Source organism: Cupressus sempervirens, chromosome 2 (assembly GCF_028749045.1).
Source record: "Cupressus sempervirens isolate cs-2001-9-10 chromosome 2, ASM2874904v1, whole genome shotgun sequence".
Classification (NCBI taxonomy): Eukaryota; Viridiplantae; Streptophyta; class Pinopsida; order Cupressales; family Cupressaceae; genus Cupressus; species Cupressus sempervirens.
The window spans coordinates 218,772,215-218,844,303 of NC_143119.1; the positions used below are offsets into that span (position 1 = coordinate 218,772,215).

Here is a 72,089-nt window from a genome sequence, read left to right on the forward strand (position 1 = left end):
CTTCTAGGGGCACCTTCTTTTAAGTTATGACACCCTTATCTGATCCAATTACACTCTAGCAGCTCCCTGATTGCTTGGCTATAGTGGAGTCTACTAATGTTGTCCTACAAAGTGTTGTTGCTCAGTCAACTTCACTCTATGTTAAAATTGTAGAATGGTTCGCTTTGTTGGAATCTGATAACCACACTCTGAGATACTATGCAATCTCTAGTTGCTGAAAATATAGGCCTCAAGGCTAATTTGGAATCTGCTACCATGCGGCTCAGGGAGTTAGACACTATCAAGGAGAAACAAACGGAGATCATCAATAGGCATTCTTCATTGTTAATATAGATTGAATTAAAGGTGAAGTATTGGGCTTGTTTATGCAATTCTACGGCTAAGGCTCCCCTTTCAGGCATTGAGAAGTTAGTTCAAAGGAAGATGGATGATGAGCAGGTTGGGCAAACCCATGAACTAAACTTACGAGTCTATGGTCTCTCCTCCATTGAGGATCCCTCAACTGCTAGATACTCTTTCCTCAAGGATCGGCTAGACATTTCAAACATTACTCTTGACGAATGTTGGTTAGGGCCTAATGGTACTCTCTTCATCTGGTTCCTCTCCCTCTCTGACTAGTTGTGGGCTTTTAAAGCAAAGAAAAAGTTATTCTCTTTCTCCTAAGATCTACCTAGATGAGGACCTCAACCGATCACAGGTGGCAGAACTCAAGCAAGCTTGTGTCCTCGTTGTGGCAGCAAGACAAGAGGATAAATATGCGATCATCAAAAATCTTAAAGCAATAATCCACGACACCTTTCCTACAAGCTAGCTTCCGAGAGCGGCCTCTAAGGCCAAATGACTAGCTCAACAGTAGTTGAGCACAGGCTCTTTGTCTCTCAACTACTGGAATGGTAATGGTATCCTCTGGTCTATGCCTAGCTTACGCAATGATGCTATTGGTTCTATCGATCTTTTTATTACAGAGACACATGAGAGCCCCATGTGTGCTCTTCCCGATATTTCTAGCTATCAATGTCTCTCCTCTTTTAGGGACAAAATCAAGTGCTCTAGTGGGGTTAGAGGTTCTGGTGGAGTCACCTATCTTATTCGGGACCACCTTTTTATTCATGTGGATTCGCATTGATCGAGGAACCTTGCTCTATAGAGATACCTATATCGTTGTCTGTTACTTCCCGACAGCATCTTCGTACTATGCAATTCACAGCATTGAGGTCGGGGACCCCTATGAGGACCTTTTTGAGCACATTACCAGATTCTCTGCCATGGTGGACATCATTATTTTGGAAGACTTTAACACACGAACTAGGGACCTACATCCTCCTCTCCATGATCACGTGTGTGATCCCATGTGTACGATTGCTTCTGATCCTAGCTCTGTAGATCTGCTTTGGCTCTCCAAAGATTGCCAAGGGCCCTTCACCAAGGATGTTCGTGATTTGTTAAATCTTTGTGAGTCTTCTGACTTAGTGATCTCGAATGGGCTCTCTTGTTTTCTTGGATCCGAACTCTTCACTTTTTGGCTACATGGTGGTGGTGCTAGTGTTGTTGACTATGTTCTCTCTATTGCCTCCATCATCCCTCTCATTTTTCGCTTTACCATATCTCGCCTTCCTCTGGCTGACCATGCCCTCCTTAGCATCACCCTTCGGGGACCCCTGACATCTTCTCCCCCTTGCTATCCACTTCTTGTTGCCCCCTCTTCCCTCCTCCCATGCTCACACTTCTTTTCACTTCTCTAATGGCGATGCGGAGCTCTTCATCCATCACCTTAGATGACTTCTCCCCTAGGACCCCTTCCCCGACTCCAGGGACGTCACCTCCATGTTCCACTTACTTGCGTCCACCTTGTGGGAGTTTGCCCTTCTCTCCATTCCCCACTACACCTCCTCATTCACCCCTCGCTCCACTCACAAGTCTTGCCCCATGAACCAGTGGTTTGATGAGGACTACAAATCCTTTCATCGCATGCTTTGCTTTGCTCCATCTTCTACTTCTTCCTCCTCTTACTCTCAGTTGAGGCTCGACTATCGCCACTTTCTTCGCCATAAGAAACGGAAGTTCATTTCATTTTACTACAATGTAAGTCTCTTTTTGCCATGTTCTTCCAATCTCCAAAGCTCTTTTGGCGCACCATGTTTCCTCGCGTGGCCCTCTCCCCCACTCTGGACCTTCACTCCCTTGCCTCCCACACCTCCACCCTCTATGATATTCTTGGCCAGCCCCTTCTCCATATCATCCTCCCCACACCCGTTGTCACCTCTTCTCCTTTCCCCACATTTGTGAGGCAGTTAGAGTTATGAACAGTAGCAAAACTCCAGATAAGGAAGGATTTCAAGTTGAATTTTTCAAGTTGGGTATCTTTGTCCTGGGTCCCTTTCTTACAATGCTCAACTTCTCTGACTCTTCGTCACGACATATTATCTATCTGATCCATAAATCTGGGCCAACTTCTGACCCCGAGAACTACAAGACCATCATGGTTAGGGATACCTTTGCCAAACTCTATGCAACTATGTTGAACGGCATCCTATCCAGTGAGCTTGATCAGTGACATTGTCGAGCTAGACATCAAGTTGGGTTTCGTTCAAATTTTCAAACCAATGATCACATTTTTACTTTATGAGCCATCATTGAGGAGGCTCGTCATCGCTCGGCGAAAGTTTATTTCTGCTTTGTTGACTTCTACAAAGCCTTCGACTTTGTTCCTTAGGCGGCTCTCTTTCAACTTCTTCGGGATAACGAGATCTCATAGATTCTTCTTACAACTATTATGAGGTTATACGAGCGTGTCGAGGGCACATTCAGGACTCCACAGGGCTTATCTAATCCTATCCAGAGCACTATCGGGGTGAAACAAGGTTGTCCTCTCTCACCCACTCTTTTTGGCATCTACATTGACGAGGTTGAGGCATTTCTTCATGATTGCTCACTCCCTAGCTATGGTTGTTATTTACATCAGGTATTGATCTCTATTCTCCTATTTGCTGATGATGTGATTCTCCTAGCATCTTCTCTTGATGGTCTTCAGCGACTCCTCGATGGCTTCGCCTCTTTCTGCAACTCACGTGAGCTAGTTGTAAATCTGGGCAAGACTCAAATTATGGTCTTCAATTGTTTGAGGACATCATCTCCATTTTTATTTCCAAGGCACCGAGATCGAGATTGCATCTTCATATACTCACTTGGGGGTTAAGTTTTTTGGACCTCAACTCAACCTGAGACCAGCCATATAGCCCAGAGTCAACAAGGGACTCGATTCCCTCGCTATTCTTGAGTGGCAATGCTTTCAACACCACTTCTAGGACACGACAACGAAGATGTCTCTTCTTGACTCCCTAGTCAAGCCAACTGTCCTCTACGGCTCTACTGTTTGGGGCCCCTCCCTCTTGGAGTCTAACTGGGCCTTTGTTGAAAGAGTCCAAACTCTTTTCCTTCGGCGCATTATCTGACGTCACCGGTTCACACCACACAACATTCTTTTGGCTAAGTTTGGTGCTCACCCTTTTAGATTAGGGACCATTTTTTATTCAGTTTAGCTTCTTCACTGGCTCCGAAGCTTCGCTAATTCCTCTGACGATCGTCATAGATATTCCTACTTGGCTTATTGTTCTTCTATGGAGATTGCGGGTTCAGACTCTGGTCATAGGTCTTGTTGGTACACCCAAGTCTCTACTCTCTTGAACTCAAATGGTATTATCTTGGATCATCTTCCCCCCTTCCAATTTCCTCTAGACGCTCCAGCCCATCTTCTTCCACCTCAGCAAGAGTTGAATAAGCATTTTAGACTTGACATCTACAGACAGTATGTTATCACGACTTGGAAGATTCCCCTAGGTGAGCTCTGTTTGCACATGGCCTTCTATGTTGAGCACTTTCTTGATATCCAGGATGGGATCATCTTAGTCCCTGGTACCTCACTCATCGTTGGACTCATGCTCTTCGCATCTCGTTGGGATCTTTTAGGGTGGGATCTCACCGACTACGTATTCAGACTGATCACCAAATTGGTAGGGAGGAAAAGATCTGTTAGCTTTGTCACCTCGAGGAGGTCGAGACCAAGTATCACTTTATTTTTCATTGTCCCATTTACTATGAGATCCAAGGGAGACTCTATTGTTTGTTCAGAGAGTGTCGGTCCCTTCCCTCATTCTTCAAATATATTGACTAGCATTGTCTTGCACTTTATCTTCAGGAGACCATGCAGCTTCGCGAGCACACTATACAACTCTAGCTTTGCTCAACATCGATCCCTACGCAGCTCATCACCTCTTTCTTCAATCCTACAGTTCCTGCCCGAGGATCAAAGCGGCCTCTCTGCACTATATTGGTTCACACCAGATCTATGAGACCCCGCAAAGATTACACTCAGTAACGTCCCTCTAGTAGACCTCAGGAGCAACCTTCCAAAGTATCTGATTGCCCTAATGTCCACCTTTCCATTCTGGACTACTTCTCGCTTGTGAGTAGTTCTCAGATGTTATTTCTTTTTCTTGGTTCTTGTTGTTTTGCTTTCACGCTCTTTCTATGAACACCATTTGGTGCTCCCCTGCTGGCATTTGCCCTTTGTACTGTTTCCAGTCCCTTAGACCCTCGTTGGCCTCTTGTTGGGCATTAATAAATTTATCTTATCTTATAGCTTCACTAGGTAACATTCTAAAATAACTCAATAATCCACAAACCTTAGATCTTCTACTAGGCCTACAACAAAAGTGAACCTACATTTTTTAATAGAAACCTTTTTTTAGCCAAGATGAAAACAACTTATGTCCCAACCTTAACTGTAGACCCCACAATTAAACCTCGTATGATTGCGCAACAACTGACAAGGGTAGTCCTTACATGAAACACTTGAGTTCCTCTTATACCTTGTGTTCCCCCACCATACAAAGTCCATCTCAAATGTTCCCTTATACTATCTCACACACTCACATGAGAAGATAATTCTACACCAACACAATAGTTACATAATATGATGAACTGTTGTTTATGATGCAGGAAATTGCAAGGGAAAGTATTTAATTAAGACTTAGGAGGTAGAAATCATTCGTGAACCAATCAATTTGCAATGGAGATTAGTTAGATCAAGCCCAACCAACAAATTCAAACAAAATAGAGATACATCCACATTCGAGCTAGTGACATTCAAAGCAGCCCCTATGGGGGCACTCGTGAATTCAACAATAAATTTATAAAGATTTGACAAAGGATTATGTTGGAGGTTGGACCCCCTAATTTATGTCTTATTTGTTAGCTAAAAGCAATGAACTTAGATATTACTATGATAATTGATTTTGAAGGGCGAAAAAATTCTATGAACTCCATAGAAATGCCTATGACATAAATCACAATTGAGAATTTTAATCCAAATCGTGATATTAGCCCCTTGGCCCTCTATGCCCTTGTTCCAAAACACCCTTGGCCCCCTATGCCCTTGTTCCAAAACATACAAATTATCAGCCTATCCCTAGTGTTAAACAAATAACCAATCCTAAATTCATTTTACTATGTCATTAGCCTCTAGTGAGCATAAAATAATAGAGTTCAGTTAGAAATTTGACCAATGAAGTGACCACACTCAAAACACGAGTGTCCAGGGCCACACACCAACTAGCCAATACCCGTGTCCATCCCCACACACTGTTGGTCTTGCAATAGTGCCTACATATCTAAACATGTATTTATGATTGTTTATGTTTGTGCATGCTCATCTATATTTATATCTCATTAGGCACGTGAATAAGTTGTAGGAGCTCATCTCAATCTCACGTGGATATTTTCATGCTACAATACTTCAGTCTCTTAATTCCAGATATTGAAAGGTATTTTATGGACACTGCACAAAAAAAAGTGTCAACCCTCTAAAATTGCAGTAATAAAATCCATAAATCCATGAACAGTAGGTCCAGATAATGCAAGCAATTATTAGCATTTCTAATGTTCATTAAAATTTCCACTAAATTAATAACTAATCTTCAACTATATCGAAAATGTCTAGAGTGTATCTGCAGCTGTTTTCAAATTGACATTCTGTAACACGATTATAACACATGGTAAGATGAAATCTAAAGAATTGCATTACAGTCCCCTTGGATTTGAAAATGCAACGAGTGCAATTCAAGGATTGAGCAAGGATGGACAATTAGTGACAGTTATCAGCACTGGGAAAATGACATACCTCAACAAAAATTCTCGTTTGGTTATGTTTCATGCCAAAACCAAGAATTAAATAATCAATTTTTTAACTCCCACAATGAGCATGTCCAACCCAAATGAAAGAGTGAAGACCGCTATAGCATTAACAGAAAATCTTGCTATGCTGATATTAATTATCACTCTAATCCAGCAAATATCCTTGAATTATATAGCATATCCAACCCAAATGAAACAATGAAGACTGCGTTAGGATTAACAGCAATTGCCGCTATGCTGATATTAATTAACCCTCGAATCCAGAAAACATCCACGTATTATATGATTTCTGCAAGGATTAAACTTATTGCCAAAGGCGATCCGGTAACGCCATGTGTAAATAAACTCATGTATTTCACATATTTAAAATTCTTCAGCAAACTAGAGTAAATTTAGTAAAAATGTTTCCTGGCATACTCTGAATGCATCAAGACCACAGGAGCTGCTCCAGACAGGTTTGGTGAGCATCATGCTTCCTTTGACTTAGATTTCATGTCACCAGTTTTGGTCTTAGAATTCATTTTACTGTAACGGTTAGCTTTTTTTGTGCATGATATTCCAGTAATATTTCCATCCTGCTGTGCTGGAGTTGATAAGCCAGACATGGAAACTGGAGGATTTAGAGTGCACTCATCAAGAAGTAAACTTCGAACTCGACCTGAACCTCTGATTGCTTGGGAAGACAAGTTCCCATGAGCAGAAGAGCCAAAGGGATATTCAGACTCTTCAATATGGTGGATGTGCTGTTCTGAAATATTATCTACAGACAATTCAAATGAAGACATAGCTGGTGGTTGTGATCGCATTTGTAAAGACCGTAGAAGAGCAGCTCTGCGCAGATCTGCAGACTGGCAAGGATCGCTTGGGGATGGTGGAAATCGACTCTCAGAATCTGAATTTCGCGTTCTTGTCTGAGCACACTGTGATGGAAACGACGCAACACATGCCAACGAAGATGTACCAGTTCCAACAGATGATGTGAAAGATGAACATCCAAACTGGTTTCCAACATTGTTAATGGTCTTTTGAGTCCTTTGTGGTGAAACAGGGCTTGTGGGACATCCAATAACTTGATCTGGAGCAAGAGAAATATGCTGGGGAGACTCATTATATCGTACCATACGATAACTGATACAATCATCACCATCTTCTGACATAGGAGAATCATGTGCAACAAGCTCCTCCCTGAAAGTAAAACCATAAATAAACATGAATTGAAAAGAGTGCAATAGTTATAAAAGCCACCATAACCTGGTAAGAATGATTAGCAATGCAGAAAATACATTCAACAAGACATGAGAACAATCAAAATTACAAACAAAAGATGCATATCACTTATATATTTAAATATGTGCAGTAAAGTCCCCTGGATATATTATACAGAACATAGAAAATAGCAAGCAAGCTTATTATAGCACTATACTGCTCACATCACAAAAACCTGGGTAACAGAAGTCACCTCACTTCGACACATCATGCAACACAACTAACATGCAAGTCAAAACAACAATAGTAATGTGTTGTCATATAAATATAGCAAGTACCTTTTGGGTCACATATATGCTTCTACTGCAACCCAACTGAATTCACAAGCAGTGAAATTTAAACAAAAATGAGTATCTTCAATCAAGAAGAGTACATGTATATGCAGACATGTATTTGACCCCCTGTATGAAACCAAATGCATATAAACACTAGCTATTTCATTACAGACAAGACAATCCAAGCATAATAAGCATTCTAGTATAGTTAATTGCTACAATGAATTTCCAACATCTTCAACACCAAAAGAGAATCAAGTTAATGAAACAAAACAAAATTTTATTTTTATTCACCAATGACAATGAACATGCTATCAAAGAGGTGTGTTGGGGTCCATTTACACTGGTTACAGATTCAATAAAAATTTTAAAGTCAAACATATGAATGAATGAAAATACGCTTTCTCGGGCAGACTGAGAAATCTATTACATGTATAGTCCAGTTTCAATAATACAGTGATACATGCCGTTATAAAAAAATAGTCGAGTCTGATCAACACAACTATACATGCCATTATTAAAACTAGTCCAGTTTGAATAATGCAACTACATGCCATTACAAAAAAATAATCATTATTAGCTAGTTCTAACACAGAGGCACATATTCAGCTATTATTTCAATGTAATACTAAGTAGTTCCTATACTGTAGAGAAAAAGGTAATGAATGTTTTATCAAACATATCATACAGTAGCTCCCTCTTCCATTTTTAATTGCTTATTTGATACTCTTATTTTCTGCTAAGTAATGGACCTCTTCCATTCTTAATCTGATGATATTACCTACACTTCCATCTAATATTACAATTTCATTCATTCTGCTCCTCTATTTTCATTGTTTATCCTCCCTCATATGGCATATCACACAGATCATAGCCATTCACCGTCATTATTAACCTCATCCTAAGTCATTGAGACAACATGACAAACTTACCTGGGTAATGTTCTTTTAGCACCTTCCCTCAGCTTGATCCCAGTTATTTGTACAAGAGTGAGCAAAGCACTTGTGGTGTTGACAACATTGGATAGACATTTTTCTCAGCTTCACTTTCCAAAATATTCAGAAAGCAGTTAGACTATTCCATTCCTTGATGGCACATTTTCCTTTTATAACTGACATGTTTGGGTTGCTCATGGGTCACGAACATTAACATTGTTTCTTTCTCTCTAATCTATGGCTGCTTGAGGGATAATGGTTGGGATTGTGCTAAGAGTCTAAGAGGAATCCATGTTATCAATGCATAATTGAAAACCATCCCACATGTAAGAGTACTGGATGAGATTGGAGCGCATTCGCCACTTATGTTGGCTTTGCATGAAGTTAAGGATGGCAAATCCCATTTAGACCACAAAATTCACAATCTAGTCTCCATTCAAATTGTGGAGAGTTTGTTGCAGGAAGAATACATCAATTCCCAGTATCCATTTCGAACCAACATTAATGTGGCATCAATTTGTATGGATTGGAGACTTGAATAGGGGTCGAAGGAGAAGGTTAACTGGCTTCTGCATGAGAGTTTCTATACGGGATGAAATCCCCGCTCGTCATTCCTCAGTTAGGTGAAGGTTTTGTGCTTGAGGTTGGTGAGTGGCTCCATCTTTGTGAATTTTCTCCTCCACTAAGAGTCCTTCCCTTTTGTGGAGTGCCATGTCAGAAAAGGAGGAAAGAAGGGTTGAAGTAGAAGCTCAAGCAAAGAGGGCAGAGGAGAAAAGCAAGAAAACAGAAAGAGGCCATGGTTTGATCCCACGCACATCTGCTGTAGTACTTCCAAAATATCCAAATAAAATTTGCATGTATCTAGCTCTACAAAAGCCTCTAGTTTTGGATGTCAATATAAGGCTAGCGTTTTAAGATGTTATATGTACTGCTTTTGTAGCTTTCCAAGGTGGCGTGTATTGTTGTCTTATTTCTTATATCCTGGTTTTGTATTTGGGTGGTTGTGGGTGGCAGCATTATGTTCTGTTATTCTGTATATGATCTGAATTGTTAATGTTATTGCAGCTATGGTCGAAAACCTTCTGGCTGACATAGATATCATAAAGACTGTGATAATATAACAACTGTGATAGAATAATTACCAATAATTTAATTATTATATTAGAGTGAGATTATAATTTATAATCGTTAAATAATTCTATCATATAATTATATTATATTTATAATTATCATATCATTAATTATATAATAATTATATCATATAAGTATATAATAATTATATTATATCATTATTATACAATAATATAATAATTATTATACATTATATCGAGGGACCAACTTCATTATATTAATATTTAATTAATTGGGGCCCAAACTTTGGTGTCAATTTTACTGTATCAAGCAAATGCAGTGCTTGAGGAAGACAAACCTAGATTGTCTATTGTTGGGAGGGCAAATCATTGCCCATGGTAAATGAGCATGGAAAACCAATATGGTGTCAGAGCAGGTAGCTTACCAGCATATGAGGTTTCAATAGTGAAGGAATATTGTGACTTGAAAGATTAAATCTGCATTTTAAAAAGTCTTGGGAATCAATACAATATGAGGAAAAATTAATTAATATCTCAATAGTATTGGCAATATATTCTTCAAACTATTTAACACATTCGGCTTGATGGAATCAATACCCAGCTTGAGCTTGTTCTAGACTTTGTATTTTGATTTGTCCCTTTATCGCTCTCGAGCTTGTGGAAAGACCACAAGCCTTGTAATACATAGGTAAATATATTGCCAATTGAATTCGCACTTGCCCAGCAATGTTTGACCAGTTTGGGATACTTGTGATGGCCTCATGTGAGCATAGGGATATTTGACTTCAGAATACTTGAAATCACATCATCTTGTCCCCTCCTCTACATCTACCTACCTTAGTGAGCTCCCATAGAGATGGAAGGAAGATGGTTGGAGCCAAGAGTATATGCTAGTCTTTCTGAAGGAGGATGAGGTGTGGTGTTTTTAATAATTGCATGAACGTCATACCATTGACAGAAGCGATCATGCTTCAACAAATCTTGGAGTCACGAGATATTAATACTTGATGGCAAACCATATTTATGAAGGCTTGTATTGCTATTGCTAGCGGTAATTAAAGTTCTCGAAATAATACTCCATAGCCACTAACAGGAGACTCCAATGAAGAGTCGATTCATTGTACCGAGGATTTCATAGACCAAGTATGGTCACAAGAGATGGAGAAGCTCATGATGCAATCTATGAAGGTGTTCTTATAAGTGACCAAGGTTGTCCTCTTGAATTTAACCACTTGAATTTTACAGAAGTTACTTTGGCATGTTCTGAGCAAGATAGATGAAGATGTTATCATTGTTTAAATGCTTTATATTTGGAATATCTATACCTCAATATGTGAAGTCAAGTAAGTTGGGAAGTGCTAGGATGACTGGACTAAAGATGGTTGTGCTATAGAGAGTCATTTGTCTATTGTGAAAAATGATTCCTTTGTCAAGCCGCTTGGTAGATGTAGTTGCAATGTATTAATATGGTGGCTTCGTGTGGATGCTCGTGCAGGCAGAAAATTTTCTTATAGATGGATTATAGACCACCACTGGAGATTGTGGTTCGTGCAAATCACATAAAAGCCTTCTACTCTAGTTGCTTCATAGGAATATGCCTTTCTTCAAATTACAGAGATAGATAGAAGAGATATAAAATGAGTCTTTATGATCGTCAAGTTCTTGGATATTTTGGATAGCAAAGATAAACTACATAGGGTTGATTGCATATTTGTTTGGACATGATAGTGGAGTAAATTGAGCCTCACCTAGTGCATCTAGTGCAAATGTTTGCCAAGTTTTTGGTGGATAAATTGAGAAGTTGACACTCTAAGAGGGCATACACATGATGTGTCTTGTGTGTTATTACTTACAAAAACATTATTGTCTCAATCTAGAAGACATCATGGTAAAAGCATTCAAGTCTGCATGTGTCAAAGTGCACAAGTTTTCAAACATTTCGTAAGGTTAACACTGAACAGTGGAGTTTAGATCCTTGCAGTGGGTTATGAGATGAACCTACTTCTTGTTGGACATGACAATGGGATGATTGTCTTCAAATAGGAGAGGAACCTACTCATGTTGTCCTTAAGTTGAGACACCTCTTGAGAGGGAAGAGTCTATAAAGATTGTGATCAATTCCTTCGAAGAGGAGAAATCAACATTCAAAGGTAGTCAAATAATACATCAGAGGCAACCTTGGACAAGGAGGTTATGAGGTTGATATCTGAATCAGAAGGTGTCTGACACATCGTCAGAAGCAACCTTGGACAAAGAGGTCAAAAGGTTGATAATTGCTTCATGAGGGAGTTGGACATTGCAAAAGGTGCATATTAGGTTCAAAGGGAACCACATCACCTCGATAATTTATTCTTCTCCAAGAGAAGTTTGAGGTGCAAGCCCTCAGTAATGCATTCTTCTCTAGAAGAAGTCCGAGGTGAAAGCCCTCATTCCACCCTCTACAAGTAGGTATAGGGGATCCACCCTCTATCAATCAAGATGGTGGGCATTCTTCTTTGGGAGAAGTCTAAGGCATATGCAAGTCAAATTGTGATATTGCTATCACGATTCAACTATGTAGTTTTTTGAGTTAAACTCATTGACCCATGTTTCATGTACAGTGGTTCACATGAACCCAGCTTTCATATGAATGAATGGAACACTTAGCACTTATTGCATTTAGGTGATGCTCATAGAGGTGAAGCATTGGGATATCTCACGAGGTCACCTATCCCATTACTACTCCATCTTGAACGCACTTAACTACGAAGTTTTTTCCATGGTTAAACCCACTCTACTTGCAACACCATTTAAAAAACCTTTAGCAAGTGGTGTGCCTTATATACCATTCATTAGAAAGCCCCTTATGCTTATCAATTGATAAGTAGGAGATTTGTTCCACAATAAGTCAAATTGTGAAATTGCTATCAACCTTCAACTGTGTACTATTTTATGTCAAACTCATTGATCCATGTCTAATAAGTGGTTCACACAAACCCATCTCTCATAAGAATGAATGGAACATTTAGCACTCATTACATCTAGGTGATGCTTACAGAGGTGAAGTATTGGTACGTCCAGAGAGGTCACCCATCCCAGTACTACTCCAACTCGAACGAGCTTAACTACAAAGTTTTCTCCATGGTTAAACCCACTCTATTATGGTAAAATAATGAATGTGTTATTAAAAAGAGATCATAAATGGTCTATATATACATGTACACACAAGAATGTTTCTGTAACGAACAAAGAGAGAAACAAAAACATTCTAAAGAGAGAAATAGAAAGTTTCCATATTTGAACAGAGAGAGAATATGGGAACATAGAAGAGGAGTGAAAGAGAGAAAGTTGCCATATTTGAAAGAGAGAATATGGAAACATAGAACAATAGCAACCATTAGAAATAGAAATAATCCTACGGAAGAAAGAGAAACAAAAAAAAAAGATTTAACTCTAATACGGGCCTTAATGGTCAACCTAACTTCAAAACAAAAAAATGTGCAATCGACATTATTCTTTGCTGCCAAGCATTATAGTTCTTTTAGTTGAATCGTTTGCTGCCTTCGAAGAGAAGATTGATGAGAGATGCCAAGACAACTTTTTCAATGCAAAAAAAAAAAGTGAATATCTGAAAATGCACGAAATTTGAGGCGAATTGACAAATGACCCAGAAAAATGAACAGACAACTACAAGAGAGCTTGGAAAACCCAAAAAGAATCTGATGTTAGATTCTAAATCTAATGGCATGAAAAATTGCGTCATGGAAACCAATGCAGCACCCAAAAAATTCTAAGATTAACCCATTTGAACTTATGAAAAACCCACAAGGAATTTGCAAACAAAAAACTTTATAAACTTGAAATGAAGTATGAAAACCCTAGCCAAAATGTGCAACCCATGGATGATTCTAGAACTTGAGGCAAAGAAAAAAAATGAGTTGTTTTCAACCAAAAAATGACCATGTTGATGGTCGAGAATTTCGTCACCAAAGGAATAAGAGAATTGTGTGTACCCTAGATGCTGAAAACACCAGAAAAATGTGTTTTTTGAGCAGAGGAGTGCCTATGAAAGAGATCGACACAATTAACAAGGGCGTGATTCGCAGGACTAAAACAATATGAGTTGCAGTGACGATGCCAAGAGGACTTTGTGCATGCAAAAAAAAAAGCTTACAAAAACTCGCAATTTGGAGGCCTGTTATTCAAAGAAGCAACGATCAGGAAAAAAAAAACCTTAGTCGGTAGTGGCAATAATTTAAACTGAGCCCAAAAAAAATTTGAAATTCTAATAAGTATCCTTACATTTTGTGATTTGTCCCAGCTTGTTCATGCTTGTTTCTAATTGGTATGTGGTCCTGACAGGCTTTGTAAGATGGTGCCACATGGAGAAAATCAACGGGTCGTGTCTAATATGTCTGTGGAGCCGACATCTTGAGATAAGTTAAACATCCAATATAAAAAGTTGTCAAAGCCTAAAGCTATACGAAATTGTAAAGATGAAGACACGTGTCCTTGATGTCAAAGAGGTTGTAAATGCAATATAAAGTTAACTAATGAGCTACTAAGTGCACCATATTTTAGCATGTGCAGATTTCAACAACTATCTTTTAATCTATGGTAAAAGGTGATCGAAAGGTTATTGAAGTAAAGCAAGACATAGAGTTAAAGTGCAGACAAAAATCAAAGACCAATGCATTTTTGCATTGAAAGATGCTCAACAGATAAACCATGCGAAGTTGCAAGATTGTGACACGTGGATATGCTCGCCCAATTCCTTTAAATTGTCAAAGGGTCATCGGAGAGCCTACTGAACACTTGTCTAATTTGTGATTGGTCCACTTGGTGGTCCTGGTTGTGGAGGTGGATTTTCAGCACTAGTCATAGGAGATTTGAGCCATCGATCTGCGAGGTAGATGAAGATTTACGGGTATAATTTGAAGTTGATAAAATATGCAAGAATTAGTTGTTTCTTTCACCATATGAAATTAATTCACATGCTTCGCGGTCCTCAAGGTTTTCTAAGGTATATCAATGCATTTTCTTCACATTTTAATTCACAAAAGCAATTGCATTGACTTCTTGGAGCTCTGTGGGATCGAATTTATGGAAATTTGGCAAAATTGAAAAGATTTTCAACCAAAATTGCAAGTATGTATAGTGCCCTGCCTTGAAGTAATTGTATTAAAAAGGGTTATATGCAAATTGGGGTTAGGGTTTTAAATTTCTAAGAATTTACTAGGAGATTAGCATTTTTAAGTTGTCAAAGCCCTAGTTGTGATAGTATATTGTTGGTCATAAACCTTGGATAAGTTGAATAGTGTAAAAGCATAGCCATGCTATAATGATCCCATCTTTTGGCCTTCACGTTCTCCAAAGTCTAAGTGGAGGATAAGAAGAAATTAAATTAATTTCTTATAAAGTCATTCAATTAAAATTAAAAGGTGGCTTTATATTTAATTAATTTAATTAATTATGTGAAGGCCAAAAAATGGGATCATTACACATGCCTCCTAGGAAAGCCCACTTTGGAAAGTTGAAATATGAAGAAAGGCATTTGTTTGACAACATTCTTGATCAATTACCTAGATCAACCATGGGCATTCTTGATCAATTACTTGGAATGACATTCAAAAGCATCATAGCAACAATTTGATCAAGTCTTTCCCTTAGCTATCCTATTCTAGTCTACTTTTAGCTCTCTATCTTCTAACTCCTAACTGCCTCACTTTCTAACTTTTCTACCGCCCTAGAAATGAGAAGGCCTTAACATTTTTTATTCGCTCAAATACATTGGAGGGTTGAGATTGAATGAAGATCAAGGACTGAGATTTAACCCCACAAACCCTAATTAGGGTTGCCAAATTTATAACCAAATACACCAAGATGCCACATTATGGGCCAATAAGAAAATTTTAATGCTTTTTCCAACCAATAAGAAAGGATACATGTGATTGCTCATGCTTGAGATTGAGATTTTCTGATCGGAGTAGATAACCAATTGCCACCTCATCATCCTATCTCATTAATTTGATCAATCTTCCTAGTGAAGATAAAATGTCCCTTGGTACTCAACATTGTCCAGCTTTCAAACTTAAAAACTCTTCCAAAGCTGTTGGCTCTTGGAGGATGATTATGATGGCCCATCTTTTCAACTTGCTATATGATTTGGATTGGCATCCTTGAACTTGCACCTGATCTGATTTGAACCTGATTGTATTTGAAAATACCTTCAAGTGATTAGACTTGTCCCTTTGATCTCGATCTTGAATTCCAACTTGATCTTCATTTGGTTGAACCCTCTTCTTGATCTCGAACTTGACTTTCACTTGATCTCAATTTGAATAACCTTAATGTCTGGTCTTGAAACCCCCATTTTGGGAGTCCTCGAGCTCGTGCATGTCTTCCCTTGCTTGAAGTCTTTGATTTGAGCTTGTCATTTGAAACCTTAGACATTTCCTTGTGTTGAAGATTGTAGCTGCGATAGAGATCTTTATCTCTGATTTTATGAAACAGAAATATACTTGTTATGACTGTTATGATCATCTTCAGCTAAAGAGACATTTGTGATAATATTTTAGATAATATTATTAAAAAAAGACATGTTTCATATGTCGTGCAAAGAGGCATGCATATCGAAATACAAAGTATTGAATATTTGGAAATATGAAGCATCCTCTATTAGAAATTTGAAGAGACCTACATGTGTAATAAAAAGAGTCTGACTTCACTCTATTTATGTTATTGCTCGGTGTATTGTACGAAATCAAGTGAAAACCTTGTACTACGAACATTTCTAGATCAATAAAAGATATATTTGGCTAGTGTGGCTGGTTTTTCCAGTTGGTTGGACGGTTTTTCTAGGATAAATCTCGAGTCTTTTGTGTATTGATTATTTTCTTCTTTATTGCTGTTTATCTTTGTTTTTTGGCCTAAATACTTAACATGGCATCTGAGCCAGGTTAGAAAACAGAAAATGAGGGAGTCTTGAAATTGTAGTTGCAACAAAGATCGTCTTACCTAAAATGATTTTCGCTGAGTTGTCAGAGTATCATTTGTTATTCCTTGTGTGGGTTATTGGGTCTGCTGTTCCAGACAGTGATTGTATCATTCTGGAAAGTGCATCAATGTCTTACTGTGTTTATCACCTCTCAGCAAAGAGTATTCATGAACCGTCTATCATGTCCATAATACTGTCTTTATGTCTGTGTGGTTATTTCTGGCATTCTGTTTTATGATTATCTCTTATTCCTGCTATGCCTTCTTCATGTTCAAGTTGTGTCTTACCTCACTCCCATCATGCCTCTTCGTCATGTGTGATGGATCATAAATATGAGCTGGCTTTTTTTATTTTTCTTCTTTATGACCCAGCAGCCATGTTTATCCTTAGTATTCCTATTATCGCCATTTCTTTTTACAGGCATTGATTTTTCCTTCTTTTATGAGTGGAAGTTTCATAAAAGTACCCATTTCAAGAGTTACTCTTCATATTTGGCATGGGTTCGTATTTTTGGATTCTTCCAATGACACTTGGGATTTATGGCTTGCTTGGATATGTATCGTCTCATGAAAAAGGAACACTTCAGCTTCTAATAGATTTACTATTGATTATTCTGTGTCAGCAAGTTTTGTCTGGTCTGCATAAGTCTTGGAAGTGCTATGTTTTTGAAAAGGAGGTTGTCTGTTCCATTTGAATTAATTAAAAACTTTACCTCTGTCATTTCTCTTAAAGTTGCAAGTGATGGAGCAATTATGTATAGTCTTTGTGCAGTGCTTTTACTCTATTTCCATTTCCAACTCACAAAACACTTGCAAGGAACGTGTGAGTGAAAAGCACGATGTGTTTTATAGAGATAATATGAAGCCCTGTGTTACTTGAACACACATAGAAGGTGGGATTTACTCTTTATGGACCGATGTTATTGTGTCAAAAGGGACACGGTATTTTCAAAACGTGGGTTATTATTATTTTGGCTGTGTGTGAGGAAGTCATGATGTGATGTGTGAGTTTTAATTCAGGACTGGAAGCTGCATTTTAACAAATTGTAGCAGTGGGTTTTAAGTCTGGCAGTGTTGGGTGACAATTTTTAGTTTGACTGAATGAGTGGTGTGCGTTGGAATAAGGTTGCAATTTTGAAGGATGTTATTACAAAGAAAGATGCTGAGATCATCCGTTTACAAAATAATTCTCACAATGGTTATGTTCCTAACCACAAACTTAGAGAGAAGGTTGCAAACTTAACACAGGTTGTGTGCCTACTTGGCATTTGTCAGCTGCTACATCAATCTTTATGCCACATCATCTTTTTGAATTTTCAATGGATTGATCTTTTATTTGGGACATCTTTTGGATACATCAATTCCTGATACATATCCAGCTCCACCAACACCACTACCTTATGATGCAAGATGTGAGGACAGACTTGGGGTAAGAAATGTGGAATCTCTGATGAAAGAAAGGTTTGCCAATCTGCTCAGCTCATGTTCATACACCGTAGGTAGCTATACATAGTTATTCTCTGATTGTTCTACACTCTTTATGGGGTGTTAGTTTATTCCTTAGCCATCTAATATGTTCATAACGGCAGAAATTCCTCAGATGAAACATTTTCTTCATGCATTCATATTACTTGATCTTGTCTTTTGTGGAAGCTCTTTATGCCTGTACTCATGCATCTGTCAATAAATATTTGTTTCAGGAAAATATTGAAGGATTTGATCAGTTGTTATATGCTCTGAGTGTGTATTTCATGTCATGTTTACTTAGAGCGCTTTAGATATAAGTATTGAAATTATTCTTCAAGTATCATCTTATTTTTCCTGCATTCTTGATCATTTGCAGTCAAGCATAGTTGATTCAGCTAAGATTCAAAATCATATTGACTGTCTTGCAGTGATGTCAATAAGAAAGCAAATTTGTGTATTTGGCCAGATTTATGTGAAGAATTTTTGTTGTCTTATTGTTGACCGGACAATTATGTGGTCCACCTCAACTTTTTCGAACAATTCTTCAATCTTCCTTTTGTGGCATGGTTCATAGCTAATATTATCTGGTTGTCATGGCGGAAGAATTTTTTAAGCTGCATCAAGGATTTTGGTGCACTGTCAAGAGTTTTATGTTATATCCTAGGACCGTTCCCTCTATTTGGGCTTTTTTTTATGGTTTGTGATTTAATTCTGATATGGCATCCAATAGGTAAAGGGTACTCAGGTTTGGTCAGGCTGAGCTTCAGAATTATTACTGGCAGTAATTTTATATATTATCTGCATATATAACTGTGTGTGTGGCAGACGTATTTTGTTACTCTGCAAAGTTTTTTATAGGATATGTGTGTTTCTCTAACCTCAGTGAGGAGAAGGAAAGTTTAGATACAGTCCAGGCAATCGTCTCATTTGAATTCAAGGGATCTCGTGGTTGGCAGCAGCATATCTCATTCCAACGATAGCTGCGGATATGTTCTACACTGTCTGGTAGTGTACATCAGTATATAAATGGCTACCTAGTCTGGATAATCATTGAAAGTTATATGAAAAGAAATAGGATGGTGACCAAAATATTTTTATAAAATTAATTGGCTTTTGTTTCCCGTAGCTATAGATCTGCAGGTTAGATTCCAGGTCATGAAATGCACAGTCAGCATCAGCAAGTAGCGTACAGCTAGTGATTCACGGGAATGTGTTCTCGTTGGAAATTTAACTGCATGTTGATAACAGGTGGATAGCAATAAGGCTGTAGGAGGACCGACTCTAATCCTTGGTTGGTTGGGTTATTGCCCTGCTCTTGAGACCCTGCTTTAGCAAGAGTGTAGTATGAGGGTCAAGCAGGGCTCAGCTGCACTAATTCTGAGATGACATTTTTGTAGCCATTGCTCAGGTCTTGGAAAAGAACAAGGCAGATGTGCTTAGCAAGATAATACTTTCTATTTTTTAGTAAACTTGAGCCTGCTGTTTTTGAGATGCTTACAAGTTAATTTCTATGTACTAATTGTATCGGACTGAGTAGTATTTCTGAAATTGTTTTTTTTTGTAAGCTTTTGGTGTTCAATCATAATAAGACGTTGCAAAAGAGAATGTATTCTATAAGTTTAGATCTACAACTTTCTTTTTACTGAGAATAGTGTATAGTATAAATCTTCATATTTGATTGCAGGATGTATCAAAACAATGAGAGGTTCATGAAAATGACTATGTTGCATGTAATAATGGACTAAACTGATGATACAGAAAATTCAGAAGAAGTATATTCAGCTTTAGAGGGAGGTTACGTTACAGATGGGGATGTCTAACCCTTTGTGAGCTTATGTTATTGAAAACAATTGGAATCAGCTATCTTATTTTCGTAATCAAAGCTGTCCCTCCTAAGAGGGAGTCTCTATTAAGAGAAAATCTCAATTATTAATGCATTCTTCTCTGGAAGATGTTTGAGGTGAAAGCTCTCGTTCCACCCTTTGCGAGTAGGTATGGTGGACCACCCTTTACAGGTAGGCATAGTGGATATGCATTCTTGTCTAAGAGAAGTTTGAGGTGAAAGTCCTCATTCCACCCTCTGCAAGAAGATATGGTGGATTACCCTATGCAAGTAGGCATGTTGAAAGTCATGTGTGTGACTCCATTACTTTAATTTTATGTGCTTATGAAGCAACTATGTTCAATTATGTTATGCTAAGATAACATGTCTTATTTGATGTGAATTTATTGTCTTTGGTTGCAGCTATGTGTGCCTGCCTTAGCAAAGTTCTCTCTTGCTAAGAGAGAGTGTTGAAGATTGTAGCTGTGATAGAGATCTTTATCTCTGATTTTATGAAATAGAAATATATTTGTTATGAGTTATGATCATCTTCAGCTGAATTGACATTTGTGATAATATTATATATAAAAATATGTCATATGTCATGCGAAGAGGCATGCATATGGAAATATGAAGGCTCTTGTATTTGAAATTTGAAGAGACCTTCGTGTGTAATATGAAGAGTCTCACTTCAATATATTTATGTGATTGCTCGGTGTATTGTATGAAATCAACTGAAAGCCTTGTCCTATGAACATTTCTTGATCAATAAAGATACATTTTGTCAATGTCATTGGGCTTTTCCCTCTAGTTGGAGGGTCTTCCCAGGATAAATGCCTTGAGTCTTTTGTGTATTGATTATTCTCTTCTTTGTTGCTGTTTATCTTTACTTTCTAGGCTAAAAACTTAACACCTTGCCTTCTAGCCTTTCCTCCTTAAATTCATCTTGCAAAACAAGCCAGAGGAACAAGCATTAATTTCATGGGAGGACAATCAACAATTTGCAATAAATCTGTAAATCTCATGAAAGAGTTCACATCATATCAGACAAGGGTAGACTAAATGATTGATTGTCCAAAGCTGAAAACTGAATATTTTTACTTCATTGCAAACTGAGATGAATTTTTTTAAATCTGAATGAAGTAAGCAAGCTTTCCCATACATTACATGCTCAGATTTGTTTTCCAATCATCTTTCATCTCCAATGTCGGCAAAATTGCTGCTACGGTAGGAAAGTCCCAGTCAAAATTGCTACTAGAGGAGATAAATTTACGATCAAGATTGCTGCTAGAGGACTGAAAATTGCTGCCCTACGGATATTCCAAACTTCGGATCATTGCAAGGCCTGGACCTGCACCTTAGATATATGATTCGCTGCCTATATCCTCTGAGAATCTCGCTGCCGAATTCCCAATCTAACTTGCTGCCAAGGAAGGAGAATTGTTGCTGCTTATTGCAGAACTAATTCGCCCTTGATGTAATGAGAAAATGAATAACTAGTAGCATCATTTATAGGCGCTCTAGGGCTTGGGCACCCCAACCAAGGGAGGCTGACCTGTTTTAACAATAAAATGTTAAAATGCTGAAATTGAACCTGCTTCCCTAGCCTTGGACTGAAAATGAAATTCAAAATGGAATTAGGCCTGCCCTTTCAGGATCGAAATTTGCAGGTTTTTGGGCAAAATGGAGTTAAAGACTGAATCTGAAACAAACAATGATGTCAGAAATTACAAGTTACTTGGCAATCCCATTTAATCGAATTTTGATATGCCCTTCAATACTTCTCCATTCAGGCTTCAAATCACAATCAAGACTGAAATCTTGGATTTTGGGCAAAAATACCCAAAAGAGGTCGGATTCCAACCTATCTTGGGCAATCCAGCCAATTTACAATTTTTAACTTGTCAAACCATCCAAAGCCTTCAGTTTCCAAGTTATTTTCGCCCAGTTTTACCAAGACTAAGGCAGATTTCAAGAAACCATAATATTTCAGACTAAAATGAGAGGTCGGAAATCCGGGATTTTTCCGCATTAATGTCCAGACCAGGTAGGATTCTGACCTTATCTGGGCATTTCCAGTCTCATATCAGAACAAACTAAGACCCCAAATCCCCAAACTTTCATTTGTTCAAGCCCTTTTGATCAGATTTGCAAAACAACTTAAAGTTTCCCAGCCTGAGTCAAAGAATTATTCAAAAAGGGAGTCTGCAAAATTCATACTTTTGGGCAAAAATGCCATAACAAGGTCAAATTCTGATCTGTTTTGGGCAATCCCAATTCAACAACAGAAAATTTTCCAAGTATCAGGCTACAAAGATCTTCATTCTCCAAGCTGTTTTCTCACCAAATTTACCAATTTTCACCATTCCTGTCTTGACATTGCTGGAGCTCGAATTGAAGGTCATAAATTTCATTATCTTGGGCATTGATGCCCAAAAAAGGTCATATTCTGACCTGATTTGGGCTGTGTTACCCCAAGTTTCTGGGACAGGTACGGCAGGGGACGAGGAGAAATGCTTCCGGGACTGCAATTTTTTTCGCCAATTTTGGGGATGGCTAGGAGACAACTATATAACAATAGAGAAAATTAAAATATAGAGAGCAATTTAAAATATTCGTATGAAAACATGGATAAAGCATGCATTTATACATAATAGAACCTTATAGTATAAGAATTGGCATCCATATCCCAAATTTGTGCTACTTTAAGACCCAAATTCACATTTGTTCTAGAAGTCAAAGTCAAAGTCTCATAGGTGTCCCCATGTCCCCGAGATGAGGACAGCTGAAAAAATATCTAGGACATGTCCCTAGGTTACACTTCATTCCTGCAATCTCAATCAAACCCACCCAACACTTCACTCCTTCAAGACATTTTCTCACCAAACTTGCTAAGTTTTCACGTTTCCAAGATGGCATCAAAGATTGGAGGGCCAGAGCTCTCAGAATTTTGGGCAACCTAAAAACTTCACTCAATTTTGAAGTGCACAAACCCACCAAAATTTTCACTCTTTTCAAGTGACATTTCATCCAAATTGCTAAAAGATTTACATAGGTTCTAAAGGAACCAAACATTTAAGCTAAAATGGAAGGGTCAAAATTCAGCCAAGTTTGGGCATAAACGCCCCAAGGTCGTTGGATTCTGACTCTACTTGGGGATTCTCAGCCAGCATCCCAAAAATTTCTAAGTATGTTAACTGTTAAATCTGCCCTTCGTTTCACATTACTTTACTTAAAATCCTCAAGTTCTTCATCGAATTATGCTTTAAAGACTCGACAAAAAGGGTGAAACTTGCCTATATTGGGAAAAAATGCCCAAAGAGGGTCGAATTTTGACCCATCTGAGGCAATTCACTTGCAAATTAAATCCGCAACTCAACACAGTCATTTTCAGCTCAGGAAGCAAGAGGATTTATACAAATATAACATTTTACTATAAGATCTTATACTTTAAGGCATATTTGTAAAAATAATGTCAGGATGTTTGAGATAGGTTTTACCTTCATAGGAGTTGTAACAAAGAATCTAGATTTGTGGGGTTCTCAAAAAATTCCAGACTTGGCCAAATTTCAAGATTCAGCGTGCCTTTAGCGATGTTACCTCCCTCAACCTATCATTACTTTCTAAGATCGAATTGAAGTTGGAGCAAGGATTTTATAAAGGTTTTCACTCATTTCATCCCAAATCTCTTGGTTTTAATTCTAAATTCTTGATAGACTTAGCTTCACTCTTGCTCACACCCTAGACAGGCATTACTTCCCAGCAGGCCAAAATTCCACAAACTCACTTCCTGTAGTAAGAGACTTGAAAATTGTTGCCACCTAAGACAACTACCCTTACTATTGCTAAAGCAAAAGAGGGGCTCCCCATTTGCAATGGAGTGATGGTGTGAAAACCTCACAATGGGTTACTATCACCATCACACAACATTAATTTTGTTCCTTAAAGAATGCCATTAATCAACATAACTGACCAAAACTCCAAACAACATAAAATCAACGTGTATCGAAGAGACATGTAGGAAAAATAAGATACACAAAAGATGAGGTAGAGAATGTCAATGTTCTAGCATTATATGAACCGTAAGTAATAGCAAGGGTTGGTGATAGAACCAAAAAAATGTCGAGATATCATAAAACTATTGAGCTACATAAATGACTCACTATGACTAAGAAGAAGCTGATATAGGATCTCCATATTAATAACTAAGTGTTGGTAAGGAAGAGATAAGTAGAGTTGTTTAACAATAATAGAGATGCATAAGATGATGTCCTCTGGATATGAACAATAAAGATAACACAACCATCATAGGTATAAATGATGTCTCCTATTGCTACAAAACATTAACAAATATAACCAAGGTTAATATCTTAAGTGAAACTAGTCTTCCTTGACCTAAAGTCCATCATCCTCTATTTGGGATTGCCCTAATTTTTTCCTTAGAATCACAAATTCCATAAAAATAAGAATTGTGAGATGGTTAGAGATACCTTAAAATGCCTTATTAACAAGGCAAATCCTAATTGAGATCCTCCTTGTATCAATTTTGACAAAACTATTGTAATAGTATGTTTTGTTTACAAGCTTTAGGAAATCAACAGCTAAGTAATGAGCAAGAAAAAAAGAATACTTCCCTCTGATGCCCAATCATAGCTTCAATTAACAGTGGGATTGAAATCTACCATGTTATTTAGAGGGCTTTTGCCAACCTTTGGAATTTTTAGTAGCTATTTGCATTCTAATATATATGATAAGCTCCTCAATTACAATCTCCTTCTAAGCTTCCCAATTACTCTTTTGACGAAGCTAATAGCAGCCTCCTCTTCTGTAACTAACACGAACACCCTCCTATTACCTTGCAAGTAGAGGCTTGAAACTCAAAACACTACGAATATGAGTTCCTTGGAAGTGGTGTCTTACCACATAGTGGTGAACGCTAGCGTATGGAGTGCAATAGGACATAAATATAGCTAATAATTTGTATTATTCTTTTAAGTATTATGTTCTCACACTACATATCATCAACCTGATATTTTACTTTTCATATGATCAGTCCTCACTGCCAGTCTCGATAGATTGAAGCCTTACGACATAACCAAATTGTTACCAAATCATCATGGATGAGTCTTAAATCCTTCGCTAAATGGTATTCTGTGGATGACATAAATTGAGCAAATGCTCATGTGGATCACACTGTTACAAGCCAAAGTTGTCATTGCACCAAAAGATCGACCTGTCAATGCTCGATACAACCACTAGACTTATAGAACACAGGAGGTGGTTAAGCCATGCCACGAATCTTGAAGGGGAAGGTTGGTGGTTAGTCCAACAACCTCCCCCCCAAGTGTTACCCGAATAGATTTGAACCTGTGACCAAGCTCTGATACCACTTGTTGGATGTTTTAGAGGAATGTATCCTCTACTTATAAAACAAGAAAGTCGAAATTTTGGAGGCAAGTACATACCCCAAACTTCCATTAGACCAAAACCGCTCAAAACTGTCATAACAATTTGGTAACTGTTTGTGATAAACAGACTTTTTATCTTTCCGTACATATGTTATGCAAAAACTAACAAAGACCCATTTTAGCTAACTTAGAGACCTTTCCAAAAAGGTATGGTAGTTGGGGTCTATCTAATAAAAAAGCTTGTCGACTTTCTCATAGACCAAAACTGTTTTTTTATAACCATTTTCTAAACCAATGTGAACATTAAGTGCTAATTGTTTAACACTTAAGAGTTTGTCTTGAATATATTTTGAACAATATTTAAGGACATCAAATAAGATAATTACATGATGTTAACCATACCATATGCTCATTATAATTACATTATTGACATCAATGACAACGATCAAAGACCAAACACCAAGGGTTCAACATACTCCAGCTTTGGCATTGATGTCAATAAAAAATTCCACCTATATACCCATGTGTACCTGTATATCTTATATATGTCCCTGTATACCTATGTATCCATGTGTACCTGTACCTATATATCCATCATGTAGACATCTTCATTTTTCTCCCCCTTTGACATCAATGACAAAGGAGATATACCAAGGTTTCAGTGTAACAAAAAAATAAGCAGAATATGCTCCTCCTAGAACCTATCACTCATTTATGAACTTATGCAAGAGAAGAGAGGGATAAAACCCCCAATCTTGTTCTTAACCCTTCAAATATGACTCTTGAGAGAGGTTTTGTAAATATGTAAGCAAGCTGATCTGAAGAAGGAACAAATTCTAATTCAACATTACCATTCAAGACATGTTCCCTTATGAAATGATAATGAACATCAATGTGCTTGGTGAGTGAATGCATAACTGGATTCTTAGAAATATTGATTGCACTCTGATTATCACAATATATAGGAATTGGTTTAGACACTAATACTTTCATATCTAGTAAAGTTTGAACCATCCAAAGAATATGTTAACAACAAGAACATGCGGCTATATATTCAACCTCTGCAATAAAAAGTGTAGTAGATTCTTGCTTCTTACTATGCCAACACACTAGCCTGTTACCCAAGAAAAATGTTGCTCCTGAAGTACTTTTTCTTTCATCTAGACAACCTACCCAATCTAAGTTGGTATAAGCAACAAATCTGAAATCATCATGTTTAGGATACCAAACCCCATAATCCAAAGTACCCTAAATATATCTGAAAATTCGTTTAACCGCCATAACATGAGATTCTTTAGGTGAAGATTGAAATTTTGCAACCAAACATACAGCATGCATGATATCAAACCTTGAAGTTGTGAGATATAGTAAACTACCAATCATGGATCTATAAGTAGTTTGACCAACATTAGGAGAATCATCATTTTTAGTAAGTTTACATCTTATTATCATTGGTGTTCCCATAGGCTTAAAATCTTCCATATTAAATTTCTTTAACATTTCTTTTGCATACTTAGTTTGGGATAAGAATATACCATTTTCCAACTGAGAAATTTGCAACCCAAGAAAATAGGATAGTTCCTCAAGCATGGACATTTCAAATTCAGATTGCATAAGCTTTGAAAAACCTTGACTTAAAGCATCATCATTGGATCCAAATACTATATCATCAACATAAACAAGAACAATGAGAACATCATCACATGTACCATATATATACAAATTGCTATCAAACACCACTGAGATAGGGGGTGGGGGTGAATCAGTGGTTTAAAATACTTTTAAAAACTTGAAACAATTACGAGTTATAAAAATTTAACACATGAGCAAGATAGTTAATAAATAACAAAGTGACACAGTATTTTAACATGGAAAACCCCTTAGGGTAAAAACCCACTTTGAATCTAAAACTTCATTGGCCTCTTGAACAAATCTTTTAGAGCTACAACTCTGGGAAGCACCAACACCCTGTTTTAGAAACACCAATCCCTTACACCTAAAGCTAAGTTACCGAATTCGCACCCTGGAGCTCGGGTCCGGGTCCGGATTCATTCGGGTCCGGATCCGAGCCCGGGTCCACAACCGGTCCGGGCAGGGTCCGCATTTTGGCTTGCGGGTCCTCTCGGGTCCGTGCTGACCCGCAGGCCAAAATGCGGACCTTGCCCGGACCGGTCGCGAACCCGAGCGAATCCGAGCGGACCCGCAACAAGTGGGGCCAAAAACTGGCCCAAAAAAGCAATAAAATTATGTTTTTTTTTTTGTTTTTTTTGCCAAACCCTAAAGTAAGGCCTATTAGATGCATTTCATTCATCTAATCTCTCATTTGCTTTGTCATTTTGCTCTCTCATTTTGGTGTGGCCATTTTGCAAATTTGAAGAGAAGGTTGTAGAGATTGTTTGTGGAGTCTCAAATCCTTCAAATAATCAGTGTTGAGTGTTCCAAGTATGCATTTGATCCTTCCTTTTGCTTCTTTCATAGTTTGTTTTTAGTTTTTTAAATTTTTTATATTTATTGTTCTAAATTTTTATCAAGTTTTGTATAAGTTTTGAAATATTTTTTTAAATTTGTTTTTATAGATTGCAAGAATCCAAGAATGAGTAGTCAGGGTTCAGTGGGTGGGGTGGGATCCCAAAGATTTAAAATTGATAAAGGCTCTCCTTTGTGGAAGTATACAACAAGAATTGAGCAATGTGCTGGTGGGGGAGGGTATATATGGAAATGCAATTTTTGCCAAAACCAATATAGAAGCTCCTATTTCCGGATTAAACATCATTTGATAGGTCCACCAGGTCAAAGGATTTCCATGTGTGAGGGGCCCCCAGAAGGAGGTAAAAAAGAGTTGTCGGCTCCTCAAATAGCAAGCATGTTAAAAGAACAAGAAGAGGCTGATAGGTTAGTGTCAAAGGCAAAAAAAGATAAGTCAAAGCAAATACGACCAACACCACCCTCTCAAACAATTAGTAAACCACATCCCTTCCTACCTACCCCATCTATGGATGAAGATGAAATAGAAACACCTGCATCCCGCAAGAGAGGCCCATTAGATACGGCATTTGAAAATGACAAAAGAGAAATTACTAACATAAAGGTTGGGCGTTGCCTCATTACAAATGGTGTTTCATTCAATCTAGTGAGATCCCCTTATTGGAGAGAGATGGTGAAAGCAATAAATGATGCACCTCATGGTTACCAATCCCCTGAATATGAAAAGTTGAGAACCATCATATTGCATAAGGAGAGAAAGAATGTAGAAAACCTCCTCAAACCAATAAGAGATTCTTGGATCCAAACGGGGGTGAGCATTGTCTCTGATGGATGGAAAGATTGCAAAAACCGTCCATTAATAAATGTGATTGCTGTTTGCCCCAAGGGGGCAATGTTTTTGAAGGCGGTTGATTGTGAAGGGCAAGTAAAGGATGCAAATTTTATTGCCCAACTTCTCATTGAATCCATAGAGTCCATGAGAGTTGACAATGTTGTCCAAGTAATAACGGACAATGCTAAAGTTTGTAAGGCTGCAGGTGCTTTGGTAGAAGCACGATATGAGCATATCTTTTGGACACCATGCACTGTCCACACCTTGAACTTGGTGATGAAAACAATGGACAGCCAAATTGAATGGATGAAAAATGTGTATGAGGAGGGCGAGCAGATCCAAATGTTTGTGACAAACCACCATATGTCACAAGCAATTTTCAGAACTTTCTCCCGCTTGGAATTATTGAAGGTAAATTTTAAACTTTATTTAGCTTCATTTATCATATTAATTTTTGTGTCATACTTTACAAAATTTAATACATATTCTTAAATTTTTGTGTTATCAACTTATCATATTAACTTACAATTTGAATTAACATGGTAATAAGTTGCTGAAACAACGTTTGCTTCACACACAATCGTCCTTAGACGACTTGTGAGGGTGAAAGAGGCATTGGATCAAATGGTTATTAGCAACAAATGGGGTGGATGGAAGCAAGCTGATACAGAAAAGGCCAAAATTGTAAAGGATTTGATCTTGAGTGATAATTTTTGGAATAGGGTGGAATATGCATTAGAACTCACCGAGCCCATCATGTTTATGCTTCGGTATGCCGACACGGATGAGCCTTGTTTGGGGAACATATATGATGCCATGGACTCTATGCTAGAAAGAATGAAATCAGTAAGTTTAAATTTTTATACAATACTTTATCCTTGTTTATTGAGAGATTTTGATTTTTTATTTTAATTAAGTTATTAACACTACATCAAGATAACTTACATGTACATCATTTGACATCCCAGGTCATTCAGAGGAGAGAGCAGGATCTTGATACCTTGTACACTAAGGTGGAGAAAATTGTTCTACATCGTTGGAACAAGATGACTACACCTTTACACCTCTTGGCATATGCACTTTCTCCTAGACATTATAGCAGTGAGATACTTGCTATTCCTGGTAGAGTGGCACCATATAGAGATCCTGAAGTTGCTGTTGGGTATAAGAGGGCACTTAACAGGCTCTTTAGTGATCCTGATGTGGCATCAAATGTTAGGAGAGAGTTTGTTGATTTTGTCTCAAGCAAAAATGCAGAGCCTGATGCAATCAATGACCAAAGTAAATTGGATGCCATTGGATGGTGGTACTTACATGGGGAAAGTTACATGTACCTCCAACCTCTTGCCATTAAGATCTTGTCACAAGTATGTATTTAAGTTTTTTTTCCTTTTCTTATGGCCACTTAGCTTGTCGAATTAGCACTCTTAAATTCCTATTGTATTGTAAAATTACTTAGCTAATTTTTTAAAATTTGTTGGTTGTCTCTCTAGGTTGCAAGCTCTTCTGCTGCTGAGCGGAATTGGAGTACATACTCCTTTATCCACTCAATGAAGCGTAACCGGTTGGGTTCAAAGAAAGCAGAGGACTTGGTATTTATTCACAACAACTGGCGCCTCTTATCACGCAAGGATCCAGGATATAAGAAGGGACCAGAGAGATTGTGGGATGTACTACCTGAGACTTCTAACTTGGATATGACTGTCCAAGATATATCTAGAATTGCCTTGCTAGATATTGAGGAGGACAAGGAGGAGGATGTGGCTGCATCTGGGGTTAGTGGAACCGGTTTGGGTTCCAATGATGTGGAAAATGTCAATGATATAGATGAGGATGAAGCCATTGATCCCTCATATTTTGATGACCCATTTGACCCTTGAAGGGCATTTGCATCTTTGATAAACTATGTTTAAACATTTGTCATTGACTAATTGAGACATTTATGATTTATCACTATGTTTCATAGTTTCAAACTTTATTAAGTCATAATTTATTATCTATCAATCTGATGAAGTAGTCTATGTTTTGAAATTCCATTTTGCATTTTAGTAATTCAATGTATGATTTTATTTACAACATTAGCATAGATTAATGAGTGAGTATTTAATGTTTATCTTTGACATTTGGCATTGATCAATAATCAAGTAACATTGATATATTCATACCATGGAATGACTTAGTTTTACTTTTACAACTATATGAGTTTATATATATATATATATATATATATATATATATATATATATATATATATATATATATATATACTAACGAACTCACCCACGAACCCAAATGGGAAAAAAAAAAATTGCCCGAACCCACAAACCGAACCTCGAACCCGAACCCGTCCCCGAACCCGAATCGGCAACTTAGACCTAAAGCACCAACTTCATGAATACAAGAAGCACCAACTTCCAAAATGAACAAATGAGATATAAAATCAGAAGATCATCTCTATTACAACATCACTAGTTTCAACTTCTTGTTGAAAACACAATGCAGGATATACTTCTATTCTCCTCAAAACATCCAATATCCTAATATATTTTCTTTTTCCATTAAAAGATCTGATCAAATACTAATATGAATAAATGAAGCAGCAATTTATAACCCTTCTTCTACCTCTGATAAACTTCTGCAATGAAAATCAAATCACAAATATGAAAATAGAAACATAAAGCATTACCCTTTTCTTTGTTGTTAAAAATTTGCCTGCAAACTATTTGGTCTACAAGGAATTCCACACAATCCACACCAATTCTGCAACTTCTATCAAAACCACCTCTTCTAAAGCCATTTTTGATAAGATACTAATTCAACCTAGAATACCAAGCCCTCAAAGCTTGTTTCAAACCATAAAGAACCTTTTTTAGCCTGTAGACATGATTAGGATAGTCGTTGTTTTCAAACCCTTCAGGTTGATCTGTATAAACCTCTTCATTAAGATAACCATTAAGAAATGTCGTTTTAACATCCATTTGGTACATTTTAAACCCCTTGAAAGCTGAATATGCAAGAAAGATTCTAATTGCTTCAATTCTAGCCACCGGTGCAAAAGTTTCATCAAAGTCCACACCTTCAATTTGTGCATAACCCTTACAAACCAATCTAGCCTTATTCCTTGATATCTTTCCATTTTCATCAAGTTTACTTCTAAAGACCCATTTAGCACCTATTACATTTTTATCTTTAGGTCTAGGCACTAATTCCCAAGTTTTATTCTTTTCAATTTGACCTAGTTCCTCTTTCATAGCATTAACGCAAAGCTCATCCATACTAGCTTCATTATATGATTTAGGTTCAATTTGAGATAACAAACAGAGATTAGCACATTCACTAGATGTAGTTCTTGTTCTCGTTTAAATACCTATATGTTTATCCCCTATAATCTGTTCTTGAGGATGGTACTTCTTCAATCTTGTTCCTATAGCCTGTGTACCTGTGGATTCTGGTGTTTCTATTTGATCTTTTATCTCTTCTTTACCTTCATCAACTTTATTACCTGCTTCTTTACCTTCATCAACTTTATTATCTACTTCTTTCAAGTCTTGATCACTGTCTTGTAAGAAAGTATTATCCATTATGATTTCCTTTTTATCCTCCACAACTTCATCCACTTTCACATGTACACTTTCTATAAGTTTATTCAACCTTTTTTTTAAAACATTTGTAAGCTTTAATTTGAGTAGAATATCCTAAAAAGATTCCTTCATCCCACCTTGAATCAAAGCTTCCTATTTTATCATCAGAATTCTTAATGAAGCATCTACTTCCAAAAATTCTAAAATGCTTAACAGATGCAGGATGTCCATACCATAACTCATAAGGAGTGTACTTAGTTTTTATCCTTAGTTGTGCCCTATTTAAAATATATACTGCTGTTTGAACTGCTTCTTTCCAATACCTGTTTGGTACTTTAGATTCATCTAACATAGTCCTTGCCATTTCTTTCACTGTTCGGTTCTTTCTCTCAACAACTTCATTTTGTCGAGGTGTCCTAGATGCTACATATTGTCTTTTGATGCCATGATTTTCACAATAATCAACAAATTCATCTAGAGTAAACTCACCACTTTTATTTGATCATAAGCATTTAATCTTCATGTCTCACTCATTTTCAACCATTTTCCTGAAAATCTTAAACTTGTTAAATGCCTCTGATTCATGCTTTAAGAATGTTACCCATGTCATTCTGGTATAATCATCTATAAAAAACATGAAATACTTTTCACCATTTAACGACATTGTCTTTTTAGGACCACATAAATCAATATGCACTAATTGCAATGGTTTAGAAGCAAAATATTCTTCTAAAGGAAAAGATGCCTTTGTTTGTTTACCATATTGACAACCTTCACAAATAACATTCTCTGGCTTACTTATACATGGCATACCTCTTACTTTCTAATGCTTACTAACTTTTACCAAGATGTCAAATTTCAAGTGCCCAAGCCTTTTGTGTCATAACCAACTTTCATTCACCTATCCCATAAGACAAACATCTTCATGATTGTTATTATTTGTGATATCTTTTAAATTGTATACATTGCCTTTAGATCTTTTACCTGATGCAAACAACTATCCAGATTTTAATTTGATTTGGCAACCATGGTCATCAAAAACAACTTTATATCCATGATCACAAATTTGACTAACACTTAAAAGATTGTACTTTAATGCATCAACATAATACACATCATGAAAGGACATTTTGTCACTAAGCATCAAAGAACCCAAACCTTTAATTTTCCTTGAAGAATCATCACCAAAACTAACATTGTAGTTAATCAATTTGTCAAACTTTGTTTTATCTCTCGTCATGTGTCTAGAACAACCACTATCAATAATCCAAAAGTCCTTTTCTTCAAAATGTAGAGCCATTTGAACAAACATAGACTTATAAATCTTAGGCCTCCATATTGTAGTCACTTAGTATCAAATTCTTTATCAACTTGTAGACTAGCATAAGATTGATCATTCAGAATTGACTTGGTTTTGCAATTACTCATAACATGACCTAAGAGATTGCATTTGTAACATCTTAGAACATTCATTTTAGGAAAGGAATAACCAAAATGAAACTTTGAATACCTCCTTGACATGTATTTGCAATTACTTATTCTATGTCCATATTGATGACAGATGAAGCAATACCCATGAAAGAAAGAAGTGAACCTGTTTGAGTATCTTTTGCCCATGAATGAAGTGCTTGATATAACCTGATTTTTATCATTAGAAATCTGATTAAAATCTATATTTTTACCTGCATTTGAAGTGGTAGCATTCTGATTTGTATCCTTACTTTCAGATTTAAATATCTCGAATAAAAATTTATCTTTCTTGTCACTAGAACATTGTCCAAGTTCAAAATCAATTCCTGTTAGATCATCAATTCTTCTTTGTTTCCTTAACATATCATCCAAAGTAGTGTTCTCATATTTTTCTAACTTTCTTCTATATGATATTACTTCATTCATTATCCTTGTACATTCCTGATCTTTAGAACTAAACTCTTCCTTAGTAACAAAGACAATTCTCTTTTGTTCCTCAACTTGTAATTTAAATTCTATAACTTGTTGATTTCAGTCCTTAGTTTCTTTTTCAAAGTTCTCTTTTTCTTTCAAGAATTGATTTTCTTGAACACTTAAATTCCTTTTTAATTACTTGATCTTTTTAAGTGCATAAAGAAATTCACATTCTAAATCAGCCTCAACAAGTTCAACATCATCACTATCTGATTCTTGACAAGTAGTTTCTATAGCCATGAATGAAACTTCATTTTCATCACATTCAAAACTACTAGAGTCACTATCTGAAACATCAGCAATCAAACTCTTCTTCTTCTTAAAGAACTTCTTTTTGTTATAGAAATTTTTTTTGACTTGATTTCTCTTTCTCATCATCTACTTCATCATGACTATTATATGGACATTTAGATGCAAAGTGTCCTATTTTACCACAATTAAAGCATTTAAAAGGAAGTTTACCTTTGTATTCACCTAATCCTTTATTTAATTTCCTGCATAAATGTGCTTCAAGAACATCAAGATCTTCTAATTCTGAAAAGACTTGCTTCACTTTCTTTTCCACCTTGAATGCTACTTCTTTGCTTGTGGATTCCTACTTTGCCCAACTTTCTCATTCCATAAGCTACAAGTGCTCCATGAAAATCTTCCATTGTATACTTGTTAATATCTCTAGTTTCTTCTATAGAACATATCTTAAAATCAAATTTATCAAGAAAAGATCTCAAAACTTTCTTTACAACATCAATATCATCAATTTTTTCACCAAGTCCTCTTATGTCATTTACAGTTTCGTCTATCTTAAGGAGATAGTCGTCTACCTTTTCATCATTACCCATCTTAAGGTCTTCAAATTTTGATTTCAAATGTTGTATCTTGGCTTCTTTAACTCTATCATTACCATGATATGTGTTTTTCAATTTGTCCCATACTTCTTTAGAAGAACTACAATGCATTACCTTAACAAAAACAACTTTAGATAAACTGTTAAGTATAGCAGATTTAGATAAATTGTTAAGTATAGCAAATTTAGCTTTCATATCAGTTCCATACTTCCTCTTTTCATCAAGATCTGTAGGTAAAGTATTAGGAACTTTATAACCATTAACAACTAAAGCCCAAACATCAACATTAATAGATAACAAATATGTTTGCATCATTACTTCCCAAAAAGCATTATTTGATCCATCAAAAATAGGAACCTTTGAAGAATTATCTTGAGCCATAAAAGATAAATATTCCACTCAACCAAAATCTACCCAAAGTTGTTAAACTTGATGTAGGGAACCTTGCTCTGATACCACTTGTTACAAGCTAGAGTTGCCATTGTACCAAAAGATTGACCTATTAATGCCCGATACAACCACTAGACTTATAGAACACAAGTGGTGGTTAAGCTATATCGCAAATCTCGAAGGGGAAAGTTGGCGATTAGTCCAACACACACAACCTTCAACGATGAACTAATATCCATCTCTAGTGTGTAACTCATCACAATAATAAGGAATTGATGGTATCAATAAATATCAAATTGATGATTTGTCTTGTCTGAATGAAGAAAAAGCATCGTTCATTGATATTGGAGCTTTCAAAGAGAACCTGGCAGTAATCTTACATTAGATCGCAAAGTTAGCAAGACCAATTCTAAATGAGCCAATCACAAGTGAACCCTGACTCTTTCACTAAATGATATTCTATGGATGACTTAAAAAAGGAAATGCTCATGTGGACCACACAACCTTTAACGATGAACTAATCACAACAATAAGGAATTGATAGTATCAATAGATATCAAATTGATGATTTCTTGTCTAAATGAATAGGACTCGTTCATTGATACTAAAGCTTTGAAGGCAAACTTAATCTTACATTAGATCGCAAAGTTAGCAAGACCAATTCTAGACAAGCCAATCACAAGTGAACCCTAACTCTTGCTTGTACTATCATGACCATGCCTATATTCTCTATAGCTCAATAAGAGATAGAAATGTTATATGTGCCTTCAATATTTAATCAAGCATTTGATTGCTCTTCATTCGCTACCGATCTAGACTAACCATCAAATTCATAGCAAGGAGAGGATTTGTCGTCTCTACCAACTTGGGGACGCAAAAACAGAGACCCACTTTATTTTTCATTGCCCCACCTTCTATAAGATCAAAGGGAGGTTTTACTGCCTACTAAGAAAGTGCACATCCCTCTCGTCTGTTTTTAGGTACACGAATCAACGATGTCTAGCACTTTATCTTCAGGAGGACTTGTGGCTTTGCGATCACATCCTACAGCTTCAATCATCTTTGGTGCAATCTACCAACCAGCTCATCATCTCATTCTTCGCTCTTGGGACCCTAGCTTAGGGAACGAAGTGACCCCTTTGCCACTCGCTAGATCACACCAAGTCTGTGAGACCTTGCAGCGACCACACCTAACAACATCACCTGACTCCCAGCAACTCTTTGAGGTGACCCAAGGCTCACTCTCACCCAAGGCGATCTCGGTTCTTGACTACTTCTCACCTAGAAGTAGTTAGTTGGTTTGTCCCTCTTTGGTTCTTGTTCTTTGCTTTCTTTTCTTGTTCTTCTTCTAGACACCATTTAGTGCTCTTGTTGTTAGCGGTTTTCTCTTTTATGCTTTTCAAACCCTTAGACCCTCGTGTTCTCTTGTTAAACATTAATAAAATTGATCTTATCTTATCATGCTTATGTTAGTTGCTCTATAGACACAATATCCTCAGAGTAACAACTAAATTACAGAAATTGTGTTTTAAGAAATGGACGTCCCATTCCACATGCACATCTAGTTATACTAATATAGTTGGTTATGATATCCTCTAGGTCTTCCACTTATATAGCTAACAAACTCCATACTCCTATTCTTGTTAGATATGCAAATCAGTGTGTCTTTATATAGTGAAAGGATGACAACACTACATATTAAGAGATGTGCATACTCTTCTTGAACAATGAATAGTTCTTCATTTGTGACTAATAGTTTGTAAATATAATCCAGGCAAGGTTCAATATTTTTATTAACTTTAATATCATTATTTATTATTTATTTGCTTGTTTAGTTTATATTTCTATATCACTTTTTATTTAGTTATTCATTTTTGTTTTTATTGTTGTATTGAGTATATTTTATGTTATTATATTAATCATATATTAATAATATTTTATATAATTATATTAATTATTATATCAATATATAATATTTTATATAATTATATTAATTATTATATCAATATATAATATTTTATATTAATAGTAGATTTCTTTATAATCTATTTATATACATTTGATACCATTTATGTTGAAATAATAATATCATTTATCTATTTTTTAAATCTTCAATTTTGAAGAGGATATCAAAATGGGTGACATGATATAGCAATATTTGAGAGGCAAAGCGGGAGTACAACCTGGTCTTTGGTACTATGGAGTGGGTTATCAGGAACCAAGGCATCACTCCCTTTCAAAATGCAGCTAGGGTTGTGTGTAAATATCACTATGATGTTGGTATAATGTATACCATCTATTCAGGGTATTCAAAATTTGTAGTATGTTTTATAAAGCCAACTTTCAGACTTTCAATTTATTTAGTTTTGTCTTTTTTGTATATGGTAACAATTGGAGGTTTTCTTTCTGGTTCTTTCCTCCATGAGCCTTTGAACCAATTTATATATTATTAGTATATTAGTGGTTTTACTTTCACCCAAAACAAAAACATTTGGGGTCAAGTATGAAATTGGGTTTGTGTACTTGCTTTTGGTTATCTATAATGTCCCCTTTCCAATTTACCCTAGAATCAGAATTCAACAAAATAGGGTTATGGTGCCATCTTACCAATAATGAAAATCTTTTAAACAATGTGATCCTAAATTTGAGCCTTGCACACATCCATACATACAAATGTGATCCTAGATTTAAGTTTCCCATGCATGTACCCACACTACATGTTTATAGTTCCACTTATTACAGTTAAACAATAACATATTACATTCATATAACATTTTATAATAGGATTCAAACACATTAGGGCTTGGAGAAAGAAACATGATAAGTCTGCCCAAAGCACTATCTATACTTAAGCCCAAGAGCAGAGCGATTGCCAAAGCCCTCTTGACCTTGCAGGCACAATCAATATGGACATCTGCCGAGGTGGCCTACCCAGTGGATTGCTTGTACCTGCTTTCCTTATCAATGCCTCATTCCCCTAGGGACAAGTGTTCATTGCAAAGTCAAACAATAGTTATGAGAGGGTTCTTGGTTCTTCCATCAAAGACCAAGAGCACCATGATAACAAAGCCTTCTTGGCCATATGCACTATGTATATGTCATTTCTAAGTTGGCCTATTTAGATAACCCTATTATAACCCTCCTCTTACACCCTTGATCCTTCCTACAGGATGGATATCAGACAATTAAGCATCTTTTGTATTCTATCAAATGAATATACACATAAGAGACAAGCATTCTCTATTTATGCATAAACTATGCACACATGTGTATGCATGTGTGTGTGTGTGTATACACCACAAAGGGCAGATTTGGAAATAAGATCAGATTATTGTTTTAAGCCTGATCTGATTACCAACTACTTCATTGTAATTGTTGATTGATGACCAGAACTCCTATTTGAAATTTATTCCTTCATCAGAATTGCTTCTTGTCAATCAGCTGAATGTCTTATTGATATGTTAGTACTTGTGTTATTCCTTGATGCATTCATTCCACTGCAGCCTTTTTGGGCTCACCCTAACTTTACCCTAGAATCACAAATGCCAATAAAATAAAAATTGTCAGATAGTTGGAAATATGACCTTACCACTTAAAATGCCTTTTAACAAGGTAAATCCTAATTTGGGTCCTGCAATACCAAAAAGGAAACAAGAGCACAAATATGCATCCATAGACTAAAGATATTGTTAACATGATATAATCTATCTTATTGGGAATTTCAATTCATAACAACATGTAATGTGTAGTATTTTGCTTTCCTTAAGGTGGATGGAATTATTACAAAAGGTTGTCCTAGCCCAACCCTATTGACCACTATGAGTTGACTTGGCTTAATATGTTTTCTTATGTTCATTTATTGTTTAGTTTATATTGATTCCACCTCTTGTCTTGTAGGTTTTTCCCACAATCAATTATTATCAGCCAGGATGAGTCACAGTGTAGCTGCCCATGAATCTTAGATAACTTTTGTTTACCACAGTCAAGATCTCTCTACCCAACCTAGGCCTATAGTAGATATTGAAAAAGGTCACATGGCAATACAAGACAATATTGTTAACTCATTGTGAAGATGCTTCTTCTTATCTCAGAGACATTGATTATACCCATGTATAAGATTGCACAGATTTGGTTTTCCTCCTCAATTAGTTTAAGTTCTAAATAAAAACAAGATGGTATACAGCAGGTAAATCAATCTTGCAATCAATCTGATTGCATCTACATAGAAAGCGATCATACTAGATAACGTTAACATATCGATTGCATGAACATAAAAAGAAATCATAGTAGATAATGTTAACAAATGACTGGCAAAGCTCATATTATTTTAAAATCATTCATGCAACAAGCTCGATCTCGGAGATTTCAAATCATAATAAATGAGAAAGGTAAAGTGCAGAAAGACGCACAAACAGGCAGCTGTAAAAGTAGAGGCACAGCAGCCTCGAATGCTAGATAGAAGCTCGTGAATGGCCTTGTTAGGCTCCTCAATTGTATAAATCAAATCCCCTGTTAAGTCTAAGATCGCCAGTTGCAAAATGACTTGAAAGGTGGCAGTCACAAGTTATTTTCTTGATTTGGAATTCAAAAGGCCAATAAAAGAAATAAAAGGCTAATGAGTTCTAGAATAAGAGGCTGATGGAAAAACAATAGCAAAGTATTGACATAAGATGGAAATAATAATTTGCCCCTTTTGGTTAATTATAATGACACCATCTCATATGTACATATATTTGTATCTAACATACACATGTACATACATATATGTAGTATTCTTAAATATACCTATTTTTGTGTATGCATTGTATATGTATACATACATATATGTCATATTAGAATATATGCATATATACATATATATGTATGTACATGTACACATACATGTAGTACCATGGTATCGTTATACTAGAACATGTATGACAATACAAGGAAGTTTTGAGGTTGACTCTATTCATAAAGGTAACAATTGTTCTTAGTTCATTCATGTTCAAGTAGATACTTTTATTATCTCATTAAATGTGTTGACCTAGTTAGCTCATGGTGATCACTTGGTATACCCTTGTTTGCCTAGTTCATTTCCTTGGTCATGGTGGTTAGGACTCATGCCTGCTGGCTCAATGGTAGGTTGGTGCCCTCATGCCCAATTCCCTCTCTAGCAATGCTTCCCCCCCTTTCATTGTGTTTCTACAAGAAGAAATTTACCATGGTAATAACATATAGTCATATTAACTAACCATTTCCAATTCATATAACATCATAACAATTAACCAATATGTCTAATTCCCATGAAATCATAATGGATAACCAACACTTCAATTACAAATAAAACCATAACAAATAACTAATTTAACCAATCAACTCAACTTCGCATGAAGTCTCAACGGCTACATAGAATATTTAAATATAAACAAAATAAGGGATGTAACATACCCTCCCCCTCGTGTTTCATCGTCCTCAATGAACTTTGCAATTTAAAATACTAAAAGAATATTAGATATAAAAAGATGTAACTAACAATAGCATGAAATCATCTCGTTCCAATTTGAATCACAATTTATTCATTTCAATCCATAGTTCAAGTTCCTGGAAAAAGATGTGGAAATTTTTGAAGATTTCATCATAATCTTTCCAAGTAGCATTCACTTCAGTATACTAGTCCCAGTAGACCTTGCACTAAATGATATCTTGATTCGCAAGCGGAGCTTATACATCTCGAGTATTTTGAGTGGTTTTATTTCCACCACCCATGAATCTCGTACCCACAAGAGATTCCAATCAATAACATGTTCATGGTTGGCCATATACTTCTTAAGATGACATATGTAAAACACATTATGCATTATGGCAAGGGTTGGAGGTAGAGCAATTCTATTGGCCATACTTCTTAAGATAAAATACATAAAACACATTATGCATTTTGGCAAGGGCTGGAGGTAGAGCAATTCTACTGGCCATAAGATTTATGACTTCCAACACCTCAAAGGGTCCCACATATATTGGGGCTAAATCGGCATTTCTACTGAACTTGATGGTACTTTTCTGGGGTTTTACTTTTAAGAGAACCTTTTCTACCACTGAAAATTCTCTGGGAGTCCTTTTTGCATCCGCATAACTCTTTTGATGGTCATTTGCCTCCCTTAATTCTCCAACAAATTTGAACTACTTGTTCTTCCATATCTAAAGCATCTGAGAGCCAACATAAATTTGATCCTAAATCATATTCCAACTTATAGCGTTCTACAATTACGTCCATATAGAGCTTCAAAGCGCGTCATCTTAATAGTAGACTCATACAAGTTATTGTAAGCAAATTCAAATAGGGAAGATACGTCTCCCATCGGTATTGTTGATCTATGCAATATACTCTTAAGAGATCCTCCAATACCTAGTTCACTGTTTCTGTCTGGTTATCAATTTCTAGATGGTAGCTTGCACTAATATTCAATTTTATCCCCAAGGTAGATAATAGAGTTTGCCAAAATCTAGATGTTATCCTAGCATCTCTATCTGATATAATCTATTCTAGAACTTCGTGAAGTCTGAAAATCTCTCTTGGGAACTTATGGGCAATCCCTGACACCCCATCAATTGAGTTCCCCAAAGTAAAATGTGCTACCTTAATTAATTGATCCACTACCATAAGAATGGTGTTATGCCTATTTGTAGTCGTAGGTAACCCCTGGATAAAAGCCATAGTAGTTATTTGCCATTTCCATTTCAAAACTTTATTTAGGTGTAGCAGCCCAGCTGGGTACCTATGCTCATCCTTGACCCTCTGACACTCGAGACAACCTGCATCATACTCAGCTGATTATTTCTTCATGCCCTTCCAAAAATATAATGGTTTCATGTCGGCTAGCATTTTAGTGACTCTAGGGTGCCCTAACTAAGGTGCAGCATGGATTTCCTCCAAAACCATTCCCCAAATTTCCAAGTCTTTAGGTATGTACATCCTTCCCTTGTATCTTAGAAGTCCATCCATTTCCAATTGATATCCTTTGTATCTAATGTCTTGAGGATCTCTCTAGAGTGCTCAACGCATTTCACTATAGAACCCATCTGTTGGTAGACATTGAAGTACTTGCTCCCTAAGTCCGGTATTTATTGTTATTATAGTTGAAATATGTCTCTGCCTACTCAAGGTGTTAGCTACTCAATTTTCTTTACCCTTGATATAATTGATCTCAAAAAGATAGTTTGCCAAGAACTCTAACCACCTCCTTTGGAAGAACTCTAACCACCTCCTTTGGCTAGTGTTAAGGTTGGGTTGCGTGAATATATACTTTAACCCATGATGGTCAAATTAGAGTTCAAATGGTTTCCCAATCAGGTAATGCATCCACATTTGTAGAGCATGAACAATGACTGCTAATTCTAAGTCATGTGGTGCATAATTCTACTCATAGTTCTTTAACTTCATGGGCTCACATGCAATGACCTAATCTTCTTGCATCAAACACTCACCAATCATTCTCCCGACATATCAATAATAACCACAAAATGGCCCTCAAGGTTTGGTACCCTAAGTATTAGTGTAGTAGTTAGCTTCTCTCTTAAATATTCAAAAGTTGTTTGACATTTTTTAGACCAAATAAACTTCTTCCCCTTCCTTTGCAACATAGTGAAGGGATGTGCTATCCAAGAGAAGTCTCTAACAAATTTCCTGTGAAAAACTGGCTAAAGTCATGAAGCTTCTAACCTTTAACACATTCCTAGGTATTGGTCACTCTTTGATCACCTTGACCTTGGCAGGATCTACTGTAATTCCTTTTGCTGATATGATGTGCCCTAGATACTGGATTTCCTTTTGATAAAAGGAGCACTTAGATAATTTCCCATACAACTTATGCTCATGCAACCTTTGCAAAACTATCTTGAGGTGTTTTTGGTGCTCCTCCTCATTCCAAGAGTAGATAAGAATATTATCAATGAAAACCAAAACAAACATGTCCAAGCAATCCTGAAATATACTACTCATGAGTTTCATAAAGGTTGCAGGGGCATTAGTCAACCTAAAAGCAGGACTGCAAACTCATAATGTTCATAATTGGTTCTAAAAGTAGTTTTGTGAATGTCTTCCTCCTTAATCCAAAGTTGGTGGTAACCCGATCTAAGATCAATTTTACAAAACATCGTTGCTCCTCTCAGTTGATAAAATAGATCAACAGTCTGAGGAAGTGGATATCTATTTTTTATGGTGACCTTGTTGAGCATCCTATAATCTATGCACAACCTCATGGTTCCATCCTTTTTCATAACAAATAGCACTAGGGATCCCCAAGGAGAAATGCTACATCGGATGAGCTTCTTATCTAATAGTTCCTATAACTGTACTTGCAACTCCATTAGTTCAGTAGTAGTCATTTTGTATGGTACTATTAATATGGGTTCTACTCCAAGTACCAAGTCTATGGTAAGATCAAATACTACCATAGAAGGGGGTAAGCCAAGCAGATCTTCTGGAAATACTTCCTAAGGTAAGGGTATCTCTCTTCAAAGGATTCTTTCATTCTTTCTCGAATCTCCCCATCTTTTACGATGCAATCATCCTAATACCTTGTTTCTTGCGATTCCCTCAGATCTTCTATTTTCGCGATAAACATCTCACACCCCTTTCTTCTACATCTCTCAAGCTAATATCTAATGTGGTTTCACTTCATCCAATATTCCTTGAATGTTCATAGGATTTCTTTAGTCATCTAGGCATTCTACTGTCTTTGCAAGACAATCCACTTTCGCCTTATGCTCGCTAATCCAATTTATTCCCATATAAATATCATAGGACCCTAGAGCTACTACATACATGTTAATCTCAATAGAGAAGTCTATAAAGTCTACTAGTTCTAGCAAGTAGTAGAACTAAATCTAACAATAAGAAATACAATTAGCTTTGTAAATGCAACTAAATTTAGTGTGTAATCGAGCATGCAAATGTCATAGCCTTGACTCAACACAAAACCAAAAGGAACTTTGAAAATCAAAACCTCATGAATAAGAATGCTTGCGGTCTACCACGATGAAGAATGGAAGCATTTGAATGAATGAAGTGAAGGTATCCTCCTTGAAAGCCAAACTCCGCTACAACCATGAAGGAAGAAGCTTGATGCAAGAAGGAAATATTTGATCTTGATAATTATGCCTTGAAAATTCTTCTCAAAATGTGTGCTTGATGTCTCATGCAAGCATGTATCTTGATCTTGATTGCTTTTGTGTGAAAAATGAAATGCCCAAGCTCCCTTGTATACTACTTTTCAAGATCGAAAACAAAGCAAGCCAATCAAGACACAAATAAAACAATTTAAACAATTGAGACACTTCAAGCCCCAAGACCAAAATCGCTCTAAGTGTAGATCAACTTAGTCAACCTATATCTAAGAGTGTCCCAAGGAAAGGTGACCCCAAGGTTTTGGGGAAAGTGGGGAAAGATTCAGGAAATAATGAAAATGCCAGAAGATATGGCCAAAAAGGTGATAAAATAGCACCTAAAGGACCATGCATAGAAATGTGAGATGACCTAGAGATTTGACCAAGATTGGAATAAGAGAAAGGGACCAAAACTACACTAAGGAGAACTAAAAGGTCTCAAAATCAAGTGCTCACATTTTAAGATGGTACAACTGCTCAATTACTTTGCTATTCTTTTCATTCATTAGAGGCGTCCCTTCTAAGGCCATGGCATTGTCTATTTTGTTTGCTTCAAATGTCTATTAAGGTATGCCTTTAAAAAAAAACTCCTAAGTTTAAGATGAGCTCAAAGCAACTCATATAACCCACTCTCATAGAGTTGACCTTTAACCCTCTGTGTTATGTTGATGGGTTGACTCCACTTGCATGACAAGATCCCTAGCCTCATAAGTGAAAATAAAGTAATGTCCCTTATTTTAATGTTTTAGACCAGGAATGAAAATAAGTCACAAAAAATCATAATTGAAGCAATAATGAACACTAAGAGAACAATTTATCTTGGGAAAACCCTCCAACTTGAGCAGGAATAACTCGGCCATACAATAAAATCACTTTTATTCGATTATTAGAAGTTTGAAATACAGAATGCCCAAACACCAAGCTCAAAACTGAAGTAATATTCGGAAACACAAAATCAATCTCCGTCACTTATGTATTACTCCTAAAGAATATATAAAATTGCCTTGACCCTTCATTATCTTGTCGTTACAAAGTGAAGACCCCTTTGTTGTCTCGACCTTTCATTGTCTTGACTCTTCAATGTCCATGCACAATCTCTTCATTAGCCAACCCCGAAGACTCTTTATGATCTTCAAAGGACGTGGCTCTTTATATGAAAGATCATTCATAAATGAAGACCATTTGTGGCCTCGTCATATTAAAGGATTAGATAATGCAACAGCATCTTGCTGATGCAATCACAAGTACACAGATATATCTTGCATCTACCAAACTTTAACACCCTATTGGGACTTAACTCTAAGTTGCCCTAAAATGTCCAAATAAGGGATAGCTTATGTTTAAGAAAGCAAATCTACCACTTATATCTGGACTTAAGAGTTTGTAGCTAGGTTAATAATCATTATGAAAGACGAATAAAGATATGTAATTCCACAGTGTTATAAATAGAATCCTAAACATCATTACAATTAAAATAACGTACTTGAGTGGGATTCTCTTAAGATCTTCCCCAATAACACATCTGCATTATGAAGGTACTATGGGGGCACAAGGCACCTCAACCCTATCCATGAAGGCAAAGAGCATAGAATGACACCTACCATTCAACCTCCCAACCCCACTCAAGGTTACTCTACTTGAATGGACCCTTATACTTTCTACATTCCTTGTATGTATCATATCCTCCCTCAATAACATAACTGTACAATAGTTGTAGGTCTTAAAGGAATCTCCATCATTACCACACATGCCTACTTCATTGCTAGCCATGCATAGATTAGAGGCAATAGAATATATGCATATATCAAATGAAGATGTAAAAAAAATAACACTTCATGGAATGCATTATACTTCATACAAAAAATATCAGACCAATAAATAAATTGTTGTTTGATATATTAATTTATGAGTTTTGGTTATCCTGAATCTGATTCAATGCTCATTATTCTTCTTCTCTCCCTTTCTCTTATGCTTGTCATGGTTTAATATCCTATCATTATCCTCAAGTGATGTGTCTCTCAGAATGGTTGTCCCTTCATGAGGGTCAAGAGTCTTCATTAGTGTCCCATTGATAATAGTTGGTTATCACAATTAGTTTGCAACACACCAATTGATGGATCATTAACCTAGATTGATTACTTAGTTCTTTTCCTTAATTCAAACACTCCATTGTTTATCCTAGTGGTTGTTATTCTCAGCCCCATTGCAGTTCAATCCATTCGGTGCCTATGATTAAGTGTCGAAACAATAAACTCCAATTGGCTTCCTACAAGACTTTGCTACTTACGAATTAGTCTGCCCTCCTTATTTATTGTTTATTTGAGCTGGTCCTCCTCTACTAAGTTGTGAATATTAGATATGGTTGTTTAATATAGTTTACTTTTGTCTTACAAAGGTGAGTCATAACATTTAGTTCCATGAAGTAGTAGAACAACGGCTTTGGGACCCAACAAAAGTCACCCTATGCACATAATATTGCAGCATTTAATCCCTCACTACTTGTTATACTCAACAACTATTTTGCTAACATCCTACACTGTCTCTCTTAATGAATGAACTCTAAAATCTCATCCAATGGAACCTTCAAACCAAGACACACACGAGCAATTGCACCAACCATGACTTGTCAGTAAAAAAATCAAGCAATTTTGAATGAGATGCTTAAGTATTACCAAATATTTGTCATAGCCTTCTTTCCTTGTGTGCATAAACATATTTTCTCCATTTTGTGCTCTCCAATGACAATAGGAATACAAATGTATTCTAGGGTGCAAAAAACTATTCACACCCCTCCCACAAGTATTAGGTTTCTTTAAAGTGGTAAGTGATATGGAAACTAGTGTGGCCTTAGAAGAATATTGCCCTTATCTTGCAAATTTTTCCTCATGCAAACCACCTTCTATATCACAATCAGTAGATGACTTTGTTCATGAGCCAAAAGTAGTTTTGCTATTTTCACCTTGCTTTCTACATAAGCATCAAGAGACATTTTTCTCAATCAATTTCATCATTAAGAAAATTCTTACAAGTTATAACATCATGAACCAACAACGATGCAATTTGACACAATAGATCAACCCCCACTACTTTTATTCCCATAAAATTTGCATTCAATCAAGTCAAATTGGGAGCAAGTGTGATATGATCCCATGCAAAAACTATCTTCATATGCTTTTTTAAAAGCTCTACCCAATGGACTAGGGTTAATTGACAATGGTGAAAAGCTAGATGTATTAACTTGGAAAGGGCACACATATATAAGAAAGGAGTATGTAATGTGGTTAGGTGGTTAGCAACTTAGCAAAACCAAATGAATTAGCAGATGCAACAACCAAGCAACAAAATAAAGTATTACATCAAAATTCACCCCCTCCCAAATTACATTGACCTTGAAAATGTCAAATTCACCTAAACAAACAAAATCCTTACCCAAACAAGCTTACATAACAAAACATGTTAATATGAGTACTTATTTTTTAGAAATTTTCTTCCAAAGAAACAAAATCCTGAAACAAGAAAAGCTCCATCTAGTTGTCTCTTGACCCTTGGAAAGGTGTAGCTTCATGTTGTGTTCTAAAGCTCTCAACCCCAAACTCCCAAACCACAATCTTACATTATTCAGCAATGATACCTAAAAGATATGACAAATATCTATCATTGTCTAACAGTAGCGAAAGAATTTAGGTCTTGATCATATACTCTAAAGCTCGTTGGACAACAATCCATATTGAGATCAACACCAAATCTTGAACTTGTCTCCAAAATAAATCTTCACAACACATCCATTCTTTGAATACATCAGCATCAACAAAGAAAACAAAACAAAAAGCATAAACCAAAAACATCAAAAACACTTCTCATGCAAAACACCATCTCAAAGTGTGAAACTAAATTGAGATGATGGAAATTCCTCCATCCTACAATGTCGCCAACCTCCCAAAATGTTCTTTGTTGTTATATGAAGCCTAATCAAACTCAGAGGTTAATTTGTCCCTACTTCATTTGGCGCAGTTTCCCCCAAATTTGTCTACGGGGGTTTGGGAGCACTGCCCCCAAGACAGGGTCAAGGGGCAACACCCCTTGTGGGGTCCTCGAGCAAAGCCCCAAGCGCGCTCCCTATCGCAATATAGGAACAGTGCCCCTGTAGAGGTTTTGAGGTCAGCACCCCTAAAAGCTTAAATGGCTTTATTATTGTAAAAAGCATCGAGAGCTATTTTTTCTATAAGACAACATATTCTAGCCCTAATTTTGTAAGCGGCAAAAGCCTTATATGATAATGTATGATGTATTTGTAGCTTCTTGTAGTAGTATTGAGCTGTAAGGGATTACGAATAGTAATCAAGTTAAAATCACTAAATAATAATAATATTGGTCTCATTGTTGGTGGATGTAGCCCAGGGATTGGGTCAACCATGTTAAATTTGTGTATTGTGTTCTCTTTTGTGTGCTTTATTATTTTCTAATATTGGTTATATAATATATTTGCCTATAATTGTTATTTTTGTTTCGTTACTCCTAACATTCTTGTTACACTTTACCCTTGAAAGGTAGCACCAAAAGAAGTAATGCAACCTCTCAAAGCCTGATCAAAAACATTCGTTGGACATTTATAAACGAGTTATTTTACAAAGTTATCAAAAACAACCATAGTGACATTAAACCGAGTCCCTATTACAAAGATTCTGACTTCACCCCCTGTTACAATAACTTTCAAACCTTCTAATCCCATATGCATGAGTACAGCAACTTAGAGGTTCTCAACATTTGAAACTTGTAATAAAGCCTGAATAAATTCCTTGTTCCTTTTAAGAAATAACGATATCTTGACAAGAAGACTGTGTTACCTAGTTTCACATACGATATCCCCTCAACCTGCATTCCATTATAAAACACTATTAATTGTTGAAGATCTTTCAAAGTAACACCTTGCATAATGAAGCACCCTTGGGTCTATATGATGTGTCAAACCCCTTAATGATAAGGCCCCATTCCTTACAAAATTTGGAAGCTTTCAGATATGTTAGCAGGCCAATTTAACAGAGAGTGATGACAATTTCAGGCAGTCCATATGGGAGATCGTGAACAGAAACAATTGTTTTCTTGTCAAGAAGAATGGCAACAACTTTGCTGCAGTTCAATTCAGCAGCAAGGATAACAATCCATATAATTTAAAAGCATAAAGTTCACATTTTTATAAAATAAGAAAACTTTTCTATTAGACGTGGAAGTCAAGATTTGGTTGAACAAATTAAAAACAATGGTCTGCAAATGATGTCAATTGGTCCATTTTGAATATGGAACTCAATGCAATGGCCAGAGATTTCATGTGGTTGCTGATAATTGTTATTGCCCCCCAACTACAAAACCATAGATAATTGTATTTTCAGCCAATTCTCTCCACCAATCAATTATCACGCACTTGAAGGAAAAATGTAGATTTGTGCCAGAAATGAAGAACTCATCCAGTGCATAAGGTATCCATCAATCTATGGCACAATAAATATATTTGCAGGTGTATCGCTCATTATCTCTCCTCAAATTTAGGCGGAAAATCAAAATAAGGATATATGCAACCACTCAAAACACCTGTAATAACTATAAATCTTCATTGATATGCACAAAAAGCTCCTTTCTCATTGACAATCCATCATCACATGTGTCAGAAGGTTCTGATACCATAAGAGAGCAGTTAAAAGCTAGATGTATTAATCTTTGAGAAAGCAAACATAAATAAGAAAGGAGTATGTGATGCAGTTAGGCAGTTAGAACAACCGAATGAACTGACAGATGCAACAACCAGACAATGGAATAAAGTGTTATGCTAACAATAATATAGCACTTTCTTCAAGAAAAATTAAAAAACAAGCCCTAAACCTAAAACATGGACTTAGCACTAGGTTTTATAACATTGTGGATCAAAACACTGCCTCTACCATGTTTTGGCAAAAACATACATGAAACAATTGAAAAGTAATGCTCAACTTGTGTTGGTGTGTCTTGATTTGAGGACCACAAATGTGATGCTTTCTGTTTGTGTTTGCCCAAAAAAGTCAAAAAATAATTCCAACTGCAGTCCATAAAAAAAATTTAAAATAATGAGATTTGAAATTCGAGGACTATATAACTACCAACATGTTTAGTCATTTTGATGAACCCAAAAAAAACTAAAGGCATTTTTGACGACACACAAATTTATGGCTGAGTCAAACCCAAGATTGACCTGTTACCATTTACCCCGCCATGCTGCTCAAACTCATCACAAATAGACCACCAAATGGCAATTATTTGCAGTTAACTAGGTGAAATTGTTGACTGCTACTGCTACAACCCTCCCAATTCAAATGTAATATCCTGTCATCCTGAACCAATCTTTTCAAAAAAGCTAACCATTGCTCCTCAACTTCCAAGTCAATATACTTTGGATTCAGCATTTAATCTATTACTATAAAAAACACATATAAAGAAACTAAGAAACAACGCAAAAAGAACTTGAAGCAAAGAAATACTTCTTCCATATATTGTTGAAAGAGAATTTGCCATTTCATAGGAAAGCAATAACATAAATCCACATCATAGAACGACAAGTCCTCACCCTAAAAAGACAAGTGGATATTAACTTATTACATCATGTTCAGGTTCTATAATAAAGCCATAAATTAGCTTTATTGCAAAGCCTTTCACTAGGACTAACATGACCATTGTATCTTTTTTTTACAAACACTAATAAGATCTCACGTTTAAGGACCGCCCTAGACTCCTAGATAGTTATTAATGGCGAGATTTGATTGCCATCATTACATAGCATCATAAGGCTTGAATCAGAATGGCGTCAATAGATACCATATATCATGGTCATTTGGGCACTTGCATGTTTTCTTGACAGGTCTCCCACCTTTATACATTAGCAAAGTTGGCTAACTGGCTATCAAGGAAGCTCTAAGTCACCCCTCTGCAAAACAACAGATTGTTAAGGTGCTTTTCAGAACCACATATCTTCAGCTCAGGAAATTCACAAGCGATAACGTTAGACAAGGACATCCACCCCATGAATAATGTCATGGAGGATAGGACCACGGATGCAGATTTTTCCAGAACATCAGAAAGATCACCATCAATTTGTTCTGCTATATGATCACCAATTCATTATCAGATCAGGATTCTGTCAGATCAGTCACAGTGCATCAGCCTGATCAAAAGGCAAAAACGGTTACAGTTTGAACCAGTTAGTCCACTTCTAAATCTCTCACCTACGTTTACATTATCAGCCTCGTTTCATTCATCTGTGTCTAATTTCAACTACTCTACTTTTAGTTGAATCCTAAATGAACCGTATTTATTTCCATAAACACGCCTAAATTTTAATAAAATTAGATACAGCGCTTAAAAATTAATCATAATCAACAATATAATTAGCCACAACACAACAATTACATAAAATCTAAAACATAACTAAAACTAAAATCGGCTCTTCCACCAGTACTCTAATTGATAAAAGGATTCACAGAAAGAGCTATAAAACACATCAAAATCGAATGCCCAAAAAAGAATCTATCGTTTCAGCATCACACACACAAGGAGAAGAAGACAAACTGACCTCAAGAAATTTGAAACTTCTGTTCTTGCAGGAGACTCCATAGGATCCAATCTCGACGGAGACATCCTCGGGCTTTCAGAAAGAGAATCGCCCACTGTTAACCCGTTTAAGCTCGATGCCATAACCTAAAATAATGCCAAAAAAGATCAAAAACCATAAATCGAGTAACCTAAACGCAGAGGGTAAACCGAATAAAATTAATCAGCAAAGAAGATAATTTCAAAATAACTTTACCTCGGTGAGGTATCTCTTGTGGGAATGGTAGTTGTCGAGGTATTCATCGTCCTGGGCATCGCGAGACCTTTTGCCATTAAGGAGAGGAGTCGAATCCAACCTCATTTTTTCCTCTACATAAGTATTATGTCGCAATCGTTGGATTTCATGTTTTCCACCTTCGGAATGGAGATTTGTAACAGCATTTTGCAGTGCTGAGCTTCACCATTTCCACGGGAATTTGTGCTCATTTCAAATTGCGTCCGCTCCTTTCTTTCATTTTCTCGCTATTCTGAGGATGGTGCTACTTTCTATCGCTGTTGATTTGGTAAAGTGCGGATGAAATAGGATGTGGTGTGGATATGACACGTAGGTAATTGTTTTCCTTTAATTGACGCTAATAATAAAAGTCAAAAGAAAAAATTATACAAAGAGCGGGAATTTGAGTATCAGATTTTCCTAATTAATGTGGAAGTGGGATCTAGTGTGCGGCTGTCTTAGTAGTAGAAATATTATTCAAATTTTGACATACCTTAATAGAGTATGCATTAATGACAAGATATGATATTTGGTTGGGTCTTGTTTGAACTTTTATGGCATGATCTTGTTTTGTTTTTGTTTTTGGTTTTGTGAATAAGTATTTTCAATTATATTTTAATGGAAAGGGTACTATTTATCAAAAATAATATCATATATGTAATAAAAGACATACTTTTTGGAGTTCATGTTTTAGTTGGAAAACAATGGCATATTGTTCTAAATAGAATTTTGAGATATTGAAGTGAGCATGGAATGTATAAGGAAAGGACCTACTACTTGAGAACATTTTAATAGTTGTGATAGTACTTTTTGATAAAACATCTAATATGTTTAGCAATATTGCATTAATAATTGTGACTTTAAAGTTATTGTTGGTAATTACTACCTATAAATTTGAAACATTTGCGAATGTATTTTTGAAAGTGAGAGCATGAGTTGCGCTAATATCGATAATTGAAAAGAAATTTTAGCTTTAGAAATGCAATTGCTTTTTGTTTAAAATAAGAGCAGCAGTGGCCTCAGGTTGTTGCATATCAAGATTAAACGATATTGTTTTACAAAAGTTTCATTTTCCAAAGTTGAAATTTAACAAGTCTTGTAACTTCTCTTATTATGTAATTAAATCTACTTCTTTAGGAAATCAATGTTGGAAGGATTGAATGGGAAACAAGATACTGACGGGGGGTTGATCAGAATCTTAAACTTTTACTTACAAAACCAAATTACTGAAATCACACCTAATTCATCTCATATCTTAGGTCTAACATTGAAATTGTAATGTTGAATAGTAAATGAATACATCACATCCATGAAAGATTCAACACATAACACAAATGATTTGGTAAACTAGAAACACTTCAATTTGAAAGTAAACTGGAGTGGGGATGAAACCCACAAATCTTCATTGTTGCAACAATAAAGTTAACCTTTTAGGGTTACAATATTTGATCATAATATACGATCTACCATATGAGGTGTCTACCCTCTTAAAAGCTTCAAGACTCTTAAATCCTACCCTGTTAAAGGATTTCACACTTACAATTAAGTAAGGACTCTTTTAGGAGGTTTACATAGACCTGTTAGGATCACTTAGTTAAGAGATTTGTCTTGATTCAATCTTGCTAAAACTAATTTGGTACCTAACCCTCAGTTTGCTCTACAAGCAAATTTTGGGTCTCCTTAGTATAATGTCTGATCTGATCTCTCAATCTGATATCTCCTTCCAGTCCTTCACTACTTGGATTGCCCTTGTCTGATATGATTCCAGGCTTAACCTTTCTTGCTCTATTCTCTTCCTGGTCACTTCTTCACTTGTGCATTCATTCACACATGTGTATCATCTCTCTCTCTATTCAGATTCTTATCTTCTCATTGCACACACTAATTCTAGGGTTAGAATCCTCCTTAAATAAATGTTCTTCGAAAGTTTTGGGTCTCAATTGATGGTTTACAATTCATCTCCTTTTGTTGTTTATTGCTGATTTTCTAATTGGTTGATCTGCATTCCTCAGGGTAATTACCTTCTATAATGATGTGTAATCTCCATCTTAACTATCTCTTCAAACATTAAATATCATATGGAAGTTGGCCAAAATGATTTACATGGTTGTTTGTGCAATTGCAAGCTCATATGACAAAATTGAACTGCTTGGCATTTGAGTGTGCCGACACTTAGTCATCGCTAACATTCATATTGGCACTCAACTTCTATATACATGTTCTTCTCTATTTTCTCAAAAAGCCTATCTTTTATATTTACTTGGTCTCTATTATAATTGTTGGTGTAAAGAAGTATTTACTATTTACGCTTCACTTAAGTTTACTTAGGTTAATGCATTTTCATATTAGTTGTTATGTAGACACCTAGGAGTTTTCATATTCATATTAGTTGTCATGTAGACACCTAGGAGTTTTCATATTCATATGAGTTGTCATGTTGACAACACAGTAGTTTGCACTCCAATTAAGCACATGTTGTCTACTACATCTCTCTGTGAGAAACACCTTTGTATTCTTATCCTCTCATTGTAGTAGGTACATTCATGCACAATGGAGGATAATCCACTCTTGATGGACATGTGCTTAGTAGTTATGCTTATCTCTTGTATGACTCCTAGACATATCAATTGTCTTTATATGCAAGGCACTTCTATGATGTATTCATCCAATTATCTGATTAATTGATGCAGATGTGGCAAGGGAATATGGTGGATCCAAGGTCCTAAAATATGCAATCCAAGGTACTTGAATAGGTTTCAGACTTTCTTCAATGGTTTAGACACCAAAACTTCAATATTCCTCAAACTAGGCCTAGTAGCATGCCTTGTAGCCCTGCAACAACACTCGCAAGGATTTTTCTTCAACTTTTTCCAAAACACTAGGAAAATAAATTATATATTTGAGTACCCTTTATGGAGTACCTTAACATACCAAAAGGATAGGGTAGGTTTCTTTGGAAGGTATATGACTGTTTCTCAAATTTTTAAGGCCTAATTCTCATGCATTTACAAAGGAAGTGCTAAACATTCCAACTCCTAGGCTCCAAATCTTTGCATAGTGTCATAAATAGGTTCAAATCAAAGTAATATGAACTCAATTTGACTCCAAGAGGTTTCTAGGTACCAAAGCCCCAAATTGTGCCCTCGAAACCCTTAAATTTAGGGCTTCCCCAATGTCACGCTTCCCAAAGTTTTTTGAAACAAATAAAGGTTGGAACACCTTGTATACAATATTTCTATACACATTCCATCATAAAATAGTGCCCTTGTTTGGCCAAAACTCTCTAACCTTTAGCCTATCCTCCAAATTCACTTAGTTTCTTAGTCTTCTTTATGGTGATCACCACATAAATTAATCAAACTTGCATTTCCAAGATTAGTAAGATAATATACGTGTTAAATTGATATTATGTATGTCAATAAGATTCCATTCTATGAGAAACAAAGTGCTACATTCATAAAATGACATTCATAGTGTGAAATCTACACAAAACTGTCGTAAAATCATATTTTCCAAAGACTAAACAGTACCAAAATGATTAACAGTGACTGTAGTAGGGTTTTTAGAACATGAAAGAATTCAAAGAGATGAAATATGAATGATCAAAACATTGTACAAGGCAATCCAATCAACAAGAACTTTGAATCGTACCAAAAATCCCTTTAACTTTGCAAGAAATCAGATTTTTTATTCAATTTACTGTAGCAATATGTACCATGGATGAAAGATCCCTGATGGATCTCTGCTGAAAATCTGTTGTAGATTTATTTTATTTTTTTTGTTTTTCCTTGTTTATCAATGTTTTCTTGTAGAACTAGACGGAAATGCAAAAGAGTTTGTTTGTTTTTGTGTTTTTGATGATTATTCAACATAGAAATGAGAAGTAGCAAATGGCAAGAAAAGAGTCTGAAAATAAATAACAATATGCAGTAAAGTTAGAGTTGATACAAATCGTACCAAGCAGATCTCTGAATTATAGAGCCAAATAAAAGATCCAGTACATTTCCTCTAACAATGACTCCACAACTGGCTGATGAAAACGGGCTGATAAGATGCAAGAATCTGCTACTGAGTAACCGATTATTCTATGTATCCAAGTGCTACAAATGACAGAGTACGGCTGCAAGAAATGGCAGTGTACAGCTGCTAGAATTCACCTCCCATACGCCAAAGAACATGCCCAACAAAACAAACTGTAGGCCCAAGCTAAAGTGGCGTCTACCTTCCTCCTGAATACTGTTGAAACTACTGACAAACCAATACCCAATGCTGCTGAGGGTTACGTCCCAACCAGCAATTACCCTGGGGTTTGCGTCCTAGAATGCAAATTGCTCAAGTAGAGCAAATCTGAAAAGAAGTGTTTGAAAAATATGCATAATCATGAGAAATGGCGCCCATCTCCTTATAACCCCTTGGAAAGCAATTCGAACCCTAAAGTGACCCCCAATTGGCATTGGCTATAAAAAATGAATTAAATCTTATTTTAAAGTGACCATGTCACTAGAAAATGACCTTTTCCACCATAGTAATAAATCTATTCACCGAATTGCCCTGAGACCAAAGAGGAAGATTTAGAGAATTTCAAGACCTTTCCAACGAGCTATAATAACATGGGATACGCATCCAGATGAGGCCAAAATTCCCTTATTACTCCAAAATGGCTATTAACTTAGCCTTATTTAAATATTAAACCCAAACTTAGGAAATATTAAAAATATAACCCAAATAGCCACAAACTGCCCAACTGACATCACAAACCATAAAATCATCCTGTCATCTGTCTGTGACTGAAGTTGGAAATCAAGGATCCACTGGTAGTCTCATCCCTAAAATCTAGGGATGCTCCTAAAATTTAGGAAACAAGCCATATCCCTCTGAAACTGAGCCTAAAGTGTCATCTCATGGAAACCCAACCCTAGGCATGATCATACCTCCTAAAAAGTAGGAATGAACCCCATAAATGTAGGAACTACATCCTAAAAACAAGGAACGTCACCCAACTGATCAACACCCACCAGAAAACCCAATCCCCAACACTGAATAACCATACTAGGTCTCTATCCAACCCTGTCAGCCTACAAGACCCCATAATAAGCTGACTCACATGTCTCTGTTAGACTGAGCTAGAGTGGGGACATGACAGTCCTCCCCTCTCGGAGATGCTTGCCCACAAGCAACTATAATGCAGGATGTTGTAAAATTCTCTCACCCTCCCAAGTGGCATCCTCTATGGGAAGATCTCTCCATCGAACCAAATACTCTCGAATCACCCGGCTTCTCAGCCGTCGTTCCCTCACCTCAAGAATCTCATCAGGGACCAAACTCGGGTGAAACTATAATATGTTGTCCAAGGGCCTTTTTCAGGCAAGATACATGAAATACATTATGAACTTTGCTGCCACGTGGTAACTCAACCTCATATGCAACCTCTCCCACTCGCCTAAGTATCCTGTATGGACCATAAAAATGTGGTTTGAGCTTCTCAGCTCCCCCCCTTTTTAGGGTGCTCTGTCGATATGGTTGTAAACACAAAAAGACCATATCATCCACCTTAAATGCCCTCTCAATCCTGTGCCTATCAGCATACATCTTTTGCTGATTTTGGGCCTGCTACAAATTCTCCCTAAGAGATCTCATGACATCCTGGTTCTCTTGTAACCAATCCTGAGCCAAGGGAACTCTACTGTCACCAAATGCCAAATCAGTGAAAGATAATGCCTCATATCCATAGAGAGCTTTGAAAGGCGTCATGCCAATGGACATATGATGCGTAGTATTATAACAATACTCACCCAAATGCAGCCAACACACCCATGCTTTTTGCTACCTTGACACATAGTTACGCAAATATCCCTCCACCCATTTGTTAACTATTTCTGTCTGTCCATCCGTTTGAGGGTGGTAACTAGTACTAGGTGTTAACAAAGTACCAGCTAGTGTAAAAAGTTCCTGCTAGAAGAAACTCATGAATTTGTTGTCCCTATCACTCACAATGGTCTTGGGAAGACCATGAAGTCTAAACACCTCCCTAAAGAACAACTCAGCCACCTGCAATGCTGTAAAATCTAATGCAATGGGAAAGAAGTGGGCATACTTCGTTAGCCTATCCACAATAACATAGATGCAATCTTTCCCCTGAACCCGAGGAAGACCTGTAATGAAATCCATGGAGATCCCTGTCCACTTCTGTTCTGGTATAGGCAAGGGCTGCAATAATCCCGCTAGGTAGGTATGCTCTGACTTGTTCTACTGACAAGTCATACACTCATGGACATGGCGTAAAACATCATCTTTGAGACCCTTCCAAGATAATCTCTCACGTACCGCCCTGTAAGTCTTACCATATCCTAGGTGTCCGACTGTAGGAATATCATGGAGAGCATGCAAAATTTGTTCCTTCAACTGAGAACCCGGAACAAGGTAAACCCTGTCTTTATAGTAGATAATATCATCTACCACACTGTATCTATCATCCACTATCAATCCCTCCATAATCTCACAAGCATGCTGATCTTTGGAGTATTCAACTAAAATTTGAACCTTCCAATCTACTGAAATCTCACTCAATGAACATAGGGTAGCCAATGAAGGTTTCCTAGAGAGTGCATCAGCCACAATATTATTCTTCTCCTTTATGAATTCGATATCAAAGTCATAAGCTTGAATTTTGCTAACCCATTTTTGTTGTCGATCATTGAGCTTTGTTTGATTTAGGAAATACTTCAGACTGTTATGGTCTGTTCTCACCACAAATTTACTGCCAACAAGATACTGTCTGAACTTGGCTAATGCATGCATAATAGCCAACATTTCCTTATCATAGGTAGAGTACAACTTTTCATTGTTTTGCAACTTCCTGCTCTCATAGGCAATGGGGTGTCTATTCTGCATCAACACCGCTCCTATACCCAAGCCTGACGCATCACACTCCAGGACAAATGGCGTGAGAAATCAGGTAGTGCCAAAACGGGGCAAGTACTCATAACCTCCTTGAGTCTATCAAAGACCCCCTGTGCGTGTTTTGTCCATCTGAATGATCCTTTCTTTGTGAGATCTGTCAAAGGTGCTGCCACTATGAGAAACCCTTCACAAATCTTATATAATAAGCACACAATCCAAGGAACCCTCGTAACTCAGTAATGTTTCGAGGAACAGGCCAATTCTGAATCGTCTGAATCTTCTCTTCATGCACCTTCACCCCCTCAGCACTGATCACATGACCCAAATCTAACACCTCCCTCAATCCAAACTCACATTTGGAAAGCTTAGAAAATAGAGACTGACTCTCCATTATGCTAAGTACCTCCTTGAGATGTCTGAGATGGTCCTCCCAAGTACTGTTGTAAATCAATATGTCATCAAAAAACACTAGAACCGATTTTCGCAACTGCTTGTTGAAGATATGATTCATACAGGACTAGAAAGTAGCTGGTACATTGGTAAGGCCAAAAGGCATTACCAGAAACTCATAGTGCCCATAATGACAACGGAAGGCAATCTTGTGTACATCCTTTGCTCGTACACTTATCTTATGATAACCTGAACGAAGATCAATCTTAGAGAAGTAGACAGCCCCATGTAACTCATCAATGCGCGGAATGGGATATCTGTTTTTTATTGTCTTCTTGTTCAAAGCTCTATAGTCTACACACATTCGTAGAGTCCCATCCTTCTTCTTAACAAGCACTATAGAAGAAGCAAAGGGGCTGGAACTAGGTTGAATGAAACCCATGTCCAATAGCTCATGAATAGTCTTCTCAATTTCATCCTTATAGGCTCTAGGATGACAGTATGGGGTAGTAATCACTGGCTTCGCTCCATCCTCCAACTCTATACCATGCTCAAACCCTCTATTTGGTGGCACTCCAGGAGGTATATCACCAAACACTCTACTGTGACGATCCATCACTGACTGAATGTCCACATGAAATACATGGCTATCTTGAGATATGGGTGTTTTCGATTTAACCAAACAATGTGTAGCCCAAAGCACATCATTATGCCTAAGGATGGTCTCCATCCTGCGAGAAGTCACCTCCCTGGGTCCACCATCTGACGCTACCCTCAAAATCACCTTCTGCCCGCCAGAAAGAAACTCTAACTGCATACGATGGTGATCAATAATGTAATGCCCAATACCCTGTAACCACTGCATGCCCAAAACCACATCATAATCTTCTATGGGAAGCACATAGAAGTCATCAGTCAAAGTATAATCTCCCATCTGAATACTAAGTTGTGGAATCCGCTTGGTAAAACCCAAAATGGCACCATCAGTCACCTTCACTCCAAAACCACCAAACTCCTCGTACTGTAAGCCACGCCTCTCAACTAATTTTTGATCAATAAAGTTATGCGTAGCACCTGTGTCTACCAAACTGGTGATTCGCTTACCTTTAAGTGTACCTTTCAACCAGAAAGCATGAAACTTAGGATAACTGGAGAGGGTAGCCATAGCTACTTTAGCTGATGCCACAGGCTCAGCGGTGTCTAACTCCAACTGTGTCAGAAACTGCTCAACATCCTCTGTATTATCCTCAATATCAGTATCAAGAACCTCCTCATCCCCTAACTCAGAAGTCACCTCAATCAAATGAACCTTTCCTTTACCCATGCAACGGTGTCCTGGTTCCCATGGTTCTTTGCAGGAAAAACACAACTTTTCCTCCTCAATTCATTCCTCGTCTCCTAATTCATCCAAGGAGTTTTAGATGAAGTCCCTCCTTTGTTCTGTGTCGTATTGGCCTTCTGTGCAGGTCATGAATCTCTAAATGGTTTCTTATCTGCCTGATAAGAAGTGGGAACAGTATACAATCTCAATGTCACATCAATAGCCTCTTTAAGAGTAGCTGGTTGGAAAGCACGTACCAATCCTTTTAGTTTATCCTGCAAACCATCAATGAACAACATCACACTACGTTTCTGGGGCATATCCAGTACCATAACTGCAATATGTTGGAACTCATTAATATAGGCTTCTGCATGACCAGTTTGTTTAAGGTGAGCCAACTCCCTGCAGTAAAGTTTTGTATCGTTACGGTCAAATCGTGCAATGAGTCGCTCAGTGAACTCAGCATAGGAGTGAACTAAGGCGTGATCCTGGGTGACCAATCCATGGTGCCACCAATCATAGGCAATCCCCTCTAAATGCAACACAACAAATTGAATAGCCTCACGCTCAGGAAATGGCCTCAATGAAAGGTATATGTCCAGCTTATGGACCCAAGCTCGTGCACTAGTGTCTCCTGAGCCATTATATGGGGCCAATGTAATCTTCCCAGTAGCTTTGTTGAGGTCATAATTTTGTTGTTGCTGTGGTAGTCTATTACCACGATCTCCCCTGAACTTGTTTGTATCTCTATGCTGTGCACGATACTGGGGAAGAGGGAAGATGTCCCTAACCTCAAGAGGTAGAGCTCTCCACTCAGTTGTGGCCGCCAAAACTGACTCCTGAAACCCCACTTCTGGTGGTTCCACCTGTGCTGGCCATTCACCTGGTATGAATTGGGGAAGCAATGGCCTATTTGTAGTAGGTGTATGATGGCGATGCCTCCTACTGGAATGAAGGGAGCTCCCAACTGAAGAATGGGACTGATGGTTGCGCTGACTACCAGCCACTGAAACTGATCTACCTTGCCTACCTCTGTGTCCACCCATCTCCAAACGCTCCAAGGTATCCTGTAATCTATCTAAAGCCTGAGCAATCCTGGGCTGAGTAGTGAATAGGGTCCGCACCATCTCTCTTTCTTCTGCCTCTGTAGGCATGTCGTCGCCAGTAGCACCCTGTGCCTCACCCATAGTTGGTATCTGTGTGTCTCTGGTGGCCTCTTCTTGCCACTGGTTTCTCCTGCGCTCATAGAACCTGTGTATTTCTCCACCAGGATGCATAGATTTGTATTCAATCCACCAACTAGTGACTACCCAGATGCCAATATGAATTATCAAAACTTTTTATCCAATACCCAGATGCTGAAATGAATTATCAAAACTTTTTATCCAATACCCAGAAGCCAAAAACTATTGTAATAATTTCTCACAAACCTTACAGGCTGGCAGGATGTAAGCTCTGATACCAATGAAAGATCCCTGATGGATCTCTGCTACAAATCAGTTGTAGATTTTTTTTTTTTTTTTTTCCTGTTTATTAATGTTTTCTTGTAGAACTAGATGGAAATGCAGAAGAGTTTGTTTGTTTTTGTGTTTTTGATGATTATTCAACATAGAAATGAGAAGTAGCAAATGGCAAGAAAAGAGTCTGAAAATAAATAACAATATGCAGTAAAGTTAGAGTTGATACAAATCGTACTAGGCAGATCTCTAAATTATAGAGCCAAATAAAAGATCCAGTACATTTCCTCTAACAATGACGCCACAATTGGTTGATGAAAACGGGCTGATAAGATGCAAGAATTTGCTGCTGAGTAACCGATTATTCTATGTATCCAAGTGCTGCAAATGACAGAGTATGGCTGCAAGAAATGGCAGTGTACAGTTGCTAGAATTCACCTCCCATACGCCAAAGAACATGCCCAACAAAACAAACTGTAGGCCCAAGCTGAAGTGGTGTCTACCTTCCTCCTGAATACTATTGAAACTACTGACAAATCAATACCCAATGCTGCTGAGGGTTACGTCCCAGCCAACAATTACCCTGGGGTTTGCGTCCCAGAATGCAAATCGCTCAAGCAGAGCAAATCTGAAAAGAAGTGTTTGAAAAATATGCATAATCATGAGAAATGGCGCCCATCTCCTTATAACCCCTTGGAAAGCAATTCGAACCCTAAAGTGAGCCCCAATTGGCGTTGGCTATAAAAAATGAATTAAATCTTATTTTAAAGTGACCATGTCACTAGAAAATGACTTTTTCCACCATAGTAATAAATCCGTTCACCGAATTGCCTTGAGACCAAAGAGGAAGATTTAGAGAATTTCAAGACCTTTCCAACGAGCTATCATAACATGGGATACGCATCCAGATGAGGCCAAAATTCCCTTATTACTCCAAAATGGCTATTAACTTAGCCTTATTTAAATATTAAACGCTAACTTAGGAAATATTAAGAATATAACCCAAATAGCCACAAACTGCCCAACTAACATCACAAACCATAAAATTATCCTGTCACCTATCTGTGACTGAAGTCGAAAATCAAGGATCCACTGGCAGTCTCATCCCTAAAATCTAGGGATGCTCCTAAAATTTAGGAAACAAGCCCTATCCCTCTGAAACTGAACCCAAAGGGTCATCTCATGGAAACCCAGCCCTTGGCATGATCATACCTCCTAAAAAGTAGGAATGAACCCCATAAATGTAGGAATTGCCTCCTAAAAACAAGGAACATCACCCAACTGATCAATACCCACCAGAAAACCCAGTCCCCAACATTGAATAACCATACTGGGTCTCTATCCAACCCTGTCAGCCTACAAGACCCCATAATAAGTTGACTCACATGTCTCTGTTAAACTGAGCTAAAGTGGGGACATGACAATGGATTCTCTGCCGGTACAATAGATTTGTGAAACATTTAATAAACTCCTATCAACTATCCCAACCAATCCAAATTGGTTGGATGGTTTAATTTGGCTTAAAACAATAAAGAAATTAATTCCCTCCTAAATGTCCATGACCATTATAATTGAAAATTATAATTTATAACTTTGTAAATTTTGAATTTTTGAAATTGCTAAGTAATGAAACTTTACCAAATCATTTAAATGGACTTATTAATCTATTAAAAAGACTATTTTATCCTATTTGAAACTTTTAACACTTAATTCTATCCTAGACTCCAATTTTAGTCCTAAGGCTTGTTAGGCCTTTTTGTACTTATTGCAAAGTTATTACATGGATTAACCTTATAGGTCATTATAGGCTCCAAAATACTCCAATTGATGTCATTGGATGTCTTCATGTTCACTGATGCCTTTTTGATCTCCAAAGGTTTATAGAACTCCTTATGTGCTCTAGGCGCCTCTACACCATGTTTACCAACTTTAAAAGAATTTTTGTCCCAAGAATCAGTCCATACAATAGATGTCTGAGTCATGACCTTTAATCCATGGTTATGGTGCCTTGGGGAAGGAATGAAGTCCCCTAATGTCAATGACCTTCTCTTTGAACTTGCACACACTTTGTGAAAAGTATTAGTACTAAAAAAATTAGGTGGAGGATCTGATTTTAAATCAGATTGTTGCCATGTTGTTACAACTGGTGTACCGAGTACAATTTGCAACTTATGCTTCATGATTTGCCTTGGAAACTATTGTAACCCCTGTACTTTGCTATAGTCTTTGTATTCTTTGATGGGATAGTAGATGGAGCCAACTTGAATACTCTCAAAGTCTACAAATTCTTACTGTGGCAGCCCCAAACATCTCTGATTTGTAGGACTATCCTGCTCTGTCCTATTCAAACCTTGATTATATCCATGTTGCATATACCAACCAGTATCATTGTGAATGTTTCCTTGCCTATAAAGAGGGATATTATCACCAAAACACATCAATACCTTGTCTTTATCCCTACAAGTCAGTGGATTCAACTTAAATTTCTCTTTCCTTTTATGAACAATATAAGTATTTGTGTAGCCATCATGAATTGTCCTTCTCATGCATTGCCATGGTCTACCTAATATCATGTGTCCACAGTTCATAGATATTACATCACACCAAACTTGATCATGATATGGCCCAATTGAAAAATTCAGAATAACTTGCTCATTCACAAGTAGATTTTGATCCTTACTCACCCAAGTAGCATAGTATGGATTTGGATGCGAAAAAGTTTGTAGATGTAACTTGTTGATGACCTCTTTTGAAACCAAATTATGTGAAGCCCCTGAATTAATAAGCAAACTACAAACCTTAGCTTGAATCAGACATTTGGTTTTGAAAATGTTGGTTCCTTGCACTTGATGTTCACTTCCAACCAACAAATGTTCACCTTCTTTCAAATAGATTTCAATGGGTTCTTGCTGCTCATCCTTCCTTGGCTCTTTATCAACCAAGTGCACTCTTTTGTCTCTCCCTTTATCTTCCTGCCATTTAGGACACGTAAAGGATTGATGACCTACTTCATTGCAATTGAAGCATCTCCCTGTGAATACTCCACTTCCTCTTCTTCCACCTCTATAACCCCCTGTTGATTCTAAAAATATTTTATCCTTGTCCTTATCATTGTTGCTTTGAAAATTAGTAGTGCCTCTTCCCCTTCTTCCCCTCATGGAAAATCCACCTCTATTGCTACTTTGCTTTTCTTGTATCCTTATCTTCTCTCCAACCTTCAAGGCTAACTGATAACATTCATCAACTGACCTCGGGGTAGAAAGACTGAGCTCATCCTGAATTTTGTGCCTCAATCCCCCCATATACCTTGCAATATTTTCTTCCATCTCTTCATCATGATCCACTTTGATATCAAGCTTGTGGAATTCCACCGTGTACTTATGTACATCCATCTCCTTTTGCCTGAAATCTCTCATTTTCTTGTACAATTGTAATCTATAATCCCTTGGCAAAAATTTTGCCTTCATTTTGTCCACCATAGTATACCAAGACATGATCTTGGGTCTGCCATTCTTCCATCTATCTGCCTGGATACAATCCCACCACAGCAAAGCATGTCCCTTTAACCTAGACTTTGCTATCTTTACTTTGTCCTTCTCTTCTATCCCTTCACACTCAAAGCAATTTTCCATTGTACCGAACCAATCTATTAGTTCTTCATCATCCATCTTCCCTCCATACGTAGGTAAGTCTGTCCTTACCCTTCTATCTCCATTCCTCATGGCTTTTGCCAACTTAGCCATCCTTACTTCCTTAGGGTCCTCTTCTTCTTCTTCGAGTTTTTCTTCCTCTTCTTCACCTCTGACTTCTTCATCTAATCTAATGCTCTTATTCTTCTTCTCTAGTGCTAATAGCCTCTCCATCATGGACTTTATCAATCTATCCTTTTCAGCATTCTCTTTGTCCCATTGGTCTAATGATGCCCTTAACTTTTTGTTATCTACCACTTGTTCTTTCACTATCTTTGCCAACTCCATATTTGTCAACCTTGTAGGAATCTCTTCTTCTCCCTCAGACATGGTTTCTTGCTCACTTGGCACAAGAATCTACTCTAGGGCTACTCCTCCCAATATAATTCAGCTATAAGGGCTTGCTAAAGGATTCAAGGACCAACTTCACAAGACCAATGCAATTTCCACAAGACCTTTCCCGCTCTGATACCACTTGATGCAAAGGTGGAAAGGGAATATGGTGGATCCAAGGTCCTAAAATATGCAATCTAAGGTACTTGAACAGGTTTCAAACTTTCTTCGATGGTTTAGACACCAAAACTTCAATATTCCTCAAATTAGGCCTAATAGCATGCCTTGTAGACCTACAACAACACTCACAAGGATTTTTCTTCAACTTTTTCCAAAATACTAGGAAAATAAATTATATATTTGAGTACCCTTTATGAAGCACCTTAACATACCAAAAGGATAGGTTAGGTTTCTTTGGAAGGTATATGACTGTTTTCACTATTTCTCATATTTTTAAGGCCTAATTCTCATGCATTTACAAAGGAAGTGCTAACCATTCCAACTCCTAGGCTCCAAATCATTGAATAGTGTCATAAATAGGTTCAAATAAAAGTAATACAAAGTCAATTTGACTCCAAGAGGTTTCTAGGTACCAAAGCCCCAAATTGTGCCCTCGAAACCCTTAAATTTAGGGCTTCCTCAATGTCACACTTCCCAAAGTTTCCTACAACAAATAAAGGTTGGAACACCTTGTATATAATATTTCTATACACATTCCATAATAAAATAATGCCCTTGTTTGGCCAAAACTCTCTAACCTTCAGCCTATCCTCCAAATTCACTTAGTTTCTTAGTCTTCTTTATGGTGATCACCACATAAATTAATCAAACTTGCATTTCCAAGATTAGTAAGATACTATACATGTTAAATTGATATTATGTATTTCAATAAGATGCCATTCTATGAGAATCAGAGTGCTACATTCATCAAATGACATTCATAGTGTGAAATCTACACAAAATTGTCTTAAAATCAGATTTCCCAAAGACTGAACAGTACCAAAATGATTAATAGTGACTGTAGTAGGGTTTTTAGAACATGAAAGAATTAAAAGAGATGAAATATGAATGATCAAAATATTGTACAAGGCAATCCAATCAATAAGAACTTTGAATCATACCAAAAAATCCTTTAACTTTGCAAGAAATCAAATTTTTTATTCAATTTATTGTAGTAGTTCGTACAATGGATTCTTTGCCCGTACAATGGATTTGTGAAACATTTAATAAACTCCTCTCAAATACCCCAACCGATCCAAATTGGTTGGATGGTTTAATTTGGCTTAAAACAATAAAGAAACTAATTCCCTCCTAAATGTCCATGACCATTATAATTTGAAAATTCAAATTTATAACTTTGTAACTTTTGAATTTTTGAAATTGCTAAGCGATGAAACTTTACCAAATCATTTAAAGGGACCTATTAACCTATTAAAAATACTAGTTTATCCTATTTGAAACTTTTAACACTTAATTCTATCCTAGACTCAAATTTTAGTCCTAAGGCTTGTTAAGCCTTTTTGTACTTATTGCAAAGTTATTACATAGATCAACCTTATAGGTCATTATAGGCTCCAAAATACTCCAATTGATGTCATTGGTTGTCTTCATGTTCACTAATGCCTTTTTTATCTCCAAAGGTTTATTGAACTCCTTATGTGCTCTAGGTGCCTCTACACCATTAATCCATTCTCATTTGATCATATCTTGTCTCTCTTGTGCTATCTCTTGAGCTTCTAGATCTTGGCATTTAATTCTTAGGAAAATTCTTACATGGTATCAGAGCTATACCAAATTCTTGCATGGTATCAGAGCCATAGGAGTTTCATTGCATAGCCATTGGAGAGATTTTTTTTTACAGGTCAAGATTGGAGCTTGCTAGTGCAAATCAAATGTTGGCATCAGATTCAGAAGGTCAAAAAACCCCTAAATTGACTTTTGTTTCATCAAAATTGGACATTTGAGGCAAAATCTAGAGTCATTTGATTTTTAGAGGTGCGACGGCGGCAATTCAAGAAAAAATTTTACAGAGGTGATTTTCAAATAGCGATATCTCCCTCATATGGACTCCTTGTTTCGAGCAATTTTTTATTATTATTTTGGGGTAGAATTTCATGTTCTACACATTGCTACAGGTTGTTTTTAATCTTTGTTCATGAATTTTTCTAAAAATTACAAATCTCAATTTTTCCAACTTCAAAGGCTTCGTTTGGGCTCATATGGACATATATTTAGGTACTATTTTTTTTTAAGGTGCATGATTTTTTGTCTACTTTCCATATCAATTATCAGTTTGGAGTAATTTTGAGTGGACATAGTACTTTCAACATTTGGTCATTTTTGGCCTATTTTGGCACTTGTAATTAATTAGATCCTTGAGAGGTCTTGTGTCTTATCTTGTTGAGTTTGACATAGCTTCATATTTGTTCTTGTAACCATCAAAATCAGAAGTCCACTTTGGTTCCTTTTGACAAGTAGAAATTGTACATGCACTAAGTATAAAGTGCCAAAATCATCCATTTTTGGGTTGGGGTGGGGGGGGGGGGTCTTTGATTGAGTGATTTAGGGGGTGTGCCTTGAGTGTTTGCACTTCTCTTTCTCTTGTGTTATTTTATTTTGCATCATGGGTTCTCCTAGGTTTCCACTTTTAACTCCACATAATTATGCTGCATGGAAAATTAGAGCATGGAGTAAATGATGGAAAAAGTTTTAATTGATTATGTTGATGGAACCATGGTTGCACCATCTGATCCTAAAAAACTAAATGAATGGAATCATAACAATAAGGTTGCCATTGGTACTTTGAGGAAGTATGTAGATGAAGATCTTATCTTCCATATTAATAATCGTAAAACAGAAAAGGAAGCATGGGATAAGTTTGCTAGCTTGTATGCAAAATTAGACAAAGCTAGGGGTTTTGAACTTGATGAAAATCTCATGTCATTAGATCCAAAGGAGTTTGACACAATTCAAGACTATATCACCAAGGCACATAAGCTAAGGTCAATGGTTAAGGATTGTGGAATTACCATAGAGGATGAAAAATTGATCTATAATTTGATGAGAAAACTTCCTCCAAAGTGTGCATCATTTGTTTTGAGCTTCAACACTCATAAGTTAACCTTAGGTTCTTCCTACACCATGCCTTCATTTGATTCCTTCACAGAGATTTTGATGGTAGAACAATCAAGCTTGATGAACATGGGGATTATCAAGTCTTCAAAGTCCATAGCATTGGTGGCTAGTAAAGGGAATCAAAGAAAAGGATCCAACAAGAAGCATAAATCATGGCAACAAAATTCACAACAAGAGAAAGAATACTCAACCTTCTCACTAGAAGACAACTCCAACAATAAGGATAAATCATCCAAGAAGGAGTTTCTTACTTGTGCACATTGCAAGAAGAACGGACATAAAGAACATCATTGTTATAAGAAGGAAATTGATGAACTCAAGAATCTTCTCAAGAATAATCAAATTAGTCTACCTTCAAGAATGACCACTTCACCCTCTTCTTCACATTAAAATTTTGATAAAGGAAAGGATCACATGTGAAAAGGTCAACCCTTGGTAGCTACTTTAAGTCAAGATTCAAGGAGATGGCTTCTAGATTGAAGGGCTTCTCATCATATGGCATCTTTAGAGTCTATGTTTTCATTATTTGATCCTTGTCATACTCCACCTATTTTGATGGGCAATCATACTTACATGAATGTGATTGGGAAAGGAACTATTGATAAAGGGGAGGGATACTTTAAAGATGTATTGTGTATACCTCACCTAAGTCATAATCTTCTTTCCATCTATCAACACCATGGAATTCACACCTAATTCAATTTTTATCAGAGACTTGGAGACTACAGAGATCATTGCTACAAGGGTAGTTGATCATGCATCTCGACTATACTACTTCTCAGACTTTGGTCATGATGATGACAATCATTCTTCAACAAATTTTGATCACAGTTCTAGTGTTAATTCATACTTTGAGGAGGACTTTGGCTACTTCAACTTGGTTATTCTCAAATGTGATCAAGTTCTTGAGCCATGCATTACTTCTCCTCCTCCTAATATTCCATCTACTATTGTTCTTGATGATAGTTGTATTCACATAGCCATGGATTTAAGTGATTCAGTGTAGTAGGATATTCATTGTCTTCTGGACTCAGTTCTATCGAATGACTACTTGATAGACATTTCCAATTTGTCTGTGGAGTCATAAATTGCTGATTTGGAAGACATTGTTGATGACATTCATCTTCTCTTTGGTGAAGATGTTCCTTCTTCAATTGTTGTGAGGAAGCATGCTCACCCTCATCTTCATTCTCTACTTGATCAGTCCTTCAAGGTTGACATGATGGTAGATCCTTTCATATAGCAGTTGGAGGAGGTCACTTTCTCTTTAGAGGAGATATTTGAATCTTTGATACATTTTCTACATTCATCCTGAATTGAGCCTGATTTGTCTTTTCAGTAGAGTGGCATAGTACACATGATTTGGAGGAGGCATTTTTTTGTATTAACATGGGGACATTTGAGCAAGTTTCAGAGATTTCATACATTTTGAGGTTTCTTCCTATAGATAGAAGAGGCTTCATTGGTACACCTTTGGTTTTGTTTCTTCCTAAGAGGAGGAATGTTATTCTACACTCATGTTGGAGTTTCTTCATTGAGCCTTGCACATCTACCATAAGTGTACATTCTACATTGAGGGGGGTTTCCTTGGTCTATCTTCCTCTTCTTCTCTCGTATGGGGGGGGGGGGACCTTTTCCTCACATGAGGTCTTCTTCTCTCTTATTTTCTTTTATTTAATTATCTCTCTTTTTGGAGGGGGGGTTTTCCCATGTGGTTTTCCCTCTTTCTCTACTTTATGAGAGATTGCATTGCATATCTTTTGCACTTGCATCTTGTACATGGGTACCTAAGATGACCTAGTAGTCGAGACCCATCTTGCATTATTAGCTAGCTTTTGTGAGCTTAAGTACATTTCCCTAGGTTGCACTTAAGGGGGGGTGTTGATGTAAATAAGTATTTACTATTTACACTTTACTTAGGTTGATGCATTTTCATATTAGTTGTCATGTACACACCTAAGAGTTTTCATATTCCTCTTCTTCAGATTAAGTCAAAACCTAAGATCATGAGGGTATATCACTAGGTAGTGATATTTGCAGTTGTTTTCCCCTTTCACTTGACCTTAATACCTATTTTTGCTTCTCTTGAGTAGGTGTCACCTGTTGTTTAGGTGTTCTTTCCAATGATTTTGTAGGCTTTGTACTCAGCAACTATACAAGAGCTTATGAAACTTCTTGCCATTTTGGTGTCTCTTGTTCTACTGCTATTTTTGTGCCTTTATCATTTTCTTTCTTCTCTTCTATCTGAGAAATAGGCATATAAGTTCATTGTGAAAACATAATTATAGCCTTGCCTTGTTACTCGACACTTGTATCCTCTATAACTTGTTGGTGTTTTAAAATGTTATGTTTCAAATATACCAACGA

At 36.8% G+C, this 72,089-nt stretch overlaps 1 protein-coding gene across 1 annotated transcript; it reads right to left on the reverse strand.

Moving 5' to 3' along the window:
- Positions 1–6,054: 6,054 nt before the first annotated feature.
- LOC149571835 (pollen-specific LRR extensin-like protein) lies at positions 6,055–52,774 on the reverse strand. Its single transcript, XM_089813246.1, has 3 exons — positions 52,480–52,774; positions 52,246–52,370; positions 6,055–7,377 (listed from the first exon to the last, which is right to left on the reverse strand). Exons 1-3 carry the CDS (start codon positions 52,582–52,584, stop codon positions 6,660–6,662), a joined length of 948 nt encoding a protein of 315 aa, XP_089669372.1. The 5' UTR covers positions 52,585–52,774; the 3' UTR covers positions 6,055–6,659.
- Between the last annotated feature and the right edge of the window lie 19,315 nt (positions 52,775–72,089).

Bases quoted from the DNA above. Each gene is read 5' to 3' on its own strand.
- LOC149571835 (XM_089813246.1), bottom strand. From the start codon at position 52,584: ATGAGGTTGGATTCGACTCCTCTCCTTAATGGCAAAAGGTCTCGCGAT. The intron at 52,371-52,479 runs GTAAAGTTATTT...GCATTATTTTAG, and splicing joins ACAAGAGATACCTCACCGAG to GTTATGGCATCGAGCTTAAA. The intron at 7,378-52,245 runs GTCAGTTTGTCT...TTTTACTTTCAG, and splicing joins GAAGTTTCAAATTTCTTGAG to GGAGGAGCTTGTTGCACATG.